This window comes from Phaseolus vulgaris, chromosome 10, assembly GCF_000499845.2.
Source record: "Phaseolus vulgaris cultivar G19833 chromosome 10, P. vulgaris v2.0, whole genome shotgun sequence".
Taxonomy (NCBI): Eukaryota; Viridiplantae; Streptophyta; class Magnoliopsida; order Fabales; family Fabaceae; genus Phaseolus; species Phaseolus vulgaris.
Genome location: NC_023750.2, coordinates 28,849,917 through 28,922,005, shown reverse-complemented (window position 1 = coordinate 28,922,005; position 72,089 = coordinate 28,849,917). Strand labels below are relative to the sequence as shown.

At 38.9% G+C, this 72,089-nt stretch overlaps 1 long non-coding RNA gene across 1 annotated transcript; it reads left to right on the top strand.

Moving 5' to 3' along the window:
• The first annotated feature begins 44,816 nt into the window (after positions 1-44,816).
• On the top strand, positions 44,817-59,537 carry LOC137819562 (uncharacterized). Its single transcript, XR_011082331.1, has 2 exons — positions 44,817-45,250; positions 58,942-59,537. It is a non-coding gene; the product is annotated as an uncharacterized lncRNA (long non-coding RNA).
• The last annotated feature ends 12,552 nt before the right edge of the window (positions 59,538-72,089 follow it).

Sequence of the window (72,089 nt, the reverse complement as noted above, 5' to 3'; positions counted from 1 at the left end):
ACTTATTATTATTATTTTAATAATTTGTATCTTGCATCCACTTTGTGTCCCCTGTTCTAGACTCAATATTATTGAGTCACTTAATTTTTTTTCATTGCATCTACTTTGTGTCCTCATTCTAGACGCTAACTTATTATTATTATTTTAATAGTTTTTAGTATGAGTTGTCTCCATTGTGGACACAATTTGACATTTATTTTTGTGCCAACTTGAGTACACTTCACCCATGCTAGTGGCTTCTTTTTTATATCCCCCACTTTTTTGTTGGCAGCTAAACTGGACTTTTCTTGTACTGAGTCCGAAAATTTGAGACCAAATTGAATTTAAAAAAAAAATACCAACGAAGATAGATTCAATTATATCTCTTGTCAAGATATCATACATTACTATTGAGCATATTATTCATCAGTTAAAATAGATTCAAAACAATTTTGCAAGAATAAGTCCTAAGAAACAAATTTAATAGTAATCAGTCACACACTAATAATTTAAGCTTACTAACAATTTAAGCTTATATTATAAATTGTTTAAATTTATTTTCTAATTGATGATATTGGATATAATAATTGTTAGCATTTAAAAAGAAAAGGCTATTTAACTAAACTTTAATACTAAATCTGTGAACGATTCCTTGTTTGAATTTTTCTTGGATTGATTAATGGTATATTAATTAATTTATAACTAATTTAATGGACTATAATTGATTTAATCAAAGTAAATATGATTAATATATTATTCTCCATTTAATTTCATTCCTCATTCTTTTGTATTTAATTCTATTTTGATTCTATTTAATTGTGTTTTTATTTTATTTTTAAATCAAATCCCTAAATTTTAGGCTTTGATTGTTTAGTGTATGGTATGTGTTTAATAAATAGTTAAGAATGAATTGATTTTGTGAAATTAAACTCAAGGTTGACCAACTAAATACATTTTGTTTTTAATTGTTAAATCTTTTTATGTATAATACAACCTAAACATTCAACATTGGTATTTATTTGAATAGAATTTGAAATTTGATACATTAACATTGGTTGTTAAATTTGTGTTCTTGATTGCTGTGTGATGAGTGGGTGGGGTTCTTTGAAGTGTCTGCTTGGTGCATGGGAGTGCTGAGTTCGCTCGAGAGTTATGAGAGTTTTTTTTTTCCCGTAAATAACACTCTTTTGAATAATATATTTTCCAATATCACCTTTTCCCCTTTAACTTTCTAAATAACACTTTTTTTTTGGTCATGCTGAGAACTCAATTCATTTTTTATTTGCTGGAAAAAATCACTCTTAGAATTTGGTTTCTGATAAAGTAATTTGATTCCCTAAATCATTATGTTGCTGGATAAATGCCATAAGTTTAAACCTTGCATGAGGTTCATATTTTTTTCCAAAACCAACGACACATTGTGTGTTGTCATCATCTTCAATATGGACACATCGATATGAATTCCTAATTTCATTCATATATATTGGACACCAATAAAATAAATCAACAAAATATGACTTGTCATCATTTAGGACAAAGAAATGTAGAATGAAGTTTTTAAGAATTGATAGGGGCATGGATTGATAAATCTCAACTGAAGCAGTTGATTGACTGACAAAGATGGTGGAATGAAGCTCATCAGTGATGATTTGGCCATTGCAATGCACCAAAGCCATGATACTTGCCGAGGTCATTTTGTGATAGTCATAAACATGCAAAAATTGATCTGAATGAACCCACCCATCAACATGTTGGAGACTGGGAAGAACACATGCAATCATATACCCAACTATTAAGTGGTTCATATATCAGTCTAGGCGAACACGAAAACAAATAACTCCCTCAAGAACCACCACAAGAGCATGGGGTTGTTGGTCTTCCCGATGAAGTCTTCGATCCTTTTAGTGAGGATGAAGATAACATTAGGAGGCAGAAGAACCACGTGCATACCATACAAACAATTAAGAACATGAACATACTTCATCTTATGTCCCACCAGAGCATTTTTTGCACTTTCCACCTAAACTACCTATGTATGACCCAAAATTTAATGCCTTTGATCGCGACACAATAGGGGATCCTCTAAGGACACTTTTTGTCGGGCAATAGTTCGACACCAATGAAGAAGCTCAAGATGCCATAAATCATTTCCACATTATTAATCATTGCATGTACAAGGTGTCATCATCAAATCAATCAAGGCTCTTAGTTCAATGTGTTCATGATGATTTTGCAGGGAGGTGTAGAGAGATTTTGCGATCCAAGAATCAATTGTGGGAAATTATGAAGTTGAAAGGTGTTCACACCTGTGTATCCCTTATGATCTCACAAGATCACAATAAGTTGGGTATCAAATGATTGCACAAAGCATTCATGAAATCATCCATGTTAACCCTTCTACACCAGTGTCGACCATAATAGCGCACATAAAGTCATCCTTGGGGTATACCTTCACTTGTAATAAGGTATGTCTAGGAAAACAATTGGCCATAGAAAAGGTATATGGCAAGTGGGGAAAGTCATACCAAAAATTGTCAGCACTTCTAAATGCAATGCAACTTTACGTTCCTGGGTTGATTTGAAAAATACAGACCCAACCTACTTATGAAGGAAACCAATTGGACGTGGACCACATCATCTTAAAGAAGGTATTTTGGATGTTTAAACCATGCATTGATGGTTTCAAATTTTGCAAGCCGGTGGTCCAAGTTGATGGAACTTTCTTGTATTGTGAAATATAGAGGAATCTTATTGGTCACAATTGCGCAAGATGGCCGGAACAACATATTTCCAATTGCCTTCACCATTGTAGAGGGTGAAACTGTTGAGGCTTGTTTTTTTTTTCTTGCGAAATCTACGAAGATATGTTACTCAGCAAGATGGTCTCTGTCCTATTTCTGATCGCCAAGAGAGAAGTGGACTCTTGCATGGGACAACAGTTAAAGATGGGAACATATGACAATCAATCTAGCTGAGTCAACTAACTTTGTTTTGAAGAAAATAAGAAACCTTCCAATATCTTCCATGGTGATGGCAACATAAACCCACTGCAATAAATTTTTCACGGATAGAGGCAGGAAAGTGGAAGCCATGATGGTTGTTGGACATGTATACTCTGAAGTTGTAGCAAAAGAATTAGAAGATGCACAGTCAAAGGCAAACACTCATATAGTGTTTTCCTTTGATAGGAGGAACACCAGATTTTTGGTAGAAGAAAAACAAAATCCAAGAGAAGTAAGACCACTAGGCCGATATGTAGTTCACTTGGACGAGTTATGCTGTGATTGTGGGAAATTCCAAAAAGTACACCTACCATGCTCCCATGTGCTTGCTGCATGCAAATATGCTCACCGCGATACATCTCACTTGTGTACACATTGCAACAGGTCTTTCATGTTTACGAAGAACTATTTGGTGAAATCAGAAATGAAGAATATTGACATGCATACATTGGTAAAATATTATGGCCAAGTCCCGACACGAAAAGAACATCAAAGGCGAGACCTAAGTCAAGTCGAATAAGGACTGATATGGGCATAAGAGAACAACACGGTCGGACCAAAAAAATTTCATATTGTAAAATGCCAGGATACACAAAAAGAATGTGTCCCAACATTACTGGAGCATCCACTTCTCGTCATTAATTGCGTTTCATTTCACACAAACTATTTAATGTACCATTCAATAAAATATTAAATGAAAGCACATTTTTAATTTATTTTCTTTTTTGTTCAACATATACTACATTATTTCAATAATTAACAACAACTTTCCACTAATAAACATGGAAACATTTAAAAACAATTAACAATGTTAGTAATGGTACAAAATGTGTGAGAAAACCGATACACAAGACAATAATGTGCATTGTCACATCACTCTTCAATAATTATTTTTCCCAGGTCACACAAAAACGCACCGACTGCATCCAACTCTAAAACAATTCAAACTCAATCACTTTAACTGAAGCAATAATCTACTGTGGAGGACCTATCCAATGGGGCACCATAATGGAAAGTCAAAATGGTTATGGTCTAGCCTACAAAAGTGTCAACCCTAAAAGAATGTCAATCCCACAGAATTGTTCTTTTAATCAAGTATTTCACAACATATTACAGATACTACAATATGGAGACTGAAAACAGGGTACAAAAATAAACTATTATTGTCCAGTAAGAGTTGTCAATAAAAAACTTGTATACGACATAATACAAATACAAAATGATGCTGACATCCAACAAAAATTGAACTGTTTGTCTAAACTAAAAATTTATGCAATGCAACACCACAAGAATTTACTCAAGACTTTGAGGATAGTACCTACATCAACCATCTTGATAAATCAACATCTACACTTTTCTAAATTAGTAATGCTTTCACTGTTGTCATGTTTATGTTATATAAATCTTATGTATTGTCTTTCATCCACCTTTAACTAATATATAAATTATATTATTAATTAGTTGTCACCACATATTTCATTTATCTTTATAATTTCTTATATTTATTTATAATTAAATATGATTATATAATATTTCTTATTATAATTTATAATATATATTTATATATAACTCATTATTTACCTAATCTTTCAATTTAAATATAATTTATTTTTATTTTAAAATTATAATTTATACACTTTTTAAAAACCTAATAATAAACTTATTCACTTGATTTTGTTTTATTATTACATACTGTATTGGCCAGGAGTGCTCGGGACCTCGGTCCTGACATTCAGGTATAGTCAGCTCGGTTGTGTGAGTTGTGCCTAACTCGACCTTGAGCCGGGCGTGGGCCCAAAAGTTCGTTTCAAAGTCAGGCCAGTTTTTCTTAGTAAGTTTACGTGGAAAAGATAATTAATTAAATACAAGAATAATTGAATTAGTTATAGTATATTATTAAATATGAGTAAAAGCGGTTAGGAATGTTAGTACCCGAAAGTAACGGGTACATAGTAAAACAAATTATTGTTGAATGATATATTGTTATTGAAGATTATATTTTGGATGTTGAGATTATATTCTCATTGATGAAAATTGTTGAAGGAATGTCTATAAAACGGGTTTGAGACCCCGAGTAAAGGTACGTTTTTCTGAATACTTTAGACTGAAACAATTTTTAGTTTGAATGCTCTCACTGACTTGATCGTCAGACTGTGATCAACAGGTAGAGCCCCCTTTGTCCAAGTGGAGCAATACCTCGAAGCACCAATTGGAGCTCGCCTATTCAATCCAACCGAGGTTAACCAACGAGAACATTTGACGCCCACCGTGGGGACCAATAAAACTTGATCCCACCCATATTCACAACTGAGCATTCTGCATAATAAGAAACATGAGGCAAGTACCATTGGGATCTGAAGGATTTGAGGCCCCTGCCTTGCAACAAGTCATGGAGACCATGAGGGCTCTCCAGGAGGCAAACGAAGAATATCGAAGAGAGCAAGAGCAAATTCAAGAAGAAGCTAGGACAGAGTGAGAACGGCTACGAGCGGAGGCCCGAGATGACCAAAAACGTGTTCAAGAGCGCCTTATGGCACAGATCGTGGCCTCTCGAATGACTATGGAGAAACATGCACATGCCAATGAGGAGTTGTGCAGGACCAACAAGGAGTTGCAGAGAAGCTTATGCCAACAGGGTCGACGTCCTACTCGGGAACGTTCCCCAAATTTTTCATCAAGGGACGACCACAGGCCGTGCTCTCAGCAAATCATGGACGAGCCCGTGCCACCCCATTACATAACACCCAAGATCACCTTGTTCACTAATGTAGAATATTCTGAGAATCACTTAAAGGCGTTCGGAGCTCAAATGATCCTCTCTGGGGGGTCTGATGCAATTCGATGTAAGATGTTCATAAGTACATTCCCAGGGACAACCTTGCAATGGTTTAGTGGGGTTTTGGATGATCATATCACCTCCTTCCCCTAGTTCTCTAGAATTTTTAAAGAATAGTTATTGACGAATAAGGTCACCCCCCACAACTATGTGATATGTTCAATGTTAAGAGTGAAGGGGAGTCGCTTAATGCATACTTAAATAGATTTTGTGCTGTCACGGTAAGACTTCAAATGCAGGATGAGGAGATGGTGGTGGCCACTTTCGAACAACGTATGATAGCAAGCCCGTTCATTGACTCGCTAATCAGGAATCTGGCAGAGACGTTATCCGCAGTACGCTAGCGGGCTACCACCCATATTGAAGCTGGGGAGGCCATGCTCTGGAAAAATGGAGGCTCACGGTTGAAGCAACCTAGGCACAAGGAAAACAACCAAGACCGTTCCAGCAGAAGCAGTGAAGCCTCAATCGGGAAAAGAATGAATCCGAGGTATGTCCTATACGTTGCTAAGAAGGAGAAGCCCGAGACAAGGGTCAGAGAGGAGACGAAAATCTGGCCTAGATTCCAAGTCTCATGCAAATACCTCTTAAGCAAGCCGGGGGTAGTAGATAAACTGAAGTTTCCCCAAAAGACAGATCGACTTTTGGGATCACTAAGAGATCCCTGGTGCGAGTTTGTTCTCGTCGGTTGACTCGAACGATAGTTTCTGGTCCTCCTATCTCTGCCTGTGAATCAAGCTTCCTAGGGTTGAAGAACCTTTCACCTGCAAAGAAAAAGGACGCCTTGGCGGCTGTTTACACTCCGACGCTCAAGTCATTACTGGGGCAAAGAAACAATTAGTGTATAAAGTAGTTTTAGTCTTAGAAACGATGTACCTTGCAAGGGTTCTTACCACCCTTTATATAGGTTGTAGCTAGGGTTTACTTTTGTTCTGTTACCCTCATCTAGGGTTCCTGGGGAACGTCCTTGCACCGCTATTACACAATCTCAGCGTAATCTGGCACATAAGACTTCCCTTTACTGGAAGGCAACGACTAACAGTATGGTCGCTAAGGTACCAAGTCATGCACCAATGCTGCGGGGCCATCTGTTCTATGGGTGTCCTAAGTATTCACTGCCATGATGTGCGTGCACTGCTCACCACTTACACATACCAAGATAGGGTGAGCGAACCCATGTCTGAACAACTTTCCATCGATCAAGGTGTACTTGCTCGAACTATTCTTGATTTTTTAGCCTCTATAGGCTCTAGCGGGAGTATCCCATCAGCCAAGTAGTGTTGGTAGGGTGTTATCCAGGTTTCTCTTGATTCGACTAGGAAAACTTGCAATGACTTCTCCCCAGCAACTGGGTATGTGCTTATTATGGGCGTTTTTAACGTCTCCTGAGTCAACGACCGATGACTCCTCTTCACCCCTTCCGAAGTGCTGATCTGTTGGACTTCTGCCCCTAAACCCTAAATGATGTGATTCCAATAGCCACATAGAACAAGATTCTTGACACTTTGAGGAATCACCTTGAGCTGGAAAATATAGAGGCACTTTCTTAGAAGTTGGATCATGGTTCTAAAATCAAGAACTCACCAATAACAAGTACCAAATCCCAAACTCATTTGGATGAACCAAATATTGTCAAATTGAATCAACAAAGGAGAATGAAAAGAAGAGACCGAACAGAATTGAATTAAAAACAAAAGTACCGAACAGAATTAAGAAGCAAACAGAAAATAGGTGCTGGAAAATTAAAGGAACCAAAACAAAAACAACTCAAAACTCAAGGCTACATGAACAAATTGAAGAAGAAGAAAGGAAGGAGAAGAGAATGCTCATGAAGATGGAGGAATGGTTGGATGATCACGCCACTAGAAGAATGGATGCTCCTAGATGAGTGTGGAAGCCGCCACTTGAGGAAACCATGGTCCTTCAAGATAAGACTAGAGAAGAAGCTCAAAGCTCTCCAAATGCTCACTCCAATTTTGAGTATAGTTTCTTTAGATAAAATTCAAATCTGAATTTTACAAAGGAAGCACCTCTATTTATAGCCTAAGGTGCTGAAAAATAGGTGGGAAATTTCAAATAAACTCATTTGAAATTCCCACCAAAAACAAGTCACATGGGAGGTGTGACCTTTTTCTACTATGACACCTCCCAAAAACTACACATACACCACTCTCCTAAGTCACATGGGTAATGTGACTTTATTTTACATTTTCACACTCCTTTATTTAATAACCACACCTCCTAAAACTATACAAGAGTATTTCAAAGCTTGGCCTTGCCCCTCATGGGATGGACTTGGGCTCTTTGGGCTTTGGCCTTCTTGGGCTTGGGCTTGGGCTTTGGGCTTGGGCCTCATCTTTATTTTATGTCTTCTTTTAATTTTGAGAAGACTAGAAGGAAGAACTTCAAATGTGAGGGTGGATGTCCTCTTCCTCCATTAATAAAAGCCTCCTTTATTTGATTCTCATCATACTCCTCGAGTTGGAGAGAATTCGTCCACGAATTCTGAATCCCTGCATATAACAAAGTCAGTTTAGTTTTACAATTAAAAGTGGAAGAAAAATGTAAACATGACTTATCTTTTGTAAACAATGGGATTTCAGAAAAGGAGGTTCTATAAATCGACCAAGTTGGAAAAATTTGTTTGGGAATGATGATATCTTTTGGGAAAAGGCATCTTAAATGGTGAAAACCATTAGGAGGTATGAAATCATCCCTAACACTTTTTAACCAAGATGGTGTTGAAATAGAAACCTTGGGTAATGAAAAAGATAAGGAAGGAAAACACCTTGGAGGTGAAAGGAGAAGACTCATGTCAACTTGTTCTTCTTTGTCTTTTTTATTTTGACTTGTGGGAAGTGGGTGAGTTAGGTCTTGTGTTACCTTGTTTATCTTTAAGATTTGCTTTTGTGGACAATGAAGAGCTATGTGCCCAAAACCTAAACATTTAAAACATTTGATATTTGAAGTTTTGGTAGGTGACTTAAGAGTAGAAAGATTTGTAGTAGAAACTTTGTTTGGAAACATGGTTTGTTTGGAAAAATTGGAAGGACAATTTTGAGTAGACATTTTGTTGGCATCCTTCCTAGAAGAGTTGTAGAAATTATAATCATGAGTATTTTTGAAAGTTGTTTTCAAAAGATAGGATTCTACCTTGATGGCTTGGCGAAACACTTTCTTTAAAGAAGAGTACTCATTTAATTCTACAATTTCTCTAATATCTCTTCTCAAACCACGTACAAACCATTTTAGCTTTGACTCTTCATTAGCATGCATATTCATTTTAGTCAAAGTTGTTTCAAAATCTTTAATGTATTCTTCTACCATCCTATGTCCTTGAGGAAGCCTTTGGAACTTCAACAAGTGTTCCTTCCTAGAAGGAGGAACAAACCTCGCGCGCATACACTCTTTCAAAGCATTCCAAGAAACCACGGGAGGTTTCTTGCGATATATAATGTCCATTACAATTTTATGCCACCATTCTTTGGCATAGCCCAAAAAGGATAAAGAAACTATTCTAAGTTTTTGGTCATCTTGGACCTTATACACATGAAAATAATGATCAACCTTAGTCTCCCATTCTAAATACACATTAGGATCACTATCACCATTAAAACTAGGGACTTTTTTACAAGCAATGTTGAACACTTGGTGATATCTTTGGTCACGGTTATAGCTCTCTTCATGAGAATGATGGTGATGCCTCCTTCTTCTATGTTCTTCTTCACCAAGGACTGAAGCTTTGGAAGGAGAATGCTGTTTGTAAGATGCACCACTTGAATAGCCAGCCATTTTGCAAATAAAAAACAGCAAACACACAAAAACAGCAAACAAGTTAAGAAACAAAATTAGCAAAAACAGTGAGCTTGGCAATGAAACTGCCGAAGTGAAATGAGGCTGAAAAAAGAGATCACTCTCAAAGAAATAATGTTCTTGCACCAATCTGATCTTGAGGCCTTGGAATCCTCAAATGAAATATGTCAAAGCAAGCACACCAATCTTAAGAGCAAACCACCACAAAACCAAAGAAACAATAAAGACAAACAAGAAAAGGTATAAGCAAGGAAAGGTAATTGCAAAAGGAATACTATATGTAAGACAAACTCAAAGAATAAGAATGAAAGACAATCAAGAAAATAAAGAACTCAATGAGAAAAGTAGGCACACAAAAGAATACCTAAGGAAAAGCACTAGAGTAGATGAAGAAAACAAAAATATTAGCTACTGGAAAAAAAAAAAATTTTATGCAAACTGTGTTTGATATTCACTGATTTAACTGGAACGTTGTAGAGCGAACTGGATTATGAAATTTATACCACAGAAACTTCAAGATGTTAACTCAATAATGGCACTGGAATCAATTAAAAACAGTAAGCCAATTGAGAGAAATAAATTTTTTAAAATCACTGCCAGATTACCGTATTTTTTTCGGCAGGAATGTACACTTTTTTTATTTTATTTATCATTTTTTGTGTACTTCATATTTTTGAATGATTCTTTTTTCTATTCTTTTCTAACACTTTGAATATCTCAAATCCAGAATTTCAGAATTTTAAAGTACGTAAATCAGTTGCAATAAGGAAAAACAGTAAGCACTCTTTTCAGAAACAGAGGAAACCTAATAGGAATAAAAAAAACAGAATGATGAACTAGCAAAGACATAATAGAAAATGATGTATTGGAACTTGTATAGGTCTAGAATACAAGTATGAACTCAATTCTAAAAAGAAAATGCACAAAGGATCAACATCAATTCAGAAAATTATATGACACCAAAGCAAGAAACAATCAAAACAATAAAAGTACTACTAGAAGTAATGACATATATGGAATAACATGACTAAGACACAACTTGACATGATTCAAAAATTAAAAGACACAACACAAATTGTAACAAATGAAAGGAAGCTTAAGGTAAACTCTAGGAAGGATAATGCCATTCCAAAAGAGCAACCATACTCATAAGAATTATGAGTGCCATAAACCTTTCCTCAAACACTTGGAGCAAAAGAAAAACAGCAAGAAAACTCAATTAAAATTCTAAAACAGAAACTTAAATTGCAAGAAATTAAAAAGAGCTCTTGAAATAAAGTGCACACAACTCAACAATTAAACAAGAATGAACCTAAGACTCATGATACCACATGATGTGATTCCAATAGCCACATAGAACAAGATTCTTGACACTTTGAGGAATCACCTTGAGCTGGAAAATATAGAGGCACTTTCTTAGAAGTTGGATCATGGTTCTAAAATCAAGAACTCACCAATAACAAGTACCAAATCCCAAACTCATTTGGATGAACCAAATATTGTCAAATTGAATCAACAAAGGAGAATGAAAAGAAGAGACCGAACAGAATTGAATTAAAAACAAAAGTACCGAACAGAATTAAGAAGCAAACAGAAAATAGGTGCTGGAAAATTAAAGGAACCAAAACAAAAACAACTCAAAACTCAAGGCTACATGAACAAATTGAAGAAGAAGAAAGGAAGGAGAAGAGAATGCTCATGAAGATGGAGGAATGGTTGGATGATCACGCCACTAGAAGAATGGATGCTCCTAGATGAGTGTGGAAGCCGCCACTTGAGGAAACCATGGTCCTTCAAGATAAGACTAGAGAAGAAGCTCAAAGCTCTCCAAATGCTCACTCCAATTTTGAGTATAGTTTCTTTAGATAAAATTCAAATCTGAATTTTACAAAGGAAGCACCTCTATTTATAGCCTAAGGTGCTGAAAAATAGGTGGGAAATTTCAAATAAACTCATTTGAAATTCCCACCAAAAACAAGTCACATGGGAGGTGTGACCTTTTTCTACTATGACACCTCCCAAAAACTACACATACACCACTCTCCTAAGTCACATGGGTAATGTGACTTTATTTTACATTTTCACACTCCTTTATTTAATAACCACACCTCCTAAAACTATACAAGAGTATTTCAAAGCTTGGCCTTGCCCCTCATGGGATGGACTTGGGCTCTTTGGGCTTTGGCCTTCTTGGGCTTGGGCTTGGGCTTTGGGCTTGGGCCTCATCTTTATTTTATGTCTTCTTTTAATTTTGAGAAGACTAGAAGGAAGAACTTCAAATGTGAGGGTGGATGTCCTCTTCCTCCATTAATAAAAGCCTCCTTTATTTGATTCTCATCACTAAACCCTGTATTATCTGTGGCAGTTCGAGGTGTCTTCAGGGTCTCTTGAATGAATGTCCTCTGTCTACCCCCCTTTCTTGAACTGGCGAGTTTTGCTAGCAAGTCAGCTTGGGCATTCTGTTATCTGGGCACGTGTACTAGTTCGAACGCCTCAAACGTCTCCCTCAAAATTTGTACGTACTCTAGGTATGCGGCCATCTATGGGTCTTTAGCCTGGTATTCTCCCGTGACCTGACCCGTGACCAACAAGGAGTCACTCTTTGCCAACAAACTTTTCGCACCCATCTCCTTAGCCAACAACATTCCAACGATCAGGGCCTCGTACTCTGCCTGGTTGTTACTGGCTTTGAAAGTGAACCGCAGAGCCTGATCAATCAATAACCCGTTATCCCTTACAAGATGACGCCAGCCCCACTACCCTGTTGGTTGGAGGAACCGTCTATAGAGTACCCATATAAAACCTTCTCCTTCTTGGTGCGTGGCCACCGAGGAAAGTTCTACCACGAAGTCAGCATAAACCTAGCCTTTAATAGAGCCTCTAGGCTCATACTGCATGTCGAACTCTGATAGATCTACTGGCCAACGCACCATCCTTCCTGCAACATCCGACTTTTGTAAGACCTTGCGAATGAGAAGGTCTGTCATCACTATAACGATAAAGCTCTGGAAGTAGTGGCGAAGTCTTCGCGCTGAGAAAACTACCGCCAGGGATGCTTTCTCTATGGCCTGGTATCTCACCTCAAGCCCCTGCAATACTTTGCTAACAAAGTAGATTGGTTTCTGCACTTGGTTCTGCTTTTGCACCAGGACCAAATTGATCGCTCGCTCTGTAACTGCGAAGTACAGACGAAGTGGAGTACCTAGTTCTGGCTTGCACAACACTAGTGGACTGGCCAGGTACTCCTTCAATTTGAGGAACGCTTGTTCGCACTCCCTGGTCCATACGAACCTGTTATTCCTCTTCAGACACTGGAAATAAGGATGCCCCACATCTCCCCCCGCTGACATAAATCTGGACAGAGCGACCATGCGCCCTGTCAACTACTGCACCTCTTTTACAGAGATCGGGCTCCTCATTTCTATGATCGCAACGCACTTCTCAGGATTCGCCTCTATCCCACGCTCGGTGAGTAGGAACCCTAAGAACTTGCCTGCTTCTACCCCGAACACACACTTCTCGGGGTTTAGCTTCAACCTGTACTTAGCTATTGTGGTGAATAGCTCTTATAAATCTGCTACATGCTGCTCCCTCTGCTGGGAGGTGACCACCATGTCATCCACATACAATTGTGCATTTCACCCTATCATGGGCGCTAGTACTCTGTCCATCAGCCATTGGTAGGTTGCACCTGCATTCTTAAGCCTTAAAGGCATTACCTTATAACAATAACAAGACAACTCTGTCATGAACGCAGTCTTTCATTTGTCCCTGGGGTGCATCCTGGTCTGGTTGTAACCAGAAAAGGCGTCCAGGAAGCTGAGTAGTTTTCAACCAGACGCACTGTCCACCAAAGCATCAATACTGGGCAGTCAGTAGGAATTCGTCGGGCAGACCTTGTTGAGGTCTATGAAGTCGATGCACATTCTTCATTTCCCACTAGCCTTTTTCACCAACACCATGTTCGCCAGCCACTCAGGGTACTGAATCTCCCTGATGTGGTCAGCGTTGAGTAGCTTCTGTGTCTCTTCTCTAACGACCTGGCGCCTCTCATCATTGAACTTCCTTCTTCTCTGGCGAACAGGTCGGACCTGGGGGTTCATGGTGAGACGATGACACAGGAAGTCAGGGTCTATGCTAGGCATGTTTGAGGCAGACCATGCAAAAGTATCCAGGTGCCGCGCTATGACTTCGGCGATCTGGTTCTATGTCTTTTGGCCTAGAGATTTTCCAAGCTTGAACTTCTTCCCACCGATCTCCCTCTCCAATATGTATTCCGCTGGTTCAGGCCGTCTTTCCTTAGCGATATCTGCTCAGGTGACCCCTTCTTCCCTTGGAGGTTGGGTGGTGACAGCGAACACTCCTCTCTTCGTCTTGAGGCTATTCTCGTAAGACTTCTTAGCCTTCTTTTGGTCAGATTTGATAGTGATCACCATCCCCCCCAGGGAAGGCAGCTTCATCTTCATGTGCCTCGTCGAGGCTATCGCTTTAATCCTATTTAAAGCAGGTCCACCGTTATAACTGATGGAGCGTTAACAATAAGGTACCTGATGTTTGCGGTGCGTGAAGCTGTGCTATCTGTGAAGGTCGTCCTCAGCTCTATGTGTCCACGCACTTCTACTTGGTCTCCAGCGAAACCATACAAGCAACCAATATAAGGTCTCAACTGATCTGGAGACAACTGCAGCTTATTGAAGGTCGACTAGAACATCACATCGGCTAAACTTCCCTGGTCCACGAGGACGCGATGCACCCTCCTTCTTGTTGTCACTACCGAAATCACCACGACGTCCTGGCGGTCGGCCTTGGTGAAGACGAGGTCGACATCGAGAGTCTAATCTGCCTCCTATACCTCTACTGCCATCACCTCCCGTGCATTCTTCTTCCACTGGGAGGTGGTGTATCCTCCTCTTGAGAATCCTCCAGAGATGGTGTTGATCTCACCATGAATGGGCACCTCGTGCCCCTGATCGCCTCCTGGGCTGCTGACGCCTGAGCCCCCTACGGTTCTTGGAGATAGTCCTTCAAAAAGTCGTTCTTCACTAGTTCGTCTAATTGGTACCCTAGTGACAAGCAGTTGCGTATGGCGTGGCCATAGGCTTGGTGGAATTCGCACCAAGCGTTCTTGCTGGGCCCCAACCTTTTGTCTGTCTTTGGGGGTGTCTTCAATCTTTCCGCTATGTTAGAAATAACGATCAGCTCCTTCAACTCTACCTGAAAATTGTGCCTGGGGGGCACGTTCTCCCTTGTACGTGCCAGAGTTTGGGGCTTCCTGTTCTCGTAGCTTTGCTGCTTCCCCAGGGCCTTTTTTTTGTCGTCGCCTCATGCACTCTCATGGGCTGAGGTCGACTTGTCGCTCGAGGTCGGACGGGACCAAAGCTGATGGAGATCAAGATCAAGAGAACGTAGAGGCCAATCAACAAGATCAAGAGGAGGTGGAGGCATAAATAGAAGACGCTCATGGAGGTCAAAGTCCACCTCAAAGGCTTACAAGAAGCATGTTTAAAGCTTTAGGAACTAGAGGACATTTATTTTCTCTTTTTGTAATTTCTTTAGTTGAAGGTGCTTAGAGGGAAACTTTAGAAACCTCTTTTGTTAAAGCATCTTTTAGGCTTTAGTTAGGAGCTTTAGGGGGGTGTATTAGTAGATAGGTGTAGGAGTAGAATAGGAGGTGCCAAAGTGAAGGAAAGGGTCACACCTTCCTCATGCTTTGCAAATAGGTGCCGGTTCTAGAATGTTTTAGGAGGGAATTTTGAAATTTTTTAGCTTGCATTTTCAGCACCTTAGGCTATAAATAGAGGTGCTCTCTTTGTAAAATTCAGATTGGAATTAATCTAAGAAAACTCTACTCAAATTTTGAGTGAACTTTGGAGAGCTTTTGGAGCCTTCTTCTCTAGCCTTATCTTGATGGATCAATGGAGTCCTCAAGTGGCGGCATCACTCTTATCTAGGAGCATTCCACACTTCTAGTGGCGAGATCATCCAACATCCTTCCATCTTCATGAGCACTCTCTTCTCCTTCCTTCCTTCTCTTTCAATTGTTCATGTTGTCTTGTGTTCTTGAGTTGTTTGGTTCGGCTTTTCTATTTTTTTTCCAGCACCTATGTTCTGTTCTTGCCTTTTAATTACACTTTTGTTCGGTTCAAATGTTTGCTTATTCAATTCTGTTCGGTTCCTTTAATTGTACCTCTCTTTGTTGATTCAATTTGACAATATGTGGAGCATCCAAATGAGTTTGGGATTTGGTACTAGTTTTTGGTGAGTTCTTGTCTTAGAACAATGATCCAACTCTAAGAAAAGTGCCTCTACAATGTCCAGCTCAAGGTGATTCCTAAGAATGTCAAGAATCATTCTCTATATGGCTAGTGGAATCACATCATGTGGTATCATGAGTCTTAGGTTCATTCTTGTTTAATTGTTGAGTTGTGTGCACTTTAATTTCAAGAACTCTTTAATTTCTTGCAATTTAAGTTTCTGTTTTAGATTTTTGCTTGAGTTTTCTTGCTGTTTTTCTTTTACACCAAGTACTTGTGAAAAGGTTTATGGCACTCATTCTTCTTATGAGTATGGTTGCTCTTTTGGAATGGCATTATCCTTCCTAGAGTTTACCTTAAGCTTCCTTTCACTTGTTGTTAAAATTTGTGATGTGTCTTTTAATTTTGTAATCATGTCAAGTTTTGTCTTAGTCATGTTATTCCATATATGTCATTACTTCTAGTAGTACTTTTATTGCTTTAATTGTTTTCTTGCTTTGGTGTCATATAATTTTTCTGAATTGATTTTGATCCTTTGTGCATTTTCTTTTTAGAATTGAGTTCATACTTGTATTCTAGACCTATACAAGTTCCAATACATCATTTTCCATTATGTCTTTGCTAGTTCATAATTCTGTTTTTTATTCCTATTAGGATTCCTCTGTTTCTGAAAAAAGTGCTTACTGTTTCTCCTTATTGCAATTGATTTACGTACTGGAAAATTCTGAAATTCTGGATTTGTGATATTCAAAGTGTTAGAAAAGAATAGAAAAAAGAATCATTCAAAAATTCGAAGTACACAAAAAATGATAAATAAAATAAAAAAAGTGTACAATTCTGCCGAAAAGAATACAGTAATCTGGCAGCGATTTTAAAAAAATTTATCTCAATTAATTGGCTTACTGTTTTTATTTGATTCCAGTGCCATTATTGAGTTAACATCTTGAAGTTTCTGTGGTTTAATTTTCATAATCCAGTTCGCTCTACATCATTCCAGTTAAATCCGTGAATATCAAGCACAGTTTGCATTAAATTTTTTTTTTCCAGTAGCTAAAATTTTTGTTTTCTTCATCTACTCTAGTGCTTTTCCTTAAGTATTCTTTAGTGTGCCTACTTTTCTCATTGAGTTCTTTATTTTCTTGATTGTCTTTCATTCTTACTCTTTGAGTTTGTCTTACATATAGTTCTCCTTTTGCAATTACCTTTCCTTGCTTATACCTTTTCTTGTTTGTCTTTATTGTTTCTTTGGTTTTGTGGTGGTTGCTCTTGAGATTGGTGTGCTTGCTTTGACATATTTCATTTGAGGATTCCAAGGCCTCAAGATCAGATTGGTGCAAGAACATTATTTCTTTGAGAGTGATCTCTTTTTTCAGCCTCATTTCACTTCGGCAGTTTCATTGCCAAAGCTCACTGTTTTTGCTAATTTTTAACTTGTTTGCTGTTTTTGTGTGTTTGCTGTTTTTAATTACACATGGCTGGATTTTCAAGTGATGCATCCTACAAGCAGAATTCTCCTTCCAAAGCTTCAATCCTTGGTGAATTACATGAAGCTCAAAGAACCATTAGACGGTTGGAGGAGAAATTGCAAAAGATGGAGGTGCAACAAGCTAGACCATCTCCTTCAATTCATGATGAGCATCATAGACCTTCAACAAGAGCTTCTTCCAATGATGTTGGCCGTGAAGATGAGCATAGGAGAAGGAGAACTCCACCCCAAGTCCATGGACAAAGACATCATCACCAAGGGGAAAGAATTCACTATGGCAATGGCTTCTATCATGATGCAAAGTCCAAGCTTCCTTCGGTCAAGCTACCTTGTTTTAATGGTTCTAGTGATCCAAATGTATATTTAGATTGGGAGGCTAAGTGTGAACAAATTTTTGAGATTCATGAGATCCAAGATGAGCATAAGCTTAAGCTAGCCACCCTAGAGTTTAGTGATTATGCCATGAAATGGTGGCATGGAATTGTAAAGGACATTATCTATCACAAGGGTCCTCCCGTGGACTCTTGGAACTCTTTGAAGGATCATATGCGCGCTAGATTTGTGCCCCCACATTTTAGGAAAGACCTCATGTTGAGACTCCAACAGTTTCAACAAGGCACGCTAAATGTGGATGAATATTATAAGGAGCTTGAGACGCTTGTGCTTAAAATTGAATTAGAAGAAAGTGAAGAAGCCATGGTTGCTAGGTTTGTGAGTGGTCTTAGGAAGGATATTCAAGACATTGTTGAGTTACAAGAGTATTCATCATTGGGCTCTTTAGTTCATCTTGCAATGAAGGTGGAAGCCCAACTTGCTAAGAAAAACTCTTTTAAAAATGTCTCCAATGATGGATACTACTCCAAGTCTTGGAGAAACAAAACTTCTTTTTCTAAACATCCTTCCAAAGATTCTTCTTTTAAACCCAAGGAGTCTAAGCCATCAACTTCTAGACCTAAGTCTCCCACTAGAACATCTAATACTAAATGCTTTAAATGTATGGGTTATGGTCATATTGCTGCAAATTGTCCTTCCAAACGAAGTATGTACATGCATGAGGGCATTGTAGTTAGTGAGCATGATTCGGATTCTCCTAAGCATTCATTGCATTCTCATGCATCTAGTGAGGAAGAGAGTGAATGTCCACTTGAAGGGGACTTGTTAGTTGTGAGAAGACTTCTTGGACAAGTTTCACAACCTTTTGATGAAAGTCAAAGGGAAAATATTTTCCATACAAGATGTCTTATTCAAAACAACATTTGTTCCTTGATAGTGGATGGGGGTAGTTGTGCAAATGTGGCTAGTACAAGAGTGGTAGACAAGCTTGGATTGCCTACTATCTCTCATACAAAGCCCTACAAATTACAATGGCTTAGTGAGGTAGGAGAAATAATTGTTAATAAACAAGTCCTCATCCATTTCTCCATTGGAAAATACAAAGATGAGGTATTATGTGATGTTGTGCCCATGGAAGCCACTCATGTTCTTTTGGGAAGGCCTTGGCAATTTGATAGAAAAGTTTTACATGATGGCTTTACCAACAAACTATCTTTTGAATTCCATGGTCACAAGGTTACTTTAAAATCTCTCTCTCCAAGAGAAGTCCATGAGGACCAAGTTATCATGAAGAAAAAGAGGGAGAGTGAAAAAGATAAAAAAGATAAAAAAGATAAGAGTTCTAAGCCTACACTCCTTGTGTCTAGGCGTGAAATAGAAAGGGAAATAGTGGCTCATCATCCTCTTTTTTTAGCCATCCCTAGAACTCTTAGAGTAGAATCACTTGTTGATAGTCCTCATTTCTTGGAAAATTTGGTAGAAGAGTTCCAAGATGTGTTTCGAGATCCTCCAAATGGACTTCCACCTTTGAGAGGGATTGAGCACCAAATTGATTTGATACCGGGCTCTTCTTTACCAAATCGTCCAGCATATAGGACCAATCCAAGTGAAACCAAGGAAATTCGCCAACAAGTTGAGGCTTTGATTGAGAAAGGGTGGGTGCAAGATAGCATGAGTCCTTGTGCTATGCCTATCATCTTAGTGCCAAAAAAGGATGGCACATGGCGAATGTGTTCGGATTGTAGGGCCATAAATAACATAACCATTAAGTATAGGCATCCCATACCTAGACTAGATGATTTGTTGGATGAATTACATGGTTCTAAAATCTTTTCAAAGATTGATCTTAAAAGCGGCTACAATCAAATCCGTATCAAACCGGGTGATGAATGGAAGACGGCTTTTAAGACCAACTTTGGTTTATATGAGTGGTTAGTTAAGCCTTTTGGTTTAACTAATGCACCAAGTACCTTCATGCGCCTCATGCATCATGTTCTTAGACCTTTCATTGGTAAGTTTGTTGTGGTTTACTTTGATGACATTCTCATTTATAGCTTATCTTTGAATGACCATAGGTTGCATGTTAGGCAAGTTTTAGAAACCCTTAGGAAGGAACATTTGTATGCTAACCTTGCTAAATGTATGTTTGCTCTTGATCATATAGAATTCCTAGGGTTTGTTGTGAGTTGTAAAGGGGTCCATGTGGACAAAACAAAGGTGGTGGCCATTCAAAATTGGCCTACACCGAAATCTTTAAATGAGGTCCGAAGTTTTCATGGACTTGCTTCTTTCTATAGAAGATTTGTCCCAAACTTTGGTACCATTCCCGCACCACTCAATGACATAGTGAAAAAGGATGTGGTCTTTCATTGGGGAGAAGCACAACAAAATGCTTTTGACACTTTGAAAGAAAAATTGACTAATGCTCCCATCTTGGCCCTTCCTAATTTCACTAAGACATTTGAGATTGAGTGTGATGCTTCAAGCATAGGTATTGGGGCTGTTCTCCTCCAAGAGGGCCATCCCATAGCCTATTTTAGTGAGAAATTGAAGGGAAGTCATCTCAACTATTCCACCTATGATAAGGAATTATATGCACTTGTTAGGGCTTTGTTTACTTGGCAACACTATCTTTTTCCCAAAGAGTTTGTGATACATAGTGATCATGAATCTCTTAAATATTTGAAAAGCCAAAACAAACTTAACAAGAGGCATGCTAAGTGGGTGGAATTCATTGAGCAATTTCCTTATGTGATCAAACACAAGCAAGGCAAAATAAATATTGTGGCGGATGCTCTTTCTAGAAGATTGATAGCTGTCGTTTTGCTGTCAAATTAATATGATTCTAGCGTAGACTTGTCTAACACTAGAGAGATGATAGTATAATTGTGGACAAATGGATTATCATAAAGGCTATAGGCTCAAGGGGTTAACAAATGGATTATCATAAAGGTAGGCTAATATGGCTAGTGGGTTAATTTAAACAAAGAATGCCTCAATCATATCAATTCATACATGTAAATCACAGTTGTAAAACAAAGAATCAAGCTAAGTTCTAGAGTATAAGCTAACATGAGTGAAAACACACTAAAAAGAGTATTAAATGATATATCAATTAAGGCTCAAAACTCACTAGGGACATTCTATCAAAAGATTAAACCCAAAATTTCTCATAACCAACTTATTTATCAATTTTTAAGAAAATCCAAACAACAGAGATCAAGAAACCAAGATTTTCAAGAATTATAAAACATGTCAGCCATTAGACAATCCTAAAAAAGCTCATTTATTTTAACAGAAGCAAAAACAAATTCAAACAAATAAAAAAAATAAAAAATAAAAAACACAAAAACAAATCAACAAAAGATAAATCTTAAACTACGATTCTCCTCCCCCACACTTAAATCATACATTGTCCTCAATGTAAAATCAATAAATAAATGTGTATAATAAAAGTGAGAGAAGAAGTACTCCCTCATTCAGCTTGAGGGATGTGGCAGTCGCAGCTATTTCAACCATCCCCTCTGCAGTATAAGCCAAGACTCTTCATCCACAATGGTGTAGAAACATTATTAGCTGGAGCATCTAACCAAAGCATGCAGTACCTTGGTAAACTATGTAACAAAAATATTATGATGAAGAAGCCTTGAAATAGTGGATGGAACTGGGGTAGGTCTGGAGGGCGTGTGAAATGGTACAGTTTCTTCCATGAATGGATGGTGGTACTTTTTAGAGTATATATGGAAGACAAAAATTTATTCATCATAGGCGATCTGATATGGTTAGCTGTTTGGGGATCGTCTAAGGGTGGTGGTCTAAGGCTAGACAGTCTAGCTAGAGTAGACGGTCTAGTTGGGGTGGGAGATGGAATGAAATGTAAGTTAGGAGGTGGTGGTGGCTGGTAAAGGCTGCTTTCAGACGTTCCAATTATGATAGAAGGTGTAGCCAGTGGAGATGATGGAATGAGTGATATGGGCTTCACCTTAAATAGTGGAGGTTGTATTCTTTGAAGCTTTAAGGATGGAAGAATAATATCATCTTCTTCTCCACTAGCAGTGTCTACTTGAAGGATGGGTAACATCTGCTCTTCCTCTTCTTGTATTACCTCCAAAACTATGTCAGAGCCATCTGCTAGTGCACAATCTTTTTTAGTAGATTCGGCAAGTATAGCAGTATCAACAACTTCTCTATCAAGACCTGCATCACAAGAGTTAGTGCATTCTATCTCAACATCTGTACATTTAATTGGATTGGAGAAGTTAAAATCTCCTAAAAACTCAAACACATTTTCATCCTCAGTGTTTATGTGATGCACTAAATGATCTTCACATGTCACAACTTTTAATTCCTCATGATTTAGCAATGATTTCTCCTCCATCAGTAGAGGTTGGACAGTAACATTCAATGGTGTAGCAATCTTAGGTTCAGCTAGCTCGGCTTCATGCAAATCATTCGGATTAACTTTAAAAATAGTTGATATGCCCCACTTCTTTTCGAGAGTGTCTATGGCAGAGGTAGGTGCTTCAAGGTTAGACATTCCATCAGTGCCTGGATCAAGAGTTATATCTGGATCATGAGGTGATTTCATCTCTTGAACATAATCTGCAATCTCCAATCATTTGATCAGTTTTCTCTCTTCTTGCTATAACATCAGCCTCCTTTTGCATTAGAATTTTTTTAGCCTCCCATTCTTGATCATATTTCATGTTCATCTCTTCCATCCGCCTCACCAACTCTTCTAAAGTTGGTTCTTCCTTTTGAATTGCAATTTTTTTAGTCGCCCATTCTTGATCATATTTCATGTTGATCTCTTCCATTCGCCTCACCAACTCTTCTAAAGTTGGTTCTTCCTTTTGAATTGCAATTTTTTTAGTCGCCCATTCTTGATCATATTTCATGTTGACCTCCTTTATTTGCCTTTGTTCTTCCTTTTGAATTGCAAATTTTTCAGCCGTCCATTCTTGAAATTTTGTGTTACTCTCCGTCATTTTCCTCATCAAATCCTCTAAAGTTGGTTCTTCAAGATTACGAGGAGTATTATCAGTTTGCACAAATGGTTGAAAAGATGTTTGACTTTCATCAAAATAGTTTTGCTGATAATATGATTGTTGTTGAGGTTGCTCATAAGGCGGTTGACAATATGGATTATAACGTTGAGGCTGCTGAAAGTGAGGTTCACATTGCTGCAGAGGCTGTTCATATTGCTGATAATATGAATTATAATGTTGAGGCGGTTGAAAGTAGGGTTCACATTGCTGCAAAGGCTGCTCACATTGTTGATAATATGAATTATAATTTTGAGGCTGTTGAAAGTAGGGTTCACATTGTTGTAAAAGCTGCTTATAAAACTGTGAAGATTGCTGCAAATATGGCTCACAATGATTATCATAATTGTAAATTTGTTCAGCTAATTTCCGTTCCATTTTAGAATTGAAAACAGGGGAGATATGTAATGGACACCAACAACTATTAGACGCCTTAGAGCAAACTCCTTTTTGTTTAAATTAAAAAGCAAACCAAGTAAACTCCCAGGAAAGAGAGGTGAGTCACAAGCGGACAAACTTAAAAACCAAGTCTTTCCTAGCCAGAGTCTTCCCTGAATTGCTTTCAATTTAAAAACTTAAAGAGTAGCAACTGAAGTGTCTACCCTAAATGCAAAATCCTATAAAAATAAAAACTAATGCAAATGCTACACTTAATGCTTTAAAAAAAATAGTTAGAGAGAAAAAAGAAAAAAGAAAAAAGAATATTATGTAAAAATAAATAAAATATAGAAAATAAAAACAGTAACAAAAAAAAAATAGAAATAAATAAAGATGACAAAACAAAACAAAAGAAATAACTAAAAACAGAAAATATATAAAATAAAGGCAAAATAAGATAAAGATAAAAGATATAAAGGAATAAAATAAAATAAAAATAAAGATAAAGATAAAAGATATATGAGATAAATTAAAATCAAAACAAAATAAAGATAAAAGATATAAAGAAAGAAAATAAAAACAAATCAAAATAAAATAAAATAACAGATATCCTAAATATTAGATTTTTTATTTTTTATTTTCGTTTTTTTTATTGCTATATTAAATAAATAAAAACTAATAGAAAGAAAACACAGGTTAAATATGCAGAAAAAAAAATTTAGGGAAAAAAAAAATTATGCAGATAAGAAAGAAAAACCTGATAACCAAAATCAAATTGAATTCCCCGGCAACGGCGCCAAATTTGATAGTTGTCGTTTTGCTATCAAATTAATATGATTCTAGCGTAGACTTGTCTAACACTAGAGAGATGATAGTATAATTATGGACAAATGTCCCCAAGTCGTCTCCCAACGAATCCAATAGTAAAATCAGTTGATCAGGGTTTAAAATCTATCTGCAGACAATAAAAGTTAGCAATAACAAAAAAGATAAAAAGGGGTTTGAGATAGTTGTGCAAAAAATATAAAAGAGATTAAAATAGCAAATAAAAAGCAGTTGATCCCTAGTTCTTCCATAATTCTTTTTATTTTGCAGAAGATTTGCTTCCAATTCTGTTTCTGGAATCTTGTAGCTTTTATTTTCTCTTTCTTTTCCTCAGAATTTGTTTTCTGTTTTGATTCAAAGAAGCAACTTGGACTTTTGCATGTTTGGCCCATTCACAAAGGTAGATGCTTCAGATAATTTACTCTAAAAACACAAAATTAACAATAATAATAGTTAAGGCCCAAATAAACCCAATTATATGAATATTAATTAAAACAATGGATTTATTTATTATTATAGTCCAATAATCTATGAATAAGGCTAGTGAGTGTGAATAAATATATGCTCATCAAAGATACACCTTGCTAAATCTTTTAACCTCTCAATATCTTGGTTTTGATCACATTAAGGAACTTTATCATGATGACCTTGATTTTTCTCTCATCTATCAAGAGTGTCTTAAGGGAGGACACAAAGACTTTTTTATTCAAGATGGCTTTCTTTTTAAAGGAAAACGTCTTTGTGTTCCCCAATGCTCTATTAGATTATCTCTTGTTAGAGAAGCTCATGAGGGGGGTTTAATGGGACATTTTGGGGTTGCTAAAACTTTGGATGTGTTGCATGAACATTTCTTTTGGCCACATACGCATAAACATGTTCATAGTTTGTGTGATAAATGCATAGCTTGCCGCAAAGCTAAATCTAAAATGCATCCCCATGGTCTTTATACTCCTCTTCCTGTCCCTTCAATGCCTTGGGTAGATATATCTATGGATTTCATCTTAGGCTTACCCAAGACATCAAAAGGAAAGGACTCCATTTTTGTGGTAGTGGATCGTTTTTCAAAGATGGCTCATTTTATTCCTTGCCACAAAGTGGATGATGCATGCCACATTGCAAACCTCCTCTTCCAAGAAGTGGTTCGCTTGCATGGGATTCCTAGGTCTATAGTGTCCGATAGAGATCCTAAGTTCTTGAGTCACTTTTGGAAGACCTTGTGGGGCAAGCTTGGAACTAAGCTTTTATTTTCTACCACTTGTCACCCACAAACTGATGGTCAAACCGAGGTGGTGAATAGAACTTTGAGACAACTATTGAGATGCTTTATTTCGGGGAATCCTAGAGTGTGGGAGAATTTACTACCCCATGTTGAGTTTGCATATAACCGAGTAGTAAATTCTACCACCTCCCATTCTCCTTTTGAGGTGGTCTATGGGTTTAATCCCCTAACACCTTTTGATCTTCTTCCTATTCCCCTTCTTGGAGATGTCTTGTGCAAAGATGGTGATGAAAAGGCTTCTTTTGTGAAAACTTTGCATAAAGACATCAAGAAGAGAATTGAGAAGAAGGTTGGCAAGTATGCTGAACTTACCAATAAAAGGAGAAAAGCATTGTTGTTTGATGAGGGCGATTGGGTTTGGCTTCACTTGAGGAAGGATCGTTTTCCTACTCAAAGGAAGTCCAAACTAATGCCTCGAGGGGATGGACCTTTCCAAGTCCTCAAGAGGATTAATGACAATGCTTATGAGTTAGATATGCCTGATACATTCTTAGGTAGTCATACTTTTAATGTCAGCGATCTAACTCCTTTTTCTGTAGGTCTCCAGAATTCGTGGTCGAATTCTCTCCAACTCGGGGAGTATGATGGAGATCAAGATCAAGAGAACGTAGAGGCCAATCAACAAGATCAAGAGGAGGTGGAGGCACAAATAGAAGACGCTCATGGAGGTCAAAGTCCACCTCAAAGGCTTTCAAGAAGCATGTTTAAAGCTTTAGGAACTAGAGGACATTTATTTTCTCTTTTTGTAATTTCTTTAGTTGAAGGTGCTTAGAGGGAAACTTTAGAAACCTCTTTTGTTAAAGCATCTTTTAGGCTTTAGTTAGGAGCTTTAGGGGGGTGTATTAGTAGATAGGTGTAGGAGTAGAATAGGAGGTGCCAAAGTGAAGGAAAGGGTCACACCTTCCTCATGCTTTGCAAATAGGCGCCGGTTCTAGAATGTTTTAGGAGGGAATTTTGAAATTGTTTAGCTTGCATTTTCAGCACCTTAGGCTATAAATAGAGGTGCTCTCTTTGTAAAATTCAGATTGGAATTAATCTAAGAAAACTCTACTCAAATTTTGAGTGAACTTTGGAGAGCTTTTGGAGCCTTCTTCTCTAGTCTTATCTTGATGGATCAATGGAGTCCTCAAGTGGCGGCATCACTCTTATCTAGGAGCATTCCACACTTCTAGTGGCGAGATCATCCAACATACTTCCATCTTCATGAGCACTCTCTTCTCCTTCCTTCCTTTTCTTTCAATTGTTCATGTTGTCTTGTGTTCTTGAGTTGTTTGGTTCGGCTTTTCTATTTTTTTTCCAGCACCTATGTTCTGTTCTTGCCTTTTAATTACACTTTTGTTCGGTTCAAATGTTTGCTTATTCAATTCTGTTCGGTTCCTTTAATTGTACCTCTCTTTGTTGATTCAATTTGACAATATGTGGAGCATCCAAATGAGTTTGGGATTTGGTACTAGTTTTTGGTGAGTTCTTGTCTTAGAACAATGATCCAACTCTAAGAAAAGTGCCTCTACAATGTCCAGCTCAAGGTGATTCCTAAGAATGTCAAGAATCATTCTCTATATGGCTAGTGGAATCACATCAAAAGCTATTGCGTTTCTCTGTGACTCGATCTTCCGCGACAATGTGTGCCATAGCCCGACGCCTGATCTCGCAAAATGTCTTCGGGCAATATCTAATCAGTAAGTCACTGAAGGGCCCTGGTAGCACTCCTTTGGTGAAGGCGTGTACTGTCATGGCTTCATCCTTGGTGTTTAGCCTCACCACTTGGACCCTAAACCTGTTTAAGAACCCTTTCATGGACTATCCCTGGTATTGCTTTATGACAAAGACATCGTAAGAGATTGGAGGGGGAGCCCTATTGACGAGGAACTGTTCTCTGAACAATGTTGAGAATTGGTCGAAGGTAGTGATATGTCCTTGAGGGAGACTGGCGAACCATTCCAACGTTGCGCCTGCCAACGTCCTAATAAATAGCTTGCAGTACACAACGTCAAAACCTCCTGAAAGCATCATCTGGGTGTGGAACGCTGTGAGGTGAGCCTAGGGGTCCTCTACACTTGTGAAGGTGACCTTCGGGCCCATGGAAGTGACTGGTATCACAACGTCCATGATTGCCTGAGAGAACGTGATGGAGATCAAGCCCAAGAGAACATGGAGGCCACTCATCAAGCTCAAGAAGAGGTGGAGGCACAAATGGAGGATGCCCATGGAGGTCAAAGTCCACCTCAAAGGATTACAAGAAGCATGTTCAAAGCCTTGGGAGCAAGAGGACATTTATTTTCTCTTTTTGTAGTGTCTTTAGTTGAAGGTGCTTAGAGGGAAACCTTAGAAACCTCTTTTGTTATAGCATCTTTTAGGTTTTAAATAGGACCTTTAGGGGGTGTATTAGTAGATAGGTGTAGGTGTAGTTTTTGGGAGGTGTCATAGTAGAAAAAGGTCACACCTCCCATGTGACTTGTTTTTGGTGGGAATTTCAAATGAGTTTATTTGAAATTTCCCACCTATTTTTCAGCACCTTAGGCTATAAATAGAGGTGCTTCCTTTGTAAAATTCAGATTTGAATTTTATCTAAAGAAACTATACTCAAAATTGGAGTGAGCATTTGGAGAGCTTTGAGCTTCTTCTCTAGTCTTATCTTGAAGGACCATGGTTTCCTCAAGTGGCGGCTTCCACACTCATCTAGGAGCATCCATTCTTCTAGTGGCGTGATCATCCAACCATTCCTCCATCTTCATGAGCATTCTCTTCTCCTTCCTTTCTTCTTCTTCAATTTGTTCTTATTGCCTTGAGTTTTGAGTTGTTTTTGTTTCGGTTCCTTTAATTTTCCAGCACCTATTTTCTGTTTAGTTTTTAAATTCTGTTCGGTTCTTTTGTTTTGAAGTTCAATTCTGTTCGGTTTGTTCTTTTCCTTCTCCTTTGTTGATTCAATTTGACAATATTTGGTTCATCCAAATGAGTTTGGGATTTGGTACTTGTTTTGGTGAGTTCTTGATCTTAGAACTATGATCCAACTTCTAAGAAAGTGCCTCTACATTTTCCAGCTCAAGGTGATTCCTCAAAGTGTCAAGAATCTTGTTCTATGTGGCTATTGGAATCACATCATGTGGTATCAGAAGGACATTATGCCATGAAATGGTGGCATGGGATTGTAAAGGACATTATCTATCACAAGGGTCCTCCCGTGGACTCTTGGAACTCTTTAAAGGATCATATGCGCGCTAGGTTTGTGCCCCCACATTTTAGGAAAGACCTCATGTTGAGACTCCAACGGTTTCAACAAGGCACGCTAAATGTGGATGAATATTATAAGGAGCTTGAGACGCTTGTGCTTAAAATTGAATTAGAAGAAAGTGAAGAAGCCATGGTTGCTAGGTTTGTGAGTGGTCTTAGGAAGGATATCCAAGACATTGTTGAGTTACAAGAGTATTCATCATTGGGCTCTTTAGTTCATCTTGCAATGAAGGTGGAAGCCCAACTTGCTAAGAAAAACTCTTTTAAAAATGCTTCCAATAATGGATACTACTCCAAGTCTTGGAGAAACAAAACTTCTTTTTCAAAACATCCTTCCAAAGATTCTTCTTTCAAACCCAAGGAATCTAAGCCATCAACATCTAGACCTAAGTCTCCCACTAGAACATCTAACACTAAATGCTTTAAATGTATGGGTTATGGTCATATTGCTGCAAATTGTCCTTCAAAACGAAGTATGTACATGCATGAGGGCATTGTAGTTAGTGAGCATGATTCGGATTCTTCAAAGCATTCATTGCATTCTCATGCATCTAGTGAGGAAGAGAGTGAATGTCCACTTGAAGGGGACTTGTTAGTTGTGAGAAGACTTCTTGGACAAGTTTCACAACCTTTTGATGAAAGTCAAAGGGAAAATATTTTCCATACAAGATGTCTTATTCAAAACAACATTTGTTCCTTGATAGTGGATGGGGGTAGTTGTGCAAATGTGGCTAGTACAAGAGTAGTAGATAAGCTTGGATTGCCTACTATCTCTCATACAAAGCCCTACAAATTACAATGGCTTAGTGAAGTAGGAGAAATAATTGTTAATAAACAAGTCCTCATCCATTTCTCCATTGGAAAATACAAAGATGAGGTATTATGTGATGTTGTGCCCATGGAAGCCACTCATGTTCTTTTGGGAAGGCCTTGGCAATTTGATAGAAAAGTTTTACATGATGGCTTTACCAACAAATTATCTTTTGAATTCCATGGTCACAAGGTTACTTTAAAATCTCTCTCTCCAAGAGAAGTCCATGAGGACCAAGTTATCATGAAGAAAAAGAGGGAGAGTGAAAAAGATAAAAAAGATAAAAAAGATAAGAGTTCTAAGCCTACACTCCTTGTGTCTAGGCGTGACATTGAAAGGGAAATAGTGGCTCATCATCCTCTTTTTTTAGCCATCCCTAGAACTCTTAGCATAGAAACACTTGTTGATAGTCCTCATTGCTTGGAAAATTTGGTAGAAGAGTTCAAAGATGTGTTTCAAGATCCTCCAAATGGCCTTCCACCTTTGAGAGGGATTGAGCACCAAATTGATTTGATACCGGGCTCTTCTTTACCAAATCGTCCCGCATATAGGACCAATCCAAGTGAAACCAAGGAAATTCGCCAACAAGTTGAGGCTTTGATTGAAAAAGGGTGGGTGCAAGATAGCATGAGTCCTTGTGCTATGCCTATCATCTTAGTGCCAAAAAAGGATGGCACATGGCGAATGTGTTCGGATTGTAGGGCCATAAATAACATAACCATTAAGTATAGGCATCCCATACCTAGATTAGATGATTTGTTGGATGAATTACATGGTTCAAAAATCTTTTCAAAGATTGATCTTAAAAGCGGCTACAATCAAATCCGTATCAAACCGGGTGATGAATGGAAGACGGCTTTTAAGACCAACTTTGGTTTATATGAGTGGTTAGTTATGCCTTTTGGTTTAACTAATGCACCAAGTACCTTCATGCGCCTCATGCATCATGTTCTTAGACCTTTCATTGGTAAGTTTGTTGTGGTTTACTTTGATGACATTCTCATTTATAGCTTATCTTTGAATGACCATAGGTTGCATGTTAGGCAAGTTTTGGAAACCCTTAGGAAGGAACATTTGTATGCTAACCTTGCTAAATGTATGTTTGCTCTTGATCATATAGAATTCCTAGGGTTTGTTGTGAGTTGTAAAGGGGTCCATGTGGACAAAACCAAGGTGGTGGCCATTCAAAAGTGGCCTACACCGAAATCTTTGAATGAGGTCCGAAGTTTTCATGGGCTTGCTTCTTTCTATAGAAGATTTGTCCCAAACTTTGGTACCATTGCCGCACCACTCAATGACATAGTGAAAAAGGATGTGGTCTTTCATTGGGGAGAAGCACAACAAAATGCTTTTGATACTTTGAAAGAAAAATTGACTAATGCTCCCATCTTGGCCCTTCCTAATTTCACTAAGACATTTGAGATTGAGTGTGATGCTTCAAGCATAGGTATTGGGGCTGTTCTCCTTCAAGAGGGCCACCCCATAGCCTATTTTAGTGAGAAATTGAAGGGAAGTCATCTCAACTATTCCACCTATGATAAGGAATTATATGCACTTGTTAGGGCTTTGTTTACTTGGCAACACTATCTTTTTCCCAAAGAGTTTGTGATACATAGTGATCATGAATCTCTTAAATATTTGAAAAGCCAAAACAAACTTAACAAGAGGCATGCTAAGTGGGTGGAATTCATTGAGCAATTTCCTTATGTGATCAAACACAAGCAAGGCAAAATAAATATTGTGGCGGATGCTCTTTCTAGAAGATACACCTTGCTAAATCTTTTAACCTCTCAATATCTTGGTTTTGATCACATTAAGGAACTTTATCATGATGACCTTGATTTTTCTCTCCTCTATCAAGAGTGTCTTAAGGGAGGACACAAAGATTTTTTTATTCAAGATGGCTTTCTTTTTAAAGGAAAACGTCTTTGTGTTCCCCAATGCTCTATTAGATTATCTCTTGTTAGAGAAGCTCATGAGGGGGGCTTAATGGGACATTTTGGGGTTGCTAAAACTTTGGATGTGTTGCATGAACATTTCTTTTGGCCTCATATGCATAAACATGTTCATAGTTTGTGTGATAAATGCATAGCTTGCCGCAAAGCTAAATCTAAAATGCATCCCCATGGTCTTTATACTCCTCTTCCTATCCCTTCAATGCCTTGGGTAGATATATCTATGGATTTCATCTTAGGCTTACCCAAGACATCAAAGGGAAAGGACTCCATTTTTGTGGTAGTGGATCGTTTTTCAAAAATGGCTCACTTTATTCCTTGCCACAAAGTGGATGATGCATGCCACATTGCAAACCTCTTCTTCCAAGAAGTGGTTCGCTTGCATGGGATTCCTAGGTCTATAGTGTCCGATAGAGATCCTAAGTTCTTGAGTCACTTTTGGAAGACCTTGTGGGGCAAGCTTGGAACTAAGCTTTTATTTTCTACCACTTGCCACCCACAAACCGATGGTCAAACCGAGGTGGTAAATAGAACTTTGGGACAACTATTGAGATGCTTTATTTCGGGGAATCCTAGAGTGTGGGAGAATTTACTACCCCATGTTGAGTTTGCATATAACCGAGTAGTAAATTCTACCACCTCCCATTCTCCTTTTGAGGTGGTCTATGGGTTTAATCCCCTAACACCTCTTGATCTTCTTCCTATTCCCCTTCTTGACGATGTCTTGTGCAAAGATGGGGATGAAAAGGCTTCTTTTGTGAAAACTTTGCATAAAGACATCAAGAAGAGAATTGAGAAGAAGGTTGGCAAGTATGCTGAACTTGCCAATAAGAGGAGAAAAGCATTGTTGTTTGATGAGGGCGATTGGGTTTGGCTTCACTTGAGGAAGGATCGTTTTCCTACTCAAAGGAAGTCCAAACTAATGCCTCGAGGGGATGGACCTTTCCAAGTCCTCAAGAGGATTAATGACAATGCTTATGAGTTAGATATGCCTGATACATTCTTAGGTAGTCATACTTTTAATGTCAGCGATCTAACTCCTTTTTCTGTAGGTCTCCAGAATTCGTGGTCGAATTCTCTCCAACTCGGGGAGTATGATGGAGATCAAGCCCAAGAGAACATGGAGGCCACTCATCAAGCTCAAGAAGAGGTGGAGGCACAAATGGAGGATGCCCATGGAGGTCAAAGTCCACCTCAAAGGATTACAAGAAGCATGTTCAAAGCCTTGGGAGCAAGAGGACATTTATTTTCTCTTTTTGTAGTGTCTTTAGTTGAAGGTGCTTAGAGGGAAACCTTAGAAACCTCTTTTGTTATAGCATCTTTTAGGTTTTAAATAGGACCTTTAGGGGGGTGTATTAGTAGATAGGTGTAGGTGTAGTTTTTGGGAGGTGTCATAGTAGAAAAAGGTCACACCTCCCATGTGACTTGTTTTTTGTGGGAATTTCAAATGAGTTTATTTGAAATTTCCCACCTATTTTTCAGCACCTTAGGCTATAAATAGAGGTGCTTCCTTTGTAAAATTCAGATTTGAATTTTATCTAAAGAAACTATACTCAAAATTGGAGTGAGCATTTGGAGAGCTTTGAGCTTCTTCTCTAGTCTTATCTTGAAGGACCATGGTTTCCTCAAGTGGCGGCTTCCACACTCATCTAGGAGCATCCATTCTTCTAGTGGCGTGATCATCCAACCATTCCTCCATCTTCATGAGCATTCTCTTCTCCTTCCTTTCTTCTTCTTCAATTTGTTCTTATTGCCTTGAGTTTTGAGTTGTTTTTGTTTCGGTTCCTTTAATTTTCCAGCACCTATTTTCTGTTTAGTTTTTAAATTCTGTTCGGTTCTTTTGTTTTGAAGTTCAATTCTGTTCGGTTTGTTCTTTTCCTTCTCCTTTGTTGATTCAATTTGACAATATTTGGTTCATCCAAATGAGTTTGGGATTTGGTACTTGTTTTGGTGAGTTCTTGATCTTAGAACTATGATCCAACTTCTAAGAAAGTGCCTCTACATTTTCCAGCTCAAGGTGATTCCTCAAAGTGTCAAGAATCTTGTTCTATGTGGCTATTGGAATCACATCAGAACGACATGGCGAGTGCCTTAAGGGGTACGGGTGGGGCACACTCATTCAATATGCGCTCCCCCACCTGTTGCAAACTCTTGCGCAGTTCCTCATTGGTTTTGCGCAACTCTTTGTTGCTTGCTTGCGATCTGGCCAGATCAACCTGGAAACGTTGATGGTCGATTCTGGATGCTGCCACCGCCTCCTGAAGGGTGCGTATAGTCTCCATGAGTTGTTGCATGGTGACGGTGTCCCCTCCTGAGGGCGCATCGGATCTTTGCCTTGTACTCCTCATACTGCTGGTAAGCTCTTAATGCAATTGTGAGTGGGACCTAGTTTTATCGGGCCCCACAGTGGGCGCTTAATGTTCTCGTCAGTTGTCGAACGGCAGTCTCTGGCCCGCCTGTCTCCGCCTGTGAATCAAGCTTCCTAGGGTTGAAGAACCTTTCACCTGCAAAGACAAAGGGCGCCTTGGCGGCCGTTTGCACTCCGACGCTCAACTCAGTATTGGGGCAAAGAAACAGTAAGTGTATAAAGTAGTTTCAGTCTCAGAAACAGTGTACCTTGCTAGGGTTCTTACCACCCTTTATATAGGTTGTAGCAAGGGTTTACTTTTGTTCTGTTACCCACATCTAGGGTTCCTAGGGGGAACGTCCTTGCGCCGCTATTACACAATCTCAACGTAATCTGGCACATAAGACTTCGCTTTACTGGAATGCAACGACTAACAGTATGGTCGCCAAGGTACCAACTCATGCACCAATGTTGCGGGCCATCTGTTCTATGGGTGTCCTAAGTAGTCACGTGTCATGCATGCAGTCTACCCCTAGAAACCCTAACCCTAACGGGCCTTAGTGCTTCCAGGGAATCCTTACTTGTGCCGCGCCTGAATACGCTATACACACCACACGCATGGATCCCTCGTGTCTTTCGTGTCCCATCATTACTATCAGACACCGATGTTCGATGTCTTTCTCTGGCGCCGATGTTCGATGTCTTTTTCTGGCGCCGATGTTTGAGGTCTTTCTCTAGCGTCGATGACCGAGGAATGGTCGGTATAAGTTTCATAGGGCATTTGGGCATAGCGTTGAACGATGCATTGCCTTAAGTTACCAACTGGCCAGTTTGGTCAAAGAAGGTTACTTAAAGGAGTATCTTGAGGCTAAATGATATGATTCCAATAGCAAGATAGAGATGTTTCATAGACATGTTATGGAATCAACTTGAATTGGAATATGAATAGGCACTTTTCTAGAATTGGATCAATGTTCTTTCATTCAAGAACTCACCAAAACTTGAGCCACCAAACCAAAACTCATGTTGAAATCCATTTCTTGCCAAATGAACCGATTGAAATGCACAAGAATGCAAAGGCACTGATTAAAACTTCCTAGCAAGTAAATGAACCGAACAAAAGTAAGAAAGAAAGCTATTGAACCGATTAAAATGACTAACAAATGAAATAAACCGAACAAAATAGGAATTGGAACAAATGAACCGAACAAAAGTGCAAGAAAAGCCTAAGACATGTTTCTAGAGTTTATAAGGACATGGAAATGGATGAAAAAGATGGAAAAGAGAAGGAACCTTATGTGGTTGGAGTTCTTGGAGATGAACACACCACTTGAAGGATGTAAGGCTTCAAGATGAGTGTAGATGCCGCCACTTGAGGTTCCAAGATGCACTCAAGATGAGACTAGAAGAGGAGAAAACAAATCTCACTCACTCACACACCAATTTGGGAGAGTTTCGGTAGTTTCAATTTCAAATCTGTATTTAGAAGGACCCAAGCCCTCCTTATATAGGAGAAGGACCGGTTATGAAGTACAAGAAGCTATCCAAAGGTCCCTTGCACATCTCCCACTTCTAGCGCCTATAGTGAGGTATGAAGGGTCAACTACTAGAATGTTTTAAAACTAATATCTAAAGATGCTTTACATAAGAGGTATCTTTAGGTTTCCCTCTTAGCACCTTCCTAAAAACTATATATTTAAACATTTTACATTTTATACAAAAGATACTACAAAAAGAGAAAACATTTGACCACTACTTCCTAATTCTTTAAATTTGCTCCTTGTAATCCTTTGAGGTAAAAAGGATGATGAGCTAATATCCTCTTGAGCATCTTCATCTTCGGCTTATTTCGCTTCTTGATCTTGATCTCCATCATACTCCCCGAGTTGGAGAGAATTCGACCACGAATTCTGGAGACCTACAGAAAAAGGAGTTAGATCACTAATATTAAATGTATGACTTCCAAGAAATGTATCAGTCATATCTAACTCATAAGCATTATCATTAATCCTCTTTAGGACTTGAAAAGGTCCATCTCCACGAGGCATAAGTTTGGACTTCCTTTGAGTAGGAAAACGATCTTTCCTCAAATGAAGCCAAACCCAATCTCCTACATCAAACAATAACGCTTTCCTCCTTTTGTTGGCAAATTCAGCATACTTGCCAACCTTCTTCTCAATTCTCAACTTGATGTCTTTATGCAAATTTTTCATAAAATAGGCCTTTTCATCCCCATCTTTGCATAAGACATCATCAAGTATGGGAATAGGAAGAAGATCAAGAGGTGTTAAGGGATTAAACCCATAGACAACCTCAAAAGGAGAATGTGAGGTGGTAGAATTTACTACACAATTATAAGCAAATTCAACATGTGGTAGTAAATCCTCCCAAACCCTTGGATTCCCGAAAATAAAGCATCTCAACATTTGTCCCAAAGTTCTATTTACCACTTCGGTTTGACCATCGGTTTGTGGGTGTCAAGTAGTAGAAAATAAAAGTTTAGTACCAAGTTTGCCCCACAAGGTCTTCCAAAAGTGACTCAAGAACTTGGAATCTCTATCGGACACTATAGTTCTAGGAAGTCCATGTAAACGAACCACTTCCTTGAAGAAGAGATTTGCAATATGACATGCATCATCCACCTTGTGGCAAGGAATAAAATGTGACATTTTGGAAAAACGATCCACTACCACAAAAATGGAATCCTTACCCTTTGATGTCTTGGGTAATCTTAAGATGAAATCCATAGAAATATCAACCCAAGGCATTGAAGGGATAGGAAAAGGAGTATATAAACCATGGGGATGCATTCTAGATTTAGCTTTACGACAAGCTATGCATTTATCACACAAACTATGAACATGTTTATGCATATGAGGCCAAAAGAAATGCTCATGTAACACATCCAAAGCTTTAGCAACCCCAAAATGGCCCATTAATCCTCCCTCATGAGCCTCTCTAACAAGAGATAGTCTAATGGATCTTTGGGGAACATCAAGACGTTTTCCTTTGAAAAGAAAGCCATTTTGTATAAAAAAATCTTTGTGTCCACCTTTAGCACACTCTTGATAGATAAGAGAAAAATCAAGGTCATGATGATAAAGATCCTTAATGTGATCAAACCCAAGAAATTGTGAACCCAAAAGATTGAGCAAGGCATAGCGTCTAGAAAGAGCATCAGCCACAACATTATTTTTGCCTTGCTTATGTTTGATCACATAAGGAAATTGATCAAGGAATTCCACCCACTTAGCATGCCTCTTATTGAGTTTGTTTTGGCTTTTCAAATATTTAAGAGATTCATGATCACTATGAATCACAAACTCTTTAGGAAAAAGGTAATTTTGCTAAGTAAACAAAGCTCTAACAAGTGCATATAATTATTTATCATAAGTGGAATAGTTTAGATGAATACCTTTCAATTTCTCACTAAAGTAAGCTATGGGGTGGCCCTTTTAAAGGAGAACAACCCCAATGCCTATACTTGAAGCATCACATTCAATATCAAATGTTTTAGCAAAATTAGGAAGGGCTAAAATGGGAGCATTAGTCAATTTTTTATTTTAAAACATCAAAAGCGTGTTGTTGTGCTTCTCCCCATTTAAAAACCACATCCTTTTTCATTATATCATTGAGGGGTGCGGCTATGGTACCAAAGTTGGGAACAAATCTTCTATAAAAAGAAGCAAGGCCATGAAAACTTCGGACATCATTCACATTAGTAGGGATTGACCAATTTTGAATGGCTACCACCTTAGATTGATCTACATGGACCCCTTTAATACTAACAACAAACCCTAGGAATTCTATATGATCAAGTGCAAACATACATTTAGCAAGGTTAGCATACAAATGTTCTTTCCTAAGGGTTTCTAAGACTTGTCTAACATGCATCCTATGGTCAATCAAAGACAAGCTATAAATGAGGATATCATCAAAATAAACAACAACAAACTTGCCAATGAATGGTCTTAAAACATGATGCATGAGGCGCATGAATGTACTTGGAGCATTAGTTAAACCAAATGGCATAACTAACCACTCATATAAGCCAAAGTTGGTCTTAAAAGCCGTCTTCCATTCATCACCTGGTTTTATACGGATTTGATTGTAGCCTCTTTTAAGATCAATCTTTGTAAAAATTTGGGAACCATGCAATTCATCCAACAAATCATGAAACCTAGGTATGGGGTGCCTATACTTAATTTTAATGTTGTTTATTGTCCTACAATCGGAACACATCCTCCATGTTCCATCTTTCTTAGGGACAAGTATAATAGGCATGGCACAAAGGCTCATACTATCTTGAACCCACCCTTTAGCAATCAACTCTTCAACTTGTTGGCGAATTTCCCTAGTTTCACTTGGGTTGGTCCTATAGGCGAGACGATTTGGTAGAGAAGAGCCCGAAATCAAATCAATTTGGTGCTCAATCCCTCTTAAAGGTGGAAGTCTTTTAGGAGGATCTTGAAACACATCATGAAACTCCTTTACCAAATTATCCAAACAATGGGGACTATCCTCAAGTGGTTCTAACTTAAGAGGTCTAGGAAGAGCTAAAAAAATAGGATTGTGAGCAACTATTTCCCTTTGGACCTCATGTCTAGAAATAATAAGTGCGTTTTTAGAACTCTTTTCTTTTTCATTCATCCTCTTTTTCTTCATAAGAATTTGGTCCTCATGGACTTCTCTTGGAGAGAGAGATTTTAAAATGACCTTGTGACCATGGAAATCAAAAGAAAGTTTATTGGTAAAGCCATCATGAAAAACTTTTCTATCAAATTGCCATGGCCTTCCCAAAAGAACATGTGCAGCTTCCATGGGCACAACATCACACAAGACCTCATCTTTGTATTTTCCAATAGAGAAATTTATGAGGACTTGTTTGTTCACAATGATTTCGCCTACCTCACTTAGCCATTGTAATTTGTAGGGCTTTCTATGAGAGATAGTAGGCAATCCAAGCTTATCTACTACTTTTGTACTAGCCACATTAGCACAACTACCTCCATCCACTATTAAAGAACAAATGTTGTTTTGAATAAGACATCTTGTATGAAAAATATTTTCCCTTTGACTTTCATCAAAAGGTTGTAAAACTTGACCAAGAAGTCTTCTCACAACCAACAAATCTCCTTCAAGGGGACTTTCGCTCTCATGCTCACTTGATGATCTAGAATGAGAAGAATGCCTAGGTGAATCCGAATCATGCTCACTAACTACAATGCCATTATGCACAAACATATTCCTTTTAGAAGGACAATTAGCAGCAATGTGACCATAACCCAAACACTTAAAACATTTCCTACTAGACGATTTGATTGGAGATTTAGGAGTAGAAGTGGAAGGCCTTGATTCCTTAGGTTTGAAAGAAGAATCCTTAGAAGGAAGTTTTGAAAAGGATTTTTTATTTTTCCAAGAGTTGTTGTAGTAACCATCATTGGGGGAGTTTTTAAAAGCATTTCTTTTAGCAATTTGGGCCTCAACCTTCATTGCAAGATGAACCAAAGATCCCAAAGATGAATACTCTTGAAGTTCAACAACATCTTGAATATCCCTCCTTAGGCCACTTACAAACCTAGCTATCATACCTTCCTCACTTTCTTTCAAATTGACTTTAAGTAAAAGTGTTTCTAACTCCTTAAAATAGGCATCCACACTTAGCGTGCCTTGTTGAAACCGTTGGAGCTTCAACATGAGGTTTTCCCTAAAGTGTGGTGGTACGAATCTAAAGAGCACACACTCAACCAAATCGTTCCAAGAGACCACGGGAGGTCTCTTGTTATAACAAATGTCCGTTACATAGCTATGCCACCATTTCATGGCATAATCTACATATTCTAGGGCGGCTATCTTCACCTTTTGACCCTCCTCAACCTCATAGGTGTTAAAAATTTGTTAACATTTAGCCTCCCAATCTAGATACACATTAGGATCACTATCACCATTAAAACTAGGGACTTTTACAAAAGGAACTTGAGGCATGGTCTCTTGGTGATGTCTTTGTTCACGGTGGTGGCTTCCCCCAATGAAATGATGACGATGCCTCCTTCGTCTAGTATCATCTCCATTGCCATTAGCAGATGAAGAACCCTTGAAAGAATGTTGAGGAGAAGGTGGTCTACCATGCAAAGAAAGGGCAACTCCTTCTTGCTTCAATTCCATCTTTGCCATACGTTATTCCAACCTTTGCAAAGCTTCATCTTTTTCAGCAAGAGCCTTCTTTGCTTCTTTTAACTCATTAAGAACATAAACCTTATGAGTAGAGTGGGGTTTTGAAGATTCAGCACTTGAATATGTATCCATTAGAAAAGGAAAACAGCAAACACAAAAGCAACCAATGTTAAAAAAAAAAAACAATGTTAGCTAAAAACAATTATAACAAGATGTCGAAAGATAAAAGTCACTCAAATCACTCCAAGAAAGAATACTTCCCTTAACCAATATGCTCTTGAGGCCTTAGTAACCTCAAATGAAAAATTTCAAAGAAAAATCACTCAATCTCAAAGCCAAGCACCACAAAACCAAAGAACAAACAAAGACAAACAAGAAAAGGTGTAAACAAGAAAGGCTACACAAAAGGAGTACAAGAGTTATGACAAACACAAAGAATAGTGAAGAAAAGACAAGCAAGAAAACAAGGTACTCAATGAAAAGGCAAGTACACAAAATAAACCTATAGAAAAGCATTAGAATAGATGAAGAAAACAAAAACAGAACTACTGAAAATTTTTTGTGCAAACTGTGCGTGACTTCACAGATTTATCTGGAATTGTATAAAGCGAAATGGATTATGAAATTGTAACCACAGAAAGATCAAGATCTTATCTCAATAATGGAACTAGAATTACACAAAAACAGTAAGCCAATTAAGTGCAATAAATTTTGAAAAATCACTGCCAGATTACCATTTTTTTTTCGGCAGAATTACACACTGAACGTATTTCATTTATCATTTTTTTTGTACTTGGAATTTTGATGTACTTCTTTTTTCTACTCTTTTATAACTCTTTGAGAAAACATTTGACCACTTGATGGAGGAAGGCCCAAGCTCACCACACTATGAAAGCCAAGCTTCCAAGACTAGACGGTCTAGCCTATGATGAGGAGCGTCTAGACTAAAAAAGGAGCGTCTAACCCATGAAGAGGAGCGTCTAGGCCATGATGGGGAGCGGCTACATAAGGAGCGTCTAGGCCATGATGAGGATTCCTTCTAGACCGTCTAGCTTCACATACATATGGGTCAAAGCTACGGTTTTGGGAAGAGAAGACCTTTGTAATTGTTACATAAAGGCCCATTAGGGGTGCTTAGTAATTAGAGTAGTGTAGAAAGCATATTTGTGTGAACATTCTAGAAAGACCATGGAGGGGGGGTGAGCATAAAAACTAGACACACCCCTCCCCATGTGCTCATTTGTGCACCCATGTGCTTCACATTTACATTTCATTTGGCTAGCATTAGGGTTGCATTATGGTCCTCCTTAGCCTATAAAAGGAGGAGCCTACACCTTGTATTTTCAAGTTTAATTGAGTATTGTTATGCTGCCATTTTTGTGCACTAGCTTTACTTCTCCTAGAAATCTAGGCTATAAACTTCAATCCTTTCACCTTTCTCCCTTGAGCTGGCCGAACCACTCAAACATCACACTCCTCATGCACCTTCAAAGCCAACACAACTCCTAGGAGGGCTTTGTTTCACTCACCCATTGCTTCCGCATCATTTTTACTACTTTGATTCAAGAAGAACACATGAAATGCCATCACCACTACTTCCTAATTCTTTAAATTTTCTCCTTGTAATCCTTTGAGGTAAAAAGGATGATGAGCTAATATCCTCTTGAGCATCTTCATCTTCGGCTTCTTTCTCTTATTGATCTTGATCTCCATCACTAAGCAAGAGAAACTAAAAGGAGAAGCTGCAACCGGAGATCAAACGCATGAAACACTAATCCATGGGGAGTTGAACACTACCGCATGAGGGTTCTCTAGAGGGCGAAACTCAACCTCGAAGCGGAAATGATATGCACGAGCAGTAATATCCTTGGATACGAGGAGGTTTGACCGCTTTGTAAAGCCTTCCCTTTATTTCATAGGTTTCGACTTGGAGGATGTGTTCCCCATGAGGATAATCCAGTGGTGATATGCACGAGCAGTAATGTCCTTGGATATGAGGAGGTCTGACCGCCCTATAAAGCCTTTCCTTTATTTCATAGGTTTCGACTTGGAGGATGTGTTCCCCATGAGGATGATCCAGTGGTGATATCTGTTGTTACAGTAGGACGAAAGGTGCATAGAGTTTTGATCGACCAAGGAAGTTCGGTCGATGTGATGTTCTGGGGGACGTTTAAAAGTTTACAAATATCCTCTGACCAGTTAAGGCCTTATGATGGTGGTCTAGTCGGCTTTGCAGGAGACCAGGTGGAAGTGCGAGAATACGTTGACCTGAGGACAACTTTCTCATATGAAAACGCGGCCAGAATGATTACTGTCAAATACATCGTAGTCAATGCATCCTCAGCATACAACCTGCTTTTAGGGCGACCTTCTTTGAATAGGTTGAGTGCAATAGCCTCAACCGCCCACATGAAAATGAAGTTGCCCTCGTCGGAAGGAGGGGTAATTACTATAAAGGCTGACAAGAGGACGACGCGGAAGTGTTACTAGAGCAGTTTAAAAAATCGTAAGGGAACTTATGCAGTTACTATCCAGCCCGGAGAGCCAGAATGGATAGCAGAGGCAGAGACCAGCAATGAAAGACGACCTGGACCTACGGGAGAGGTTCAGGAGAGGGAGATAAAGGGGAAGAAATTCAAGCTCGACACTACGTTGGACAAATAATTAGAAGATAGAGTAGCCGAGGTTATCTCGGTGAACATGAACACTTTCGCATGGTTGTCCGCCGACATGCCGGGAATAGATCCAGACTTTTTGTGCCATCAACTTACCATGGATGAAAAGGTCAAGCTCGTGGTCCAGAGAAGAAGCAAGTTTAATGAAGAGAAACGTCTTGTCATCCGAGAAGAAACTAGGAAGCTCATGGCATCTGGCCACATCCGGGAGATCCAGTACCCTGAGTGGTTGGCGAATGTTGTGTTGGTCAAAAAGGCAAATGGGAAGTGGAGGATGTGTGTTGACTTTACTGACCTGAATAAGGCCTTCCCCAAGGATTCTCACCCTCTACCGAGCATAGATTCCTTGGTGGATAGTGCCTTAAGATGTCGACTGTTAAGATTTTTGGATGCGTTTTCAGGGTATAATCAGATTCGTATGCACCCGAAGGATGAATGCAAGACAACTTTTATGGCTGAGGTCGTAAGTTAGTGCTACAAGGTCATGTCCTTTGGTATGAAAAATGTTGGTGCGACCTATCAAGGGCTCAGGGATCGAATTCTTTCACCAATGCTCGGGCGTAACGTTCAGGAATATGTGGATGACATGGTCGTCACCTCGGAGAAGGAAGATCAGCACGCTGCCGACCTAGAGGAGCTATTCGCCATGATAGCAAGGTATAATTTCAAGTTAAACCATGAAAAATGTGTGTTTGGTGTTGAAGCAGGGAAGTTTCTTGGCTTCTTGTTGACCGAGAGGGGAATAGAGGCGAACCCGGATAAATGTGCAACAATTATAAAGATGAGGAGTCCAACCAATGGGAAAGAAGTGCAACAGCTGACCGGATGCATGACCGCCTTGTCTCATTTTTTGTTGAATGATATATTGTTGTTGAAGATTATATTCTGGATGTTGTGATTATATTCTCATTGATGAAAATTGTTGAAGGAATGTCTATCAACGAGGTTTGAGACCCCGAGTAAAGGTACGCTTTTCTGAATACTTTAAACTGAAACAACTTTTAGTTTGAATGCTCTCACTGACTTAATCGTCGGAGTGTGATCAACAGGTAGAGCCCCCTTTGTCCCAGAGGAACGATACTTCGAAGCACCAATTGGAAACAAGTCAAAAGTGGAGCTCGCCCATTCAATCCAAACGATATCAACCAACGAGAACACATACATATAAGCAATGTATAACTTAATTTTTATTTATATTTTTTTAAACCATTCAATTAATATTTTTTTATAAAATACCCAGACAATTTTATTTAAGTTTTACTAATACTTATTTTGATATCTTTTTAACAAAAAAAATAAAAAAATACCAACATTTAAATTCGTACAGATATTATAATTTATTATAATTTTTTCATCCAATTTGAATTTTATTATAAAATATATTTACAAATTTATTATAATTTATTCTTCGTAATTCAAATTTACTATAAAAAACAAAACAATGTTATAATTTTACATTTATTTTACCCACAATATTTACTTACATCAAAATACTTATAAAATATTTTATTTCATTCTCTTTGTATTGATATTATCCTTTATAATTTTTTATATTTTTAAATTTTAATTTTCAAATTTCAAATTTTCTTCTATTTCATTTATAAAAATTTAAATTCACTATATAAATATTTAAAATTTATTCTTTCCATTTTTAATTAAATTTTTTTAAACATTTTTTACTTACGGAAAAATTATTTTATTTTATATTTCTTTTTTTCTTTTCCATTCACTCGAGACAAATAAATAAAAAATGTTAAAAACACGGTCACCAAATTTGTTTATTGCATAATTAATTTTAGATAAACATTCATACACCGATATGAAAGTCGATTTTTTCAAATATCAGATTTCAATCATCCACCGAATGACCCTTTTCTGCCCATTTTCATTATAAAAAAAAATTACAAAATACTATCTCTACATTCAGTCACTACATAACTAGTTCCGGATGAACATACGCCAAATTTAAAATTGAAAATTGAATTTTGAACATCCATAAAAAAAACCAAAATTCTTTTCACTCCAATACTAAAAATAAGAAATAAGAAAAAAAATTAAAAACCACACCAAAATTTAGCCCGTCAATAGCCAACTTCAAACAACATTTAATTATCATATAATTAATTTTTGATTAACATTTATACAATAAAATCAAAATTATATTTTTTATAAACTGAATTTCGATCATCATCTGAACTATTTTCTACTCGTGTTTATTATCAACGAAAAAATATTCTTACAATTCAGTTCCCAAAAAATCAAATTCTAAGAGTAATTTTTTTTAGCAAATAAAACATGAAGGTGAGAACTCGGTTCCTCGAAACCCGAATTCTCATCATAAAAAATAAGTGTTCTTTGGAAAGTAAAAGAGAAAGATTACTAGTTGGGGGATATAATGTTGGGAAGAGTGTTATTTATGGAAAAAAATGGAGTTATGACGTTGGTGCAGGTGGGGGCTTTCGTGGATTATGTCTATATCAGGTTTGCGGTTTCTTACGTGGCAGAGTGGAGTGGCGTGTTCGGTGCAGATTGTGTGGTCAAATGTGGTTGATGTTTGGTTTCTTCTACAGTCAGCTTTTGTGGCTTGCAGTTCCAGGCGGTGAGGGAGTGGCGTCTCTTCCGGTGCAGAGTTCGTGGCAGTGCTATCTGCACAACTGCTCCGCGTGGTTTTGGGACGTGCCTTGGAAAGTTCCCAAGCGGTGGTGGGTTTGTTATTTTCTGGGCACTCGGTTGCTCTTGTTGAAGGAGTCGCTACGTGCAGATTGGTTTGGACGTGGCTCTTGATCATTGCGTGCAGCTTTGTCACGGTTTGGAAAAACTTATTGAGGTTTCGTTCCCTTTTCTTGGTGTTTCTTGATTTTTTAATTTTAATTAAATAAAAATTTAAAAAACTTTTTATTAATAATAAAAATTATTTTAAATATTAATAATTTTTAAATTAATATTCAATTTAATTAATACCGTAATTAGTTATTAAACTTTTTAAAATTATCTTTTATTTAATGTTTTTTTTAGTGATTTTCAACCTTCTTTATTAACAAGATTTTATGGTTGTTTAAATTTCATAATGTATATATTTTTAGGGTTTTAAAGCATGCCAAAATCACCTCAATTGGAGGGTTCTTTTGGTCAAGGGACATAAACTTTTAACTCATCGAGAACTACACAAGAAGCTTAATCTTGTTTGGAAATCTCTTGGGAAATGTTATTTTTTTGGTAAGGGTTTTTATGAATTCAAATTTGCATCTTTGGAGGACATGAGAATGCTGTTTGCGGTTGGTTCATGACAATTAGCTCCAAGTTTCTTGAGAGTGTTTGTTTGGAGTAAGGATTTTGTTCCTTTAACCATGAATATTACATCTTAGGTCAGAATACATAGACTGTCCTTGGAGTATTGTGTAGAGTATAGGAGTTTTGATGTTTCAAATCTATAATGAAGGTTGAAGTTGTGCTGCTTTTGGTTTGGGCTTAGTTTAGGTTGTTTAGAATATTTGTAAAGATCATTCCTAGTCCCTTGCACAAACTTGCTAAATCTGTTTTAAAAGAGAAAAGTGTTTTTCTAAGCAAAAAGAAAAACAATCGGTTGAAACTTCGAAATAATCAGTTGTTTGTTACTTAGCTTGTTTGAAGGTTTTAAAACTATTTTTGACTTGGTTAAATAACTGCCTAACCAATTCAACCGGTTAAAACGACTTTTCAACCGGTTGATTGTGACATTTCATAACAATTTTTTGAAAACTTGTTAATCTGTTTTGGAAGTGAATCTAAATTGTTTTGGCTCATAAATGCTGCCTAGAACGGCCTAGTTTTGAGGGCTATAAATATGACTTTTCTTTTAAAACAAAATACAGAAGTTAGATATCAAATACAGTGAGATTGAGATTGATTTTGAGAAAAGTTTTTCAAAGGTTTGCGAGATTGTTGAATAGTTGTGCACTGGTTCAAGGTCTGATCATATGAGTTTTCTGATTCCTATAAACTCAGGTGTAATCTGTTTCTTTCATGATTATTGTATTTGTTCTTTCGTAAACTTGTAAGTGTGTGGAAATACTGTAAAGTCAGAGGGTGTTCTGACTAAAGGTGTGTGTTTGCAAAGAGGGTGAGTGGTTCTTGTGATTTCAAAATCACCTCTTTGTGTTTGTGTAAATTGTAATCTGTGAGTGATTACTAGTGGAACTTAGTGGTTGTTCTGGGAACTGGATGTAGCTCAAGGTTGAGTGAACCAGTATAAAATTGACTGAGTAAATCTCTCTCTCTCTCTCACTCCTTATAAACTGTTTGTTTTAATTATGCTTTTATTGTTGCCATAAACAACCGGTTAAAACGAAGTTTCAACCGATTGAAATTCTGCAAATAGTTTCTTGTACATTGTTTGATTGCTTAATCTGTGAATTGTGATAAAGTTTCACTCTTATTCAATCTTTGCGAAAATCTTTGATAAGAAAATCACCTCTCATATTGTTTAAGCCATTAATTCTAACATATTGGACTTAAAAACCATATTTTCCATAGCAAAAGGCATAGACACTTTCTTGGCCTTGGATGATTTCACTGTGCAACAAACAACAAGTTTTTATGCTAAAGTCTTGATATTGATTTACTTTCTAGCTTTCCTAACAAAATCTTGGTGGAAAGACTGTATTATGCTTTCATTCCAAATTTGGAGTATGAAAAACTCCCTATTAAAGGATATGGATACTAGAGTTATAGAAGGATCCTAATATTAATTATGTCTTTTCTAATTCTTAGTTGTTTCTCTTTATAGAGGTGAATAACATTTATTTTGTCTTTTTCTGTTATGATTCTAGTATTTATTGATTGATTTTTTCTCTCTTTAGCTAGACCTAGAATGAGTGTACTGTTTGTATATTGTTCCTGCCGATTGACTCACTTCGCCAGTTGACTCCAACAACTGCTTTGGTCTTTCGATCTTGCTTGAGAATCGTGCCTTCTTGATCAAGAAACCTCTCACCTGCAAAGACAAAGGGGCGCCCTAGCCGCCGTTTGCACTCCGACACTCAAGTCAGTATTAGGGCAAAGAAACACCAAGTGTGTATATTAGCTTCAGTCTTAGAAACTGCGTACCTTACTAGGGTTTTGGCACCCTTTATATAGGCTGAAACTATGGTTTACCTTTGCGTCGTTACCCTTGACTAGGGTTCCTTGGAGAATGTCCTTGCGCCGCTATTCATAGAATCTTAGCGTATCTGGCACATGAACTTCCCTTAACTAGAGTGCAACGAGTGGCCGCTTGGGTACCAACTTGCGCACCTAATCTCTAGCGCCATCTACTTCGTGGGTGCCCTGAGTATTCACGTGCCATGCATGCAGCTTTCCCTGGAAACCCTAACCCTAATGGGCCTTAACGCCTCCTAGGATTATCCACACGTGCTTTGCCTTCATGCGTCATACACACCACGTGCATGGATCCCTCGTGACTTAGGCTTCCCACACATCTCTTGTCCTTAACTATTATCTTAACAAAACTCAAGGGTCCACCTCACGTGGCCCCCTACTACGTCCGAATGACCGATGTCCGATCTTCTCCCTCTATTAGCGAGGTGCGATATTGATCTCCAACATCGGTCTTAGGATAACAATCTCAAAGACTAACCAATCCCCTGGTAGGAGCGTATGGGGCCTACCTCATGTGACCCCCTTCCATTACCAAGCATTGGTGCGCAATGTCTGGTCGGGACACAAGCCCCCTAGTCTTGAGCTGTAGCTTGCTTCAGCGAAGAGACTAAATGATCGCGGCGCGTGACCTACGTGGCTCTGGGTAGCGGACATGAACATTACACTGAAGCGACGTCTCATCATTCTTCGCTGATCAACGTACACGTGTTACGATCGATGGCTGGGACTTGTTGGCGCTCGAACTTCTTCGCACATTGTTCAAAGCACTTTAACCCTTACGCTCCCATCACTGTTTCATTACTTTTACTTACACGAACCTTCCCTTAGGGTTCTGCGAAAAACTAAAAATGCTATCTTATTTTTCCTCCAAAACTCAAACCCTCGAATCCCAATATTCAAAAGGTATGATTTTTACTCCCCGATCGCTTTACCCTTTATGATTTCGTTGCTGGTAACATGATTATAACTGTCTGGGTCTGTTTATGATTTATGCATTTCTCTGTGCGTTCATTTCTACTGTTCATGCTTTGAGTCTCTTTTTTCTGGGTTTCTTCTGGTTCTATCGAGTTGCGCCACCTTCCACCTCTAAAGTTACTATTTTTCTTCTTCTTTTTAGCTTTCTTATCCAAGATGACTAAACGAGCTCCTGAACCAGCTTCTCCTTCAGATTCCAATTCCACTTCAACTTCATCCACTTTTATGACCCTCAAGACCATAGCGACTAATAGGAAGAAACAAACCTGCCACCTTCTTGTGTCTTCGGTAAGGACCATGATAAGTTCGTGCGGGTAGTGGCTTGTCACGAGGGCAAACTGGTATGCTCGAATGAAGCTTCTGATCCGGAGGGCCCCTTCTGCTTCATCTATTCCACCATTTTCCGAAGGCTGGGGCTGCGGTTACCTCTTACTCCATTCGAACGCACTCTTCTGACGGAGGTGAACGTAGCTCCCGCCTAACTACATCCCAACAGTTGGGCATTTGTAAGGGCCTTTGCCATTCTCAGCTACAGCCTTGGCCCTTACGCCATCTGTAGACACCTTCCTCTTCTTCTTCGAAGTGAAGGATCCTGGGTAGAAATTGTGGGTTAGTTTCAACGCGGTGGCTGGTAGGGTACTCTTAACGCTCTTCCAACAATCATATAAGGGGTTCAAAAAGATCTTCTTCAAAATCAGGAGCAATCAGAGGGACCCTGCCCTTCTTGATGGGTTTCCCTTGTACTGGATAGAGAAACCCATCCTTCAGAAGCCCCAAAGTCTTGAGGACCTTGCCCCTCAAGAGCATGGGGGTATGCGAGCTCCTCTCCGGATTCTCTGCCCCTTTTAGCACTTTGGAGCTACTCAAGCGTGAGTTTAGCCCAAAGAACCTTAAGGCACATATTGGTACTTCTTCGTTCCATGCTTCGTGATGGAGGAAGGCCCAAGCTCACCACACTATGAAAGCCAAGCTTCCAAGACTAGACGGTCTAGCCTATGATGAGGAGCGTCTAGACTAAAAAAGGAGCGTCTAACCCATGAAGAGGAGCGTCTAGGCCATGATGGGGAGCGGCTACATAAGGAGCGTCTAGGCCATGATGAGGATTCCTTCTAGACCGTCTAGCTTCACATACATATGGGTCAAAGCTACGGTTTTGGGAAGAGAAGACCTTTGTAATTGTTACATAAAGGCCCATTAGGGGTGCTTAGTAATTAGAGTAGTGTAGAAAGCATATTTGTGTGAACATTCTAGAAAGACCATGGAGGGGGGGTGAGCATAAAAACTAGACACACCCCTCCCCATGTGCTCATTTGTGCACCCATGTGCTTCACATTTACATTTCATTTGGCTAGCATTAGGGTTGCATTATGGTCCTCCTTAGCCTATAAAAGGAGGAGCCTACACCTTGTATTTTCAAGTTTAATTGAGTATTGTTATGCTGCCATTTTTGTGCACTAGCTTTACTTCTCCTAGAAATCTAGGCTATAAACTTCAATCCTTTCACCTTTCTCCCTTGAGCTGGCCGAACCACTCAAACATCACACTCCTCATGCACCTTCAAAGCCAACACAACTCCTAGGAGGGCTTTGTTTCACTCACCCATTGCTTCCGCATCATTTTTACTACTTTGATTCAAGAAGAACACATGAAATGCCATCACTTTGTTTTTCACTTCATTCTTGTTTGCATACTTTCCTCGTTTACTGTTTCCTGCCTTAACTTGCTGTCTTGTGTGCAGATATGGGCCTTAATAACGATAAGAAAAAGAAGTTGGCTGACCTGCTGGCCAAACGAAAGGCGACCGCTGTCGGGGAGGGCACATCAACGCCCATTGCCCCCTCGACCTCAGCCAATCCTGCCCCTCATCCAACCGAACCAGCCCCTGCTGTTGATAGGCCAGAAGGGGTAGTGGCCGTCGAAACTGATGACGAGGAGACATGCACCGGCCTTGTCTATAAAAGGTCAAGAGTAGGTGAGGCGTGGCACCCTCGACTTTTGCATCGGGTGGGACCCCGACCTTTATGGACCATGCTCCAAGTGCCTCCTCTCCACTGCCCCTTGTTGTCCGCGAGAGTGGAGGAGAGAGTGCCCCTGAGAGCCAAGAGATGCCCTCCACCTCACCACTTCCCCTACTCCTCCAACGTATATTCAGTCGCTTCCAAGACAAGGAGGTGATGAAGGGCTTAAGCGGCAATCTCCTTCAGGACCGCGTGGCCGATGGCCTTGGGGACCTCTTACTTGCCTCCAATCTTGCGCTTAACAGGGCCCAAGAGGACGAAGGCCTAAAGGTAAGAGTGGCAAAGCTCGAGGAGGAACTGTCGACCATGACCAAGATCTTCACGAATCGCGAGACCGCCATGTACTTGGAGTTGGCAAGCCTTTGCCAATATGATAAGAACACCAAAAAGGCCCTTCATGACAAGGGCCAAGAGGCGGTTGAACTAGAAGCGAAAATCTTGCCTCTTCGCACCCATGCAGTCGAGCTCGAAGAGCTGGTGGCGAAACTGAAGGACAAAATGGCTAAGCTGGAGGAGAGGGCCACTCAGCGCGAGGTCCTTCTGGGGCAGGTTGAGGGCGAGTTGGCTTAGAAGACTGAGTTGTTGGCTGAGACGATTGAGTCCTTCAAAAAGACAGAGGAGGAGCTCGCAAACAATGCCGCTGACGCTTATGGTGAGGGGTTTGAAGATGCCATCGCTCAGTTTGCCTGTGTGCATCCTGAGGTGGATCTTACCCCTTTTGGTGAGTCCAAGTGCGTTGTTGACGGGAAACTCGTGCTACGAGAATGACTTCATTTTGTAACTCTGTCTTTGTTGACAAACAAACTCTCTTTGCACGTATACCTTTATAAGTATTTATCCTCTGTTTAACTGTTGCCTTACTTGCTTCACTCCACATTCTTCCGCCCCTACTTGTGTTGATTTCGGCCAATAGCACCTTTGACCTAGACTCTCCCTTTAGGTAGCACGTTTAACTTGTATGTTGTGCGAGCGAATCCCTTACCTGGTACGACCTTTGATCAAGGGTACACTCCCCTTTTTGTTTTTGATCTTCCTCTTGCGAAGTAGGGCAATTCCATCTTCATCCTTTCCTTCCTTGGATCGACGGGAAGACCATGCTTCTGGTCAACATTGGTGAGCCATACCGCTCTTGACTTTGGCTGAAGTGTATCTTCCCGATCTTGTTCCTACATTACGAAGGTTAGGGTGGATTTAACCAGTGAGCTATGTTGTTCGACCCTGGAGTTAATACGCAAGAGGTAGCGTATGACTTCCCTTGGTGTTTCTAACCCGAGTGAACCGCTCTTTCGCGATCTCATCCTTGCTCTATAAAGTAAAGGGACAGATCTGAATAGTTGATCTCGACCTTGCTATAAAAATCAAGGAGCGAGTCCTTGACATTTGAACCATGCTTCCTTTTGCCTTGTTCAACTTACACGAGAGGGGCTTATTGGGAAGACTAAACTACCAATGCTTTCCATGTATCACTTCAAGGAAAGAGGTTCATTCAATTAGCGAACCATACTATTCTTCGCCTTGGTGAACTTACACGAGAGGGGCTTATTGGGAAGACCAAACTACCTCTGCTCTCCGTGTATCACTTCAAGGGAAGAGGTTTATTTAACTGTCGAACCATACTGTTCTCATGCTTGGTGAACTTACGCAAGAGGGAGGTCCACTTGGGGAACCATATTACTTCCACTCTTGGCCTATCACTACAAGGGAGAGGTTCATTTAACTGCAATGCACATTTCTTAACTGAATAAAATTTTATTTAGGTGACCTCGTTAAAAAACCCTCATAAGGGAAAAAGAGTGTCCCCTTAAACATGTACAATGCACAATTAAGTAAAATAAAAATTAAGATTGGTCGCGTTCAAAGTTCAAGGGATCGCACCACCTTCTAACGTTTCGAGCCTGTTTGCTCCATTCCCAAGGGCCTCCGTTACTTTGAAAGGGCTGGTCCACTTGGGAGATAACTTGTTTTCCAACTGGTACGGGTGGGCCTTTCGCATCACTAGGTCGACGACCTGGAACTGCCGAGGTCTCAGCTTGGAGTTGTGCCTGTATTCAACCCTTCTTTTCAAGGCTTCAGCCTTAATCCTTGCCTCCTCCCTCACTTCATCCAGTAGGTCCAGGAGATAACCTTTTTCTCCTCGTTCGACTCTTCGACCACAAAGTTTTGGAAACGTGGTGAGTTATCCTGGATTTCTACCGGGATCATGGCGTCCGAACCATACACCAAGCTGAATGGCGTTTCCTTGGTCGTGGACTGAGGGGTAGTGTGGTAGGCCCACACGATTCTAGGAACTTCTTCTGCCCAAGTCCCTTTGGCTTTGTCCAGCCTTCTCTTCAGACCTCTGAGCAGAACTCGGTTGGCCGACTCGTCCTGTCCCTTCGTCTGGGGGTGTTCTACTGATGCAAACACTTGCTTTATTCCCAGTTTCACACATAGCTTGCCCAATTGCTGGCTTGCAAACTAGGTACCGTTATCAGATACCAATCTCTTCGATATTCTGAAGCGGCACACTATGTTTTTCCACACGAAGTGTTGGATCTTATGGGCTGTGATTTGTGCCACTGGCTCAGCCTCGATCCACTTCGTGAAATACTCTATGGCAATCACAAGGTACTTCATCTGCCGTACTGCCAAAGGAAAGGGTCCCAGAATGTCGATCCCCCAAGTATGAAATGGCCATGGGCTGTAGATCGACCTCAGCTCCTCTGGAGGCGCCTTGTGCCAGTCAGCATGTTGTTGGCACTGTTTGCACTGCTGGGCGTACCTCGTGCAATCTTCCCTCATGGTTGGCCAGTAATACCCTGCACGAATGGCCTTTGATGAGAGAGATCGACCGCCGATGTGGCTACCACATATCCCCTCATGTAGTTCTGCCATGATGCGCGTGCATTGTTCACTGTCTACACATACTATGATAGGATGGGTGAATCCATGCCTGAACAATTTCCCATCGATCAGGGTGTACTTACTTGAATTTTTCTTGACCTTTCGCGGTTCTGCGGGTTCTAACGGGAGCATATTATCAGCCAAGTAATGTTGGTAGACTTGGTGAACTTGCGACCCTATTTCCCCAACAACCGGATATCTGCTTATTTTGGGTGTTTTCAAAGTCTCCTGTGTTAACGACCGATGGCTCCTTCTCATCCCTTCCGATGTGCTAATGTATTGAACTTCTGCCGCATTGTCCGTGGTGATTCGAGGTGTTTTCAGGGTCTCCTGAATCACCGTCCTCTGTCTGCCCCCCTTGCCCGAACTGGCGAGATTTGCAAGCAAGTCAACTCGGGCATTTTGTTCTCTGGGTACGTGGACTAATTCAAACACTTCAAATGATTCCTTCAGGACTTGTACGTATTCCAAGTATGCGACCATCTGAGGGTCTTTAACTTGGTACTCCCCTGTAACTTGGCCTGTAACTAGCAAATAATCACTCTTTGCTATCAACCCCTTTGCTCCCATCTCCTTGGCCAATAACATTCCAGCGATCAGGGCCTCGTATTCCACTTGGTTGTTGCTGGCCTTGAAGGCGAATCGTAGGACCTGCTCAATCAGCAACCCATTTGGTCCTTCCAAGATGACACCAGCCCCACTACACCCTGTTGGTTCGAAGAACCATCTATAGAAAGCACCCATCTGAAACCCGTTCCTTCCTGATGTGTAGCTGTCGAGGACGGTTCTACCACAAAGTCAACATAAACCTGGCCCTTGATGGGGCCTCTAGGCTCATATTGTACGTGAAACTCAAACAGCTCTACTGCCCAACGCACCATTCTGCATGCTACATTCGGTTTTTGTAAGACCTTGCGGATTGGGAGGTCTGTCATTACTATCACAGTGAAACTCTGGAAGTAGTGGCGAAGCCTTCGTGCTGAGAACACTACTGCCAGAGCTGCCTTTTCTAAGGTCTGGTATCTCATCTCTGGCCCTTGCAGTACTTTGCTGACAAAGTAACTCGGCTTCTGCACCCGATCTTGCTCTTGCAATAGAACCGAGCTTGTCGCCTTCTCCGTGACCGCGAAGTATAGGTGGAGTGGGGTACCTAACTCTGGCTTGCATAACACTGGTGGGCTGGCCAGGTACTCCTTTAGCTTCACAAACGCCTCTTCACACTCTTGGGTCCATACGAACCTGTTGTTTCTCTTCAGCCATTGGAAGTAAGGGTGTCCCTTGTCTCCTCCATCCGATACGAATCTGGACAGGGCGGCCATGCGCCCTGTCAACTGCTGCACCTCTTTGACTGAGATCGGGCTCCTCATGCCTATTATCGCAGCACACTTCTCAGGATTTGCCTCTATCCCACGTTCATAAAGTACAAATCCTAAGAACTTGCCTGCCTCAACCCCGAAGACACACTTATCTGGGTTCAGCTTCAACCTGTACTTTGTTATCGTGGTGAATAGCTCTTCCAGGTCAGCTACGTGCTGCTCCTTCTGCTGGGAGGTGACCACCGTGTCATCCACGTATGCTTGGACATTCCGGCCTAACATGGGCGCTAGCACTCTGTCCATCAGTCGTTGGTAGGTGGCCCCCGTGTTTTTTAACCCAAAGGGCATGACCTTTTAGCAATAGCAAGACATCTCTATCATAAACACGGTCTTGCATTCGTCCCTTGGGTGCATCATGATCTGGTTGTAACCAGAAAAGGCATCCAGGAAGCTGAGTAGTCTGCATCCGGAGGCGTTATCCACCAAAGCATCAATACTGGGTAGCGGGTAGGAATCCTTTGGGCAGGCTTTGTTGAGGTTCGTGTAGTCGACACACATCCTCCATTTCCTGTTGGCCTTCTTTACTAGTACCACGTTGGCTAGCCATTCGGGGTACTGGATTTCCCTGATGTGGCCAGCCTTCAGTAGCTTCTCCTTCTCTTCTCGTATGACCTGATGCTTTTCTTCGTTGAATTTTCGCCTTCTCTGGTGGACAGGTCAGACCTGGGGGTCCATGGTGAGTCGATGACACAAGAAGTCAGAGTCTATACCGGGCATGTCGGCAGAGGTCCACGCGAACGCATCAAGGTGTCGTGCTATGACCTCAGCAAACTGATCCCGCGACTCCTGGCTCAAGGACCGCCCAAGTTTTAACGCCGTCCCACCGATTTCTCTCTCCATCATACCTCCTGCGGGTTGGGGCCGGTTTTCTTGGGTGATCTCTAGGCGGGTCACTCCGTCTTCTCTTGTGGGCCTGGTAGTGACAGAAAACACCCTTCTCTTCGTTTTGAGGTTGTTTTCATAGCACCTCTTCGCTTCCTTCTGGTCAGATTTGATGGTGATCACTGCCCCCTCAAGGGAAGGCAATTTCATCTTCATATGCCTCGTGGAGGGAACTGCTCCCAACCTGTTTAAAGTTGGTCTTCCTTGTTAGAAAAGATGGCTATAAACTAAAGGGGGGTGAATTGTTTAAAGGGGTTTTCGCAAACTTTTCAAAGCTAGAATGAACTTATTTCAGAAACCAATTGATTCAGCAATTCAGTTAGCCAAAACAGCAAGCAAAAATGTAATACTAGAAAAAACAATCGGTTGTTTCTTCGAAACAATCGGTTGTTTATACCAGCAAACAACAAACAAGCTGAAATTAAAGATTTAGAGATAGAGAGATTGTACACAGTTGTTTATACTGGTTCACTCCAAACTAGAGCTACATCCAGTCTTCTCAGAAACCCTGAGGATATCCACTAAGCAATCACCACTTGATCACTTACACCACAACCAAGAGAATGACCTTGAACACCTCAAGAAACACTCTCCTTGGCCAACACTAAGATTGCTGATCTTGAACACCTCAAGAACACACAACCAATCTCAGCAAAAACACATACACGAATTGTTCAGCAGTTTACAAAGATTACACTTGTTACAGATGAAAATTTGAAATCAATACAAGTAAAATCCTATTCAGCACCTTTATCAATCTCTCAACACTTTTGCAATCTCAGAACTCTTTGAAAAACTCTTAGATCAAAACTTTGTTTCCAGATCCTTAAAACATAAAAACAGTTTTTCAGAATATATCTAAGAATATAGTTTGTTATCAAATCTTAACAAACTTTTAATTGCATTTAAAATGGATTGGTCAAAGCATTTAATGACTGGAGCGTATTCAGTTAAAGCATTTAAAGCTCAGTCAAAGAAAACAGTTTTTCTGTTATGGTTTTAAAACAAACAATCGATTGTTTCCTCGAATCAATCGGTTGTTTTTTTACTTAACAAAAACACCATTCAAAAACAGTTTTCAAACTTTCTCAAAACACCTAAGTGTAAACAATCGGTTGTTTCGCCAAAACAATCGGTTGTTTCAACTTAGTGTGAAAAACATTTTGCTTTGATAAAATTGAGATGCTAATTGCTTTGAGATTTAATCTAAGGGTTGATTACAATATTGAACTACCCCAGAACAAAGCTTAAACCAGCACAGTAGCATCAAGCAAAGCAGAGGCTTCATCATCCTTCAAAGGATTTGGATTCTTCAAAACATTGAACACCACTTGGTTCAACATTCCTAACAGTATATTATAGGTCGAGGAACAACGAGGTACCTGATGTTGGTAGTGCGTGAAGTTGCGCCATTCGTGAACGTTGTCCTCAGCTCGATGTGCCCGCGAACCTCTACCTGGTCCCCGACAAAACCATACAAACATCCGGTGTAGAGCCTTAACTGGTCCGTGGACAACTGTAACTGGTTGAAGGTCGTTAAGAACATCACGTCAACTGAACTTCCTTGGTCCACTAGGACGCGGTGCACCCTCCTTCCTGCTGTGACCAGCGAAATTACCACCTGATGGAAGAGGCCCAAGCACCACTACAACTGAAAGCCCACCACCTTGTCATATTGGGCCAATCACTAGGGCCATGGCTAGAAAGCTTGAAGAGGATTGGAACACTGCTACTGATGGTAGAGAGACCTATCTCTACATGCTCAAAGATGCCAAAGTTCCTAGCGTAGAATAACTTTTAATTTCTTGTTAAAAGTAGCATAGACTATTTCTTTTGTAATTTTGTTGAACATGCAAATTGGTACCTAAAATGCTAACCTAAGTTTAATTAGAGTTCCCTAAACTCATAATTAAACTTAGGACCGGCCCACATTAGCCCAAGGAGGAGCGTAAATTCTAGATCTACTTGCACATGTTAGATTCTAGAACTTACTTCCCATGTGCTGAATTTTAGGTGCCATTCACACTTGCATAACATTTTAATTTCCCTCTCATTTTTACCTTGTGTAAACCGGCCTCCTAAGCTATTTAAGGAGTGCCTTGGCTCTTAGTTTTGCAAGATTAATACACTTAGTGAATTGCTGCCAAATTGTGCCAATTTCACTTTTTGCTCAAAAACATCTTAGGTTAGGCTATTGATCTTCACAAATCCCCTTTTCCAAGTAGAGTTGGCCACACCACTCTCAATCCCTACCTCTCATGCACCTTCAAGGTCACCATCACTCTTAGGAGGACCTTGCTTCGTCTTCAATCCATGATGCTTCCGCCATTCACCAACAATCTTTACAAACAATGAAGGCACTTCTCCATCATTTGGTATCTAGAGCCATGGTCTTCAAGAGATAAGTGCCTTATTTCATTTTAATTTTTGTGTTCATTCAAATCCGTGTTGTTCTTTATGAATCCTTGATTGTCTTGTTGTTTTTGAGTTTATTTTTTTGTTAGAAACTGTTTTGGTTTAATCCAATCGGTGTATTCATGTTCAATTTGTTTTTGAGCTTCTATTTTGCAAATTTTGTGTAGGATCCATATAGATTTGTGTTGCTGTTCTGTTTTTGGCTTATTTTAGTCTTTATTGCAATTTTAATCGGTTCATATTGTGTTGTTGAGTCATTTTGATTTTTGAATCCAATTGTGTTTTGTCTAGTCATGTTTCTCCTAAATTGTCATCAATTCCATGTAGTGCTTTTTTTGATAATTTTGGTTTCTTGATTTGATTTGAGTCCAGTTTTAATCTGAGTTTGTTTGATCCTTTGATGCATTTTTCTTTTTAGATTTAAGTTCATATTTGTGTGCTAGATCCATACAAATTCATATACATCAATTCCATTGTGTTCTTGAAGTTTCTTCAAATTATTTTTAATTCCAGAATTAGGATCACTCAATTTTCAATTCTGTGCTGACTGATTTTTCTTATCAAATTAAAATACGTTAAAGAAAAATTATGAAACTCTAGATTTATACAGATTGATGTATTAGAAAAACAAGAAAAAAAGAATCAAATCAAAAGACAAAATAGAAAAAAAATGATAAATCAAACAAAAAGAGTGTACATCCTGGTTCCAACAGAGACGGTAATTAGACAATGTATTTGAAATCTTTATCACAATTATGTGGTGCATTGTTTTGGTGTGATTCCAGCGCCAAAAGTTTGCTAAGATCTTGAATTGCTTGTGGTTCAAATTTCAGATTCAAAATTCAAATAGCCAGCTCAGCATAAAGTTGGCCTCACCACTCTCAATCCCTACCTCTCGTGCACCTTCAAGGTCACCATCACTCTTAGGAGGACCTTGCTTCGTCTTCAATCCATGATGCTTCTGCCATTCACCAAAAATGATGGAGATCAAGATCAAGACAAAATGGAGGCCAATATTCAAGGACAAGAAGAGGTAGAGGCTCAAGTGATAGATGCTCAAGGAGTTTTTAGCCCACCTCAAAGGCTTACAAGAAGCCAATTCAAGGCATTAGGAAATAATGGAAGGTTGTTTTCTCTTTTCATAGTTTCTTGTGTAATAAAAAGTTCTTAGAGGGAAACATGAGACACCTCTTTTGTAAAAGCATTTTTAGACTTTAGTTTAGGAGCTTGGGGGGTGTGAGCTTAGGTGTGAGCTTAGAAGTAAGCGTGAGCTTAGTAGGGGGTGTGTTGTAGGAGTAGGTAGCTTCTAGAATAAGCTTGTATTTGGCCGGCCCTTGCTCCTATAAAAAGAGAGCTTGGGTCCTTCACAATTCAGAATTGAAATTGGTAATAAAGAAACTCTACTCAATTTGAGAGAGAATTGTGAGAACTTTGTCTTCTCCTTCACCTTGTCTTATCTTGAGTGCATTTGGTTCTCTCAAGTGGCGGCACTAGCTCACTTATCTTGGAGCCTTCACCATCCAAGTGGCGTGATCACCAAACCAAGTCCTTCATCTCCATAAGTTCTTCTCTTCTTCATCTTTTCATTTCATACAAAATTTCTAAACATGTTTAGCTTCTTTATGTTCAGTAATTCAGCTTAGTTTCTAGCTTTGTTCGGTTCTTTTCTGTTCTAGCTGGATTTGTGCGGTTCATTTATGTTTTTAAAGCTTTTTAATTGGTTCAATTGGCAATAGATGGATCTTACATATGAGTTTGGTGTTTGGTGCAATTTTTGGTGAGTTCTTGAAACATAGAACATTGATCCAATTATATTAAAAGTGCCTATTCTTTCTCCAACTCAAGTTGATTCCGTAGAATGTCAAAGAATCATCTCTACTTTGCTAGTGGAATCATATCAAAAAATCTCTACAAACAATAAAGGCACTTCTCCATCACCACCGGGTCATTATCATGAGGCACGACATCCTAGAGGTCGGTCTTTGTTAAGACGAGGTCGACACCGAGGATCTGGTCTACTTGCTGTACCTCCACCGCCAGCACGTCTCACGCGTACTTCTTTCGCTGGGAGGCAATGCATGCTCCCCCATGAGAATCCTCCTGAGATGGTGCTTACCTCCCCGTGGACAGGCACCTCGTGCCCCTGATCTGCCCCTGCAGTCACTTGGTCGTCCTGCTGCTCTTGAAGATAATCCTTTAAGAAACCGCTTTTTACCAACTCATCTAGTCGGTGCGTTAGGGACAAGCAATTGCGTATGTAGTGCCCATTTGCTTGGTGAAACTCACACCAAGCGTTCTTCTTGGGCCCCATCCTCCTGTCGATCTTTGCGGGTACCTTCAATTTCGCCGCTATGTTCGGAATAGCGATCAATTCCTTGAGCTCCACTCGAAAGTTATGCTTCGGGGGTGGGTCTCTTCGCGCACGCGTTCCCGTCTGGGTCCGCTCGTAGGGCTTTCCTGCCCCCTTTTTCTCCGTGGTTGCCTCGTGCACCCTCAAAGGTGGAGGTCGTGCTGCTGCTCGAGGTCGAGTAGGACCGACAAAACCTTATTTCTCGTCACTCGATCATCTGTGGCAATGTGTGCTAGCGCACAACGTCTAATCTCTGTGAATATCTTCGGGTAGAACCTTAATAGTGACTCACTGAAAGGTCCTGATAGCATTCCCTTGACAAAGGCATGTACTATCATGGCCTCATCAGTGGGCTTCAATCTTACCACTTGGACCCCAAACTTGTTCAGGTAGTCCTTCATGGACTCTCCCTGGTACTGTTTGACATCGAAAACGTCATAAGAAAGCCGAGTGGGGACCTTGTTCTCAAGGTACTGTTCCCTAAACAGTGTTCCAAATTGGTCAAAGTTGGTGATGTGTCCGTTGGGAAGGCTAACGAACCACTCTAACGCCGCACCTAACAGTGTGCTCATAAGCATCTTGCAATACACGATGTCAGATCCTCCTGTGAGCATCATCTGGGTGTGGAACGCCGTGAGATGGGCCTCTGGGTCCTCTACTCCTGTGAAGGAGACTTTCACGCCCAAATACGTTGTTGGTAACGCCATATTCATGATCGCTCGTGAGAACGGCATTAGACGTGCCCTAAGTGCTACCGGTGGGGCATGTTCGTCCGCCGTGCGCTCCCCTACCTGTTGCAAATCCCTACGCAGTTCTTCATTGGCTCTACGTAGTTCTGCGTTGTCCACTCGTGACGCCGCCACTTCTTCTTGGAGTGCATGCATCGTGTCCAAGATTTGCTGTGTGGTAACGTTGTCCCCTCCGAGCGACACAATTCTTGCGGATCTAGCAGTTGCTTGCCTCGTACTCCTCATATTTATGGAAAAGACTCCTAACGTGTTTTCGAGTGGGACCTTGATTTATCGAGCCCCACGGTGGGCACCAAATGTTCCTGTCGGTTGACTCACTTCGTCGGTTGACTCCAACAACTGCTTTGGCCCTTCGATCTTGCCTGAGAATCGTGCCTTCTTGATCAAGAAACCTCTCACCTGCAAAGACAAAGGGGCGCCCTAGCCGCCGTTTGCACTCCGACGCTCATGTCAGTATTAGGGCAAAGAAACACCAAGTGTGTATATTAGCTTCAGTCTTAGAAACTGCGTACCTTACTAGGGTTTTGGCACCCTTTATATAGGTTGAAACTAGGGTTAACCTTTGCGTTGTTACCCTTAACTAGGGTTCCTTGGAGAATGTCCTTGCGCCGCTATTCATAGAATTTTAGTGTATCTGGCACATGAACTTCCCTTAACTGGAGTGCAACGAATGATAGAGTGGCCGCTTGGGTACCAACTTGTACACCTAATTTCAAGCGCCATCTGTTTCGTGGGTGCCCTAAGTATTCACGTGCCATGCATGTAGCTTTCCCTAGAATCCTAACCCTAATAGGCCTTAACGCCTCCTAGGATTATCCACACGTGTTGCGCCTTCATGCGTCATACACACCACGTGCATGGATCCCTCGTGACTTAGGCTTCCCACATATCTCTTGTCTTTAACTGTTATCTTAACAAAACTCTAGGGTCCACCTCACGTGACCCCCTACTACGTCCGGATGACCGATGTTCGATCTTCTCCCTCTATTGGCGAGGTGCGATATCAATCTCCAACATCGGTCTTAGGATAGAAATCTCAAAGACTAACCAATCCCCTGGTAGGAGCGTCTGGGGCCCACCTCATGTGGCCCCCTTCCATTACCAAGCATTGGTGCGCGATGTCTTGTCGGGACATATATATTTAGACTATTTGTTTTGATCTCAATGGAATAATATTAGAGATATTCATTCTCATATCATTTCCCTTCCTTTTTACTCTTTTGTTCATCTCTGTTCTATTTTATATTATGTATCAATGCTCTGATCAGAGCTCTGGTTGCTACATTTATCCATGGGTGAAGTTGTTGATCCCGTACAAGATCTCTATTCACCTTACCATGTTATTTCATCAGATAATTCATTCTTGAATAGAGTTTGCTCTCTCGTCACACAACAAGAGAGGTTATAAAAATAATGATTGCTACTAGCAAATGAGGTTATAAAAACAATGCTACCATCTATGGCATAGGTGGTGAATACGGAAGAGGATATACTGCCAAAATTTGTAGTCATTATGGAAAGACAGGGCATACCATTGATACATGCTATAAAAAGCATGGTTTTCCACCTCATTTCAAGTTTAAAAATCAGAACCATGATTAGAATCATACTAATGAAGTTTTTCAGAATACAAATTTTAATAATAATGAGCAGAATCATGAAGGTTCGAAGTCAGAAGTGGACTCTCAACAAATTGGTTTTACTCCTGAGCAGTATCAAACAATGTTAGCTCTTTTACAACAGGCCAAATCCAGTGGCAATGTTTCTAGTCAAGTCTCGATTATTCCTTCTAATATGACAACACAAACTGGTAATGAGTTTATTTCTTCCTTCAATTCTTGGATTATTGATAGTGGTGCTACTCATCACATTTGTTCATCCTTAACTTATTTCACTTCATATCATCGAATTAATCCTATTTTCATCAAATTACCAAATGGAAATCAAGTGACCGCCAATTATTCTGGAAGTGTTTTTCTCATTCAAAATCATGTCACAGACGATGTTTTGTATATTCCTTGCTTCACTTTTAATCTTTTTTCAGTAACAAAATTGATTGATAAACTATCTTGTGTTCTTACCTTTGACTCTAATGGTTGTCACATTCAACACAAAAACTCCTTGAAAATGATTGGCTATGCTAAGATGCAAGATAGACTTTATATACTCAAGATCCCTTCTTACCAGAAACTTCAAATCAAACCCATCAAATCTACACACACCATCAATACTATTAATGTCAGTGCTAGTTATCTAGAAACCCTTTGGCATTTTCGATTAGTTCATATTTCAAATAAATGTATTGATGTTATAAAGAATAAATTTCCTTTCGTTAAATATAACAAATGTTTTGTTTGTGACGTTTGTCATTTTGAAAAGCAAAAAAGGCTTTCATTTCCTATTAGTACATCTAAATCAAAAAACTGTTTTGATTTGATTCATGTAGATATTTAGGGACCATCCTCAATACCATTAATTCATAGTCATAAATATTTCTTGACCATAGTTGATGACACATGGATTTTTCCTTTAAAACAAAAATTTGAAGTTGTCAAGGTTTTGGAAAATTTTGTTGTTTTTGTTCCAACACAATTTGAGACAGCAATAAAGATAATAAAAAGTGATAATGGGACTGAATTTTTCATGACTAATTTCTTTGTCAATAAAGGAATAGTACATCAAACATCATGTATCAATATTCCACAACAAAAGGAAACATGGTCATTTATTAAATGTAGCAAGAGCTCTCATGATACAATCTCATTTACCCAAAATTTATTGGTCATATTCTGTGATACATGCTGCGTATATTATAAACATGCTTCCCACACCTGTTTTAAACTATTCTTCTCCTCATGAAATGCTTTACAAAATTGAAACATATTTTAATGGATTAAAGGTGTTTGGTTCTTTATGTTATGCTAGCTCTTTGTCAACAAATAGAAGAAAATTTTATCCAAAGGCATCAAAATGTGTTTGTATTGGTTTTAAAAGGGGGACAAAATGATATATTTTGTTGAATATTCAATCAAGAGAAATGTGTGTGTCTAGGGATGTTGTCTTTTATGAACATGTTTTTCCATATCAAAGGGTTCAAGATACTAGCAGTGAAACTAATAGTCCTAACATTTATGATCAAGTTTTGTTTACTGGAGATCAACGTGTCTTGAGTCAGCCATCACAAACCATTCTTGCACCTTGTGATAATGTTGAAAATAACAGTGTTGTGAGTCACACATTGAGGTTCCAGAAGAAGTTTGTTCCCATATAGACCAAAACCTCAATGAAGATCATGGCATAAAACAAAATTATGCATAAGATCAATCTGTCCGAATGAGTACAAGAATAAAAAAACCACCCGAGTATTTAAAGGATTATCATTGGAATCTTAATGTTTCCAATACATCTTCAAGAGTTAAATATCCTTTGAATTCTGTTTTGTCTTATAACAATTTATCACCTTCTTATAAATCTTTTGTTATGTCTATTTCTTCACATGTTGAGCCAAACACTTATTCTGAAGCTTTGAAACATGACTGTTGGAGAAAAGCTATGCAATGTGAGATATCTGCTTTAGAGTCAAATCAAACTTGGGAGACTGCTCTTCTTCGAGGGATGTTGTCTTCAAAGCTGCCATAGGTTGCAAATGGTTATTCAAAATAAAATATAAGGTTGATGGGACAATTGAAAGGTATAAAGCAAGGTTAGTGGCAAAGGGATACACACAAACAGAAGGCATTAACTAACTTGATACTTTCTCTCCAGTAGCAAAGATGACCACCATAAGGTTTCTTCTTTCTCTAGCTTCTATCTATAATTGGGAATTGAAAAAATTAGAAATAAACAATGCCTTTTTACATGGAGATTTGAAAGAAGATGTATACATGGTTACTCCTCCTGGATTGACTTCTATTCCACCAGGAAAAGTTTGTAAACTAAAAAAGGCTTTATATGGCCTTAATTAAGCCAACAGAGAGTGGTTTGCCAAACTGTCATCATTTTTGCTTTCTGTGGGATATACTCAATCTATGAATGATCATTCCTTGTTCATTAATTCTTCTGAAGGATCTTTACAACATTATTGGTGTATGTGGATGATATAATATTGACAGGAAATGATAAAGAAGAGATTGCTCGAATTAAACAAGCCTTGAATCAGACATTCAAGATTAAGGATCTTCGGGATTTAAGATATTTTCTTGGTATAGAAGTAGCAAGAAGTAAGAAAGGAATAATGGTGAATCAAAGAAAATATGCATTGGAATTGTTAACAGATGCATGTCTTTTAGCCTGCAAACTTGCACTCACTCCTATTGATAATCATGAAAAATACTCTTCTACTGGAAGTGTTCCTTTCACAGATATTCAAGCCTACAAAAGATTGATTGGAAGACTTATGTATCTCACTAATACCCGACCTGACATAACATTTTATGTGCAACAACTTTCTCAGTTTCTTACTAAGCCTACAATTGCTCACTATACTGCAACAATTTAAATTCTCAGATATATTAAAGGAGCTCCAAGTCTTGGCTTATTTATCTCTTCCAACACTTCTGCTCATCTCAAAGCCTTTTGTGATAGTGATTGGGGCTCCTGCAGTGATTCAAGACAATCAGTGACTGGTTTTAGTGTGTATCTTGGAAATTCTCTCATATCCTGGAAATCAAAGAATCTAGGAACAATATCAAAGAGTTCTTGTGAAGCTGAATACATGGCAATGGCCACTGTTACATGTCAAAATCCAATGGCTAACTTATCTTCTTCAAGATTTCAAAGTTCCTTTTGAGCAATCATCTCTTTTATACTGTGACAATGACTCAATAAGATACATTGCAATAAATCCAGTGTTTCACGAGCGTATGAAACATATAAAAATAGATTGTCACGTTGTTAGAGAAAAATTAAAGAAGGGGCTCATCCATTTGCGTCCCATTTCCACCATAGAACAATTGGCTGACAATTATACCAAAGCTTTAAATCCCTAATCTTTTAAGAGTATTTGTTCCAAGCTAGGTCTCATCAATATTTGCTCCCCAACTTGTGGGGGGATATTAAAGGATATGGATACCAGAGTTATAGAAGGATCTTAATATTAATTGTCTTTTCTAATTCTTAGTTGTTTCTCTTTATAGAGGTGAATAACCTTTATTTTGTCTTTGTCCGTTATGATTCTAGTATTTATTGATTGATTCTTTCTCTCTTTAGGTAGACCTAGAATGAGTGTACTGCTTGTATATATTCAGACTATTTGTTTTGATTTCAATGGAATAATATTAGAGATATTCATTCTCATATCCTTTGCCTTCCTTTTTAATATTTTGTTCATCTCTGTTCTATTTTCTTTTGCTCTCATTGTAAGATGATATGGCATGAGATGGTCTGCAAAAAAAAATCAGCACTAAAATCTTCTAGTCAAGGTGATGCCAAAGTCGTTGCAGTTGTTGCTACAAATCAATATTAGAAGGCATAAATTAAAGGTGAAAAACATGTTTTATGTTCCTAAAGAAACCCAGGCTCAAGTGTCCAACTCTCCTCTGGATGGTTCTACAGTCAATGCTACTGCCAAGGATGTTAAAAAATCAGTGGCTAAATGAAGGAGTGGATGATCTTATTGACAACATGCCTTCTTTAGAGAACTTTAAAGAGTTGGAAACTAGTGTTGATTTGGCCTCTGCCAAGGCTCATGTGCCCTTTGCAAAGTTTTATGCTACAGAAGCTCATGAAAGTTTTATTGTTACTCTGGTTACAAATGCATGTTCTACTATAAAAATTGTTCACAACAATGTTGTTGTTCCTCTGGTTGCTGGTGTAGGTTATTTTCTTTCTCAGTTAAAAGTTGTTACTGATCCCTTTACAACTGTAATAACTCTATCGGGTTCTAATTCCATTGAGGAAGCTAGCGAGCCACGTCTTTTGCTAGACAATGTTGCTAACAGTTCTCCTATGCAATAGGATCCTGCTGTCACAAAAAATATGAAGGTTTCATCTACTCCTTTCAATAAGACTATGCCTTTGAAAAACTCTTTCTCTTCCTTGGCAGGTCTGCATAATAATTTGATAATAAACAACACCCAAGTTGAGATTGTAATTTTTAAAGTTGGAACATTGGAAACTCGCCTAAACTTCCTCAAGCAAGATCACTCTAGAGGATTCGTCCAAGGCTCACCCAAGCAAGTTCACTCCAGTGAAGTTTGATTTTTTTTCTCGTCAAACTTGCTTAAGTGGTAACTCGCTTAGGCGAGATGTCACTTAGCCTAAGTCCAATTAGCTTAAATAAAAGGCGTGAGGCATAACCCTAAACACCATTGGAAGAATAGAGAAATATAGAAAACCCTAGAGGAGGCAACCGTTAAGGAGAAACATCTTGAATCATCTTTTCTTTCTTTCGATCTCTGTAATGGCTAACATGAGTGGCTAATTATTCCCTTTGGGATTGGAAGTAATATGTTCAAACTCTTATGTATTTAGATGGTATTTATTTATAATATCCTGTTCTTGATTGATGATTAATATTTTCATTTTATTATTAAAGTATGAATGTTGATTCATGATTTTGATTCTTAAATTTGATTGGAAAGTACTTCTAAGCATTTGACCTAAATAATAATGCTTAACATATTTCATTATTAGGAACAAATTTGAAATGTTAATTTCTTTACAACATTTGTTTGTAAATGATAAGGAGTTTTTATAAATATGCGAGGAATCAATATTTAGGAGACTAACTTAATATTTTTGTGGGCGAGGAATTGATATGAATGATTTTTATATGTGCGTCAATGTTAATCAAGATGGAATACTATATGTTTTTGAAATCCCACTTTTTCCATTTGACTCATACAAATAATTTACTTTGACTTATTTATTTTTCTTGCAAATTCATGATACAAACAAGCTTAACAACAAGCTTTTACACACTTTTTTTTTTGTATCTAGTGATTGTTATACTTGTGATTTTAAATTGTTCCTTGTGGGTTCGATATCCGTCCTGGACAAATTATTATTTTTGACTCAGTTCACTTGTCGTAAAATAGTTATAAAATTTTTGGCATCGTTGTCGGGGAACAAATTTAATATTGGAGTACGAATTCCTAAATACTGTGAATATATTAATTATTTATTATTTTGAATTTTTTTAGTATTTTATTTTATTGTCATATTTGTTTAAAAATTAATAATTTCAAATTTTTTTATTTTTTTATTGCTAGTTACTCTTTGTGCTAATACTTGAATCAGAGATTGAAAAGCAATCTCAGAAGAACCAGGTGAAAAAGAGAAAAGAAGAAAAGGAGAAATTCGAGAAGAATCATTCCCTTCCCTTTGAAAATTTTCAGGAAAGCACCTATGGTTGAAGAACAACCATCACCGCTTAGAAGAACACTTGGTGATTATGTTATGCAGCATGGGCCAAAGCATTTTTCTAGTACTACAATATCTACTACCACTAAGGCCTTGAAGATGAAACTTGCACTCATCTGTCTGATCAGTACCCATCAATTTACATCAACAGACCATAAGGATCCATATACACATTTGTCTACATTCTACGAATTGGTGGACAAAATGGGCTTTCGATAAGGTGATATTGAAATTATTTATTTGCGTTTGTTTCCTTTCTAATTGGAAGGAAAAGATAAGGAATGACTTAAATCACATCCAAATCAGAGCCTAGCCACTTGGAAAAATGTTGAGGAAAACTTTTACAAAGATTTTTTCCACTATTCCGCTACATAAAAGCAAAGTTTGATATTTCTATGTTCAAGCAAGGATCAAATGAAGCCTTTGTGAAAATTCCCAAATCATGGGTTTTAAGACATTGCATAATTGATTATCTTTAATAATGGCCTCAGATCTGATACAAAAATGATTTTAAATGTTGTAGTTGATGGCGCAATGATGGTTTTTGATGTAGAACAGGCAATAAAGATTATTGATGCATTGACATCAACATATTATCAAGCCCAAAATGATAGATAGATTGAGCCAAAGAAAGGAATTTTGGACCATAATACTTCAAATGAACTCTTAGCTCAGAAGAAAATTCTAACATAGCAGATGGAAGCATTGACGAAGCATATATCTAAGTTGTCGCAAGAATTACAAGTTGTTCTTCTTATCAAAGCCAAATTCAATCCATCAAGTGTGATTTTTGTGGAGGTGATCATCCAAATGGTAATTGTTCCTTTCAAAATAATCCATATGAAGAATAGGTCCATTACATGGGCAATCAAGGAAGACAAGGTGAGTTCTTCAATAACAATAATTATCCTCAAGGTTGGAAAAGAAATCAAAATCAAAGTTTTTGGTGGAATCAAGATGTTGGTTCACCTAGCAAGCAACAGGCCCTTTTCAACAACAACAACAATTATATCCTTCAGCTTAGGAGAGAACAAGCAAATATGAGGATACCTTGGGGAAATTTATGCAAGCATCACTATCCAACCAGAAGAATATTGATGCTTCAATTAGAAGTCTGGAGACATAAGTGGGACAAATTGCAAAGTAGTTGGAGGACTCCCAGAATGGTCAATCTACAACCAACACACAAACAAATGCCAATGAGCAATGTAAGTCAATTACTACTAGAAATGGAATAGTTATAAGAAAGGTGATTGGTGACAATTTGATTGTTTGCGAGGAGAAAAAAGATGAAGAAAGAAAATTTGAGTGTGATAGAGAAGAAAAAGAGAAAAGAGAGAGAGAATGTACATATAGAAAAGAAAAAAGAGGAAAAGATTGAGAATATAAAGAAGAGTGCTCCAATTCTAGATTTACCTTATCCACATGCTCCCTTAAGGAAGAATATAGACTACACCATTGTTCACTTTAGGCAACGCTAACATGTCAATAGGTAGAAAAGTGTTTCCTAAAGTGAGTATAAGCAACATTGTTTTATTATTGCCCACTCAGTAAGATTTATTTACCTTTGCCTCAAAGTATTTAGGAAAGCGTTGCCTATTTATTTTAAGCAATATTTTATAAAATGTGGACTAGAGTGTGAGTACTTTAGACAACGTTTTTAAAATTGTAGATATGTTAAATAGTATTTTAGGCAACATTTTTTAAAATGTGGTGCTTTAACTAATATTTTAGATAACATTTTTAAAGTGATTAAATAACATATAGGTGAAGTTTTTAAATTGTGATAATTAAGTCCATGTAATCCTTAAGACTCAACCTCGTCACGAACGAACCTCGTTATTGAGCTGGAAGTCATATAGCCTGTGTTGTCACAAACAAAGATTCTTGCATATACACAAGCCTAAGTCGAAAACAAAAGAAATCTCGTATAAAACCTAAGCCAAAACTAAGACTGCTCTGAAACCCTAAGCCATTCGCTACAAATCGGTAGTGGCATTGTGTGAGTAAGATAAGCGGTTCGTTCTTCAAATTCATTCACCACAATGACGTTGCCGGAAGTAAAATGATGTGAAAAGGCAGGTTTAAGTTTTCTTCCATCCATTTTCGCATGTGGTAGGGTTTTTAGTGTCAAAATAGGATTAAAAGTCAATTTTAGGGTTTACGGATGAACTTTATTGGATTCAATATTAATTTTATGGAATTTTTTTTTGAAATGTTTCGTTCGGTAGCGTGATGCAAATTTCTTCGTTGTGTTGTCTTTTGTTTCTCTGTTGGATTTCCTTTAGCTACCATAATTGTACTACCTATTTCAAGGTTTCATAAATTTCGTTCTTGAACTTGTGTTTATTTCATTCTTCTGTGATTTTCGCATATTGAAGACTAGAAAATATGGCTACATTTTCCATAAATTATTTAGAATAATGTAACCTGAGGTTTTTTCCCCCTAATGTATCCAACTTCGAAAGTACCGGATAAGGCACCAAAACAGAATAACAACACTTTTTCATTTAGATTCAAGTGGTTATTTTAGTTCTGGAGGTGCTAGTAATTGATAATTAAAAAACATTGATTGTGATTGTGATAGTGATATGACCCCAAGGACTCATTGATATATTTCAAATCCTTGATTTGTTACCTCAAAACTTTGTTCTAAAACTAGATTTTAAGGCAACAGTATATATGAAGTTATAGACTTCAATTATTTTGCCTTGTTTTCTTTCATGTATTTGTATTTTGATCTCTTCTGCTCACAAGTTATTTTTAGATGAAAAATTTCTTTTGTTTCGAGATATATGCTATATTCTTTTAGATTTTGTCTTTTTTGTGTTGGCTGCCCATATTGGTTTTGTGTTGAGCATGCTTGTTTTTTTTTGGTTAGGGAGCATAGTATTGCACTTGCACCTAGTTTTCTTTTTATATTTTGGTTCTATTCTACACCAACACCTAATTTTTATTTTAGGTTGTTTTAGACTTGCATTCTTTGTTTTACATGGGTGTTTGATTTTGCTTGGGACTTGGTTGGTATTTGTTTTTTTATCTCTTCAGCTCACAAATTATTTTTAGATGAAAAAATTCTTTTGTTTGGAGATATCTGTTGTATTCTTTTAGATTTTGTCTTTTTTGCGTTGGTTTCCCATATTGGTTTTGTGTTGAGCATGCTTGTTTTCTTTTTGGTTAGTGAGCATAGTATTGCACCTACACCTAGTTTTCTTTTTATTTTCTGGTTTTATTCTACACTAGCATCTAATTTTTCTTTTAGGTTGTTCTTCCCCTGCATTCTTTCTTTTACGTGGGTGTTTGATTTTGCTTGGGACTTGGTTGGTAGTGCCTATGATTAAGTTTTGGACAAGTAGGGGTACATTTGGTGATAAGGACCTAAAAGAGAGTCCGCCTACTAACCAAGTCCATCCTCCTAGGAGGATGATTAGGAGAATGACCCAAGACCCAGGGCTAGGTTAGGATTCTCCAACCACTACCTCAGCACCTAGCTTGTCCCAGAGGATCACGAGAAGTAGAG